Raw genomic sequence first — 62800 nt, forward strand, 5'->3', positions numbered from 1 at the left:
GGATCGTTTGGAAGGTGCAGTAGTTGACACTTCCCCCGCAAATACCCTCCTCTCACCACCACCTCCACCATCACCACCACCACCACCACCGCGATTACTCGCAAGGCTGACAAGGGTGTGCAGAGTACACAGACCGCAAGCCCCCAGTAGCATCGGAGGCTGCCCACCCGACCAAGGACAAGCAGCTGACACGTGGGTGGGACCAGCCGCTAAAGGCGAGCGTGTGCATAAAAACTGCAATCATGCAACTGCAATCCATCAGGCCTGTAATTTCAATCGATATTCCATCTTCACAGACCTGCCCGCGCGAACTTTGCATAATACTAGGGTTGGGCGAGGAGTACTCTTCAGTACCAGATTGATTACAGGCTCACGGATGTCTAGCCGCGGTTAGACGACTGGGCAAGTGAGGGACAGTCTCTCTCTCTCTTATACACACTTACATTGTGTACACAGAGTGATTTGTGTCGCCACACAGCAGAAAACAGTCGAGAGATAATTTTAAAACATCGAGAAATAAAAAACGAAAAATATCAGGTCTTAAAGAAGACGAAAAAAAGAAAGAAAAAGAAGGAAAAATAATAACGAAATAGAATGTCAACAAAAATTATTTGATATACAATATATCAACCACATATTTTAGTAGCACCATCCTTAGCTATTTCAAACGATGAAGAGCATGCGACACTGAGCATAACTAAGCATTTTCTTGAATTTTTTTTTTACAGGGTTTTATGCAGCTTTACTGCAATTTTCTCGAGAAAATGAATTGCTACGGCTGTTACATGTGAAAATAAATTCACACTGTCTCGAAAGCAAACCCAAGCCCAAATCAATAGACCCTCTTATCACTACTTTGGGTTTTCTGGTCATCGCATATTCGCAAAGTCGTCGATGTTGTCGTTTCGACCATGGTGACGTATGCAGTATAACAACTTGTGACAACGGCAGCTGCACTGGTTGTGGGGGCTGCTGCTCTCAGAACTACAAGAAAAGGGAAGAGGGTTGATGGGAAGAAAGATGACGAATATCACCTTGATGAATAATAAACAACAATCTTCTCAATGATGCGCTGTAGGACATGGGCACTAATTGAATTTAATAATCGCCCTCTCTTCCATGGCCATTTCCTAATGTTCCATTCTGTCCTCCTCTTGCTGACCTGACAGTCCAGGCTTTTACACACCCAGAAAAAGGACCGAGGTGAAGCGAGGGAATCAAATAAACAAAACAAAAAGAACGAGAAGATTTTATTGCTTCGACAAGAGAATACTTTAGGGCGTACATAAGAATACGTCACCGTGATGATATAAATAACACTCGAGATACAGATTCCGTATTAATTCACATATCAAAATTGAAAATTAATTCCTCGATAATGTGAGTAAAAAACATGAATTTACAAGGGTAATTATTTATTTTATTGTTTTTTTTAAGTGAAGATTATGGTAGATGAATGATTCTCGCTTAATTCCCCAGTATTAAATTTTCTCACCCACCGCCACCTTCCATGTTCTAGTCGATGCAAGCATTTAACGGTTTTCAGTGGAGGAAAGGAGACTGAGAGGCAGTTAGGATGTCCGACTAACCACACCTTCCCCTGTTTTCTCTGAAATGTTGATGACATGACAGGCGGTGTTGGTGACCCTCTCTCATGTTCGTTTGTCTGTCGACTATCTGTCCTCATTTTTTCATCCTGGATAACACATGAACAAGGCTCGGCCTCGCTGCCCTGAGAGAAAACATGAGTGTCCCTTATTAAACCTTATTTTTGGATGGAGGTGTGCTCTCCCTTGCTTGTTTGTTTGCAAACCGACCTCGACCTTGGGTTGGATGGTTCGGTCTTCAGGGTTAAATTTAACGTGCATTTCTCCTACTGTTCATTTCCTACTGTTCTTAATTTCCTCTTCCTGTTGAGATATATATATTTTAATAATTTATTTGATTTCAGCATTTTGATTTCTTATATTTCTCGTCTAATCTGGAGTTGTCTGTTCTGTTCAATAAGAGAGAAAAAAGTTCTCGTTCTTGACTGATATTTCTACAGTTTTGACATATTTTTCTGCTTGAAGACAGAACTGAGATAGGGATGTCCAATAATATCTACCTCTTTTGTGGAATAGACAAAAGGCTACTAATTGAGTGACTTTTTAAACTGATTTATTTTCGTGTTCATTTCGTGTTCTTGCTGTTTATTCTTGTATTTGCTTCTCAAAAGGGTCAAAACTCCAAATTTCACTTTATTATTCCCAAGTGTACCTTAAATTAAGTGAGCAAATGATAATTATTGGCGAAAAAACACTTTCCTCGTTAGCCGAAAGAGGTATCATTTTAGAAGTCACTGACCTGGTCACATGACGTGCCTGTACCTTGCCTCTTCGATCTTGTAGGCCGAGACGTACTGCAATAAATTCCATTCGATCCACCTCAGCCCTCGACAAAGCTATGAAGGTTAAGACTCGAAATGGGAAGAGCGCCGTGCGGGCTGTGGGACTGATTGGTTTTCAAACGCCGATCGACCAGCAGTTGGCATTCTGCTCCGAGAGAAGGTTTTGGCAGGTTAAGGTCGCTTCTGACTCAGCAAGTTGTCAGTCGGTCTGTTCCTGTCTCCTTCGACCATCAGGGCTCAGAGGCGGCCAGTTGTTGCCCACGTGGTGAGAAACAACAACAGGACGAGAAGCTAGAGACGGACCTGTAATCTAGTTGCTATGAATCCCGACATTATTTTTAATATTTTTATATTTAAAAAAAACCTTACCCACCATCTTTCTCTCATCCTCCCTCTTGCACAAATAATAATAATAATAATAATAATAATAATAACAACAACAACAACAACAACAACAACAACAACAACAACAATAAAAAAAGTTACACGATTAAGTCCACATGCCTAAACGTTCTTTTGGCTGTCGCTCGGGAGTTTACGACTTACGACGAAATCATTTTTATTTGACACAATATTACAGTTCATGTCTTTGAAAATAAAAGACTTGTGAACCAATCCGATTTCGCTTTTGTTTTCCATTGAAAGAAAATTATTATGCTGTGGGATCCTCATAAAGAGTTCAGCGAAAAGCCAATCTTTTAATGTCTATTTAACTCGCGCGTCTGTCTCCCGTTTCTGTCTATTTATTGTTTTTCTTTGTGTGCGCGTGTGTGTGTGTGTTACAACTAAGAACCTGGGTTGTCGGTAACGGTTATCCCACACACTATCCCTGCTAATAACCGAGTCGATATCAAAAATATAAATTATTATAATTAAAGACATTGTTGTATCTGGTGTAAACGTTGACTTCATCTTTCAACAGTAAAGCGTCAGAATGTAAACGGAAAGACTAGGAGGAATAAATAACAAAAAAAAGTCAACTTGTGCATGCTTCCTTTTCCAGTGTAATTTACTTGTAAACAAAATGTTTTACGCCGTGCCAGCAACTCATGCTATATTCACGGCAAGGCAGCCAGCCCTGTAAACAGATGCCACGTGCAGAGTGCTCGAGACGAGAACTGAACTCAGGGCAGCCAACCTTCACTGTATTGGTGACAGGCGCTCACCGTTGCGCCAACAGACCGCTCAGGATGCATCTTGATAAAGATAACAAAAATTCAGACAAATTAAAATAAACAATTTAAAACAGTGAGAGCATAACAATGTTTTCTTCTGCTTTAATATATTTAATTTTTTATATCTTGTATTTTGGAATGACAACATACCTTAAACGCTGTTCATCTTGCAGGGATAGTAACAAGTGTGCTCACATACAAAAATAAACAAAAGAGTAAAAAATAAACTAAAAACAAGTGCTAGTTACAAGATGATTACAAGAGAAGGATAATGTTGTGTATCAGGGAAATGTTTTATTTCTCTCGTAAGTGTAGTTCGCGAGTGTGTGCGAGTGTGTGTACCGCGTCAGAATAAAAGAGAAAAAAGGTCTAATTCCTAAACCCCGCGCAGGAGCACAACTGATGACACGTGACACTAGTAACGACAGTCACCTCCAGGTTTTTCGCTCAGTGAGCAGTGTGTGACATTCCCAACTCAGCCGCCGAGACAGTTGGTCCTACCTGTACAGGTGTAAATACAGACAGGGGAATCTGTGCCTTTAGTTCCTTGCCGAGTAAAGGTAAACAAATATGTGTTTATATTGTCCTGAATTCTAAATTCTGATTTCACGGCAAAAGTATTGTTAAATTGTTTCGTGAGAAAAATCTTAACGTTCAATAATAAATCACGTGATGAGTTTAACTCAGGGAGACTAATAGTAGCTGTGAGTGGTAGAGTCTCATTAGTCATTAAGTTACAGGAACTAATGTGGAGGAACAGCTAAGGAGGACCTGCTGAAACGGAGCTCTAACTACAGGAGGGCCTGAGAAGCTTCTTCCTACACCGGACCTACCCAGAGGTGACTGTCAACCGAGGCAGGGCTGGGTAGCTCGAACCGATCCGGGTAGCCCTGGAGTTTCTTCCCTTGTCGGTCGTCGAGGAATCAAGAATCCTGTCGACGTTTCCACGAATGTCCTGGCCAAAGATTCTGGAAGTGTCTACCAGCATTTGTGTTTCCGTGGAAATGTGTGCAGTGGCGTGTTAGTGTAGATTGCTAGTGTGACAGCGCACCTGCCTTGGCAGTGATAGGGTGGTGGAAGAGAATTCCTGGCGCTGAGGTCCGGTGAGAGCATCCTACATCGGGATGGCAGATGATGGGAATTGTAAGTATTATCTTTGACTTATTCTAATTTTTCAGTGTAACCACTGTGATTGTCCGTGACATTTGGTGACCCCGACGTGATTGTGGGGCTGTCTGTCTTGTAAACAGTTGTTGTGTGGAAGGATTGTCCTTTGAGGAGTCACGTGGTTTTTCTGTTGATGTTTATGGTTAGTTTTCACGTTTTATTCCCCGTTCCAGCTCCAGGGGTCTACGGGTCTGTAAAGTTCTACCCGTAGTAAGGGCATAGCCTCTGTCTCTACTGTATTCTTTTAAGAAACACAAATTTTGGTTGTTCTCAAACCTATATTGAACTTTAAATCTTGATGATTAGTAGTGTTCACATTATTACATTTAAAGAATGTGATTGCTCTTTGTTTGCTCGTTAGGATTGCTTATGTGTTTATTGCATCTCTAGAGAGAAATTGTCTTTGTGTCTTATTGTGTATACTAAGATTGGGATTTGAGATGTGTGTACACTCACTGCTTTGATTGATGATGAAGTATAGTTGTCCTGACTAGCCTTGATTGAACTAGGGCTTACACCTTGAAGTGTTTAGAACTGTATTTGACTTTGGGATTTTTATTCCTTCTTTCATTTTGCGAATCGTTGTTTTGATGCTGTGATTACATTTCTATCCCGATTGTATTTGTGAGATAATTTGAGGTGATTTTATTTTATTATTATTTGCTATCTTTGTGTGCAACATGGATCCCTCACTAGTATGTGATGTGATATCATGTAGGAAAGAAGGCGAAATGATAGGATTGGAAGGTAAAGCGTTGACTACATACATAATGCAGAGTGTCGGTCGTCATGACAGAAATGTGGACAGAATATCAAACAGAGAAGCAGACAGCTGAGAAATAGTCAAGAGAAAGAGAAAGCTAATAAAATTGTTAAGAAAGAGAAAGGCCTCGCTGTTCAGGAGTTTGCCAGTGTGTATCTCGTACACAGGTGTGTCCGTGTAGTCGACACTCGCTGCTCTAGATACGGACATCGTCAGCCGGGGTGTTGGCCTTGTTAACCCCAGCGGCCCCCAGGTTAGGAGAGTTCTCAAGGAAGTGTAGATATGTGTGTTAGTGTGAACCTCCCTGGACAGAATCCGAACCGTAAGTGAGAATTTTGGGAACTGCGACATTGATATGCTATGTGTGGTTGACAGTCATGTATGTGTTTTGATATAAGTTATGTAAACTTTGTTGAAGAACCATAAAAAAAAACCACAAGCTACCGCACGTCTGCTACCATGATAATGGTGATGATAATGACGATAATGATTTATGATTGACGATTGATTAAAGGATGATAATGATGGATGGATAGATAATGGATATTAGATGATGATGACAGATGACCGAGATGATGATGATGATGATGATGATGATCATGTAATGACTATTGATAATAAATAAAAATGATTGATGATTGGTTGAAGGATGGATTATGGATGAATCATAGATGAATACTGCTTCAATAAATAAAGGATGAATAATAAATGATAGTAGATTATGCCTTGGATGTTGGATGGATATTGATTGATTAATTGATGATGATGTTTAATGATTATTGATAATGATGATTGATGATTCCTTATGAATGAGCATTATTGATAATTAATGATTAAAGATGATGAGCGATGATGATCATGGATGATGATAAATAGCGAACAGCGACACAGCGAACAGCGAACAGCGAACAGCGAAACAGCGAACAGCGAACAGCGAACGAAACAGCGAACAGCGAAATGCCAGCCAGAGCGCCAACACGCATAATGAACAGCCACGAACAGCGAACAGCGAACAGCGAACAGCGAACAGCGAACAGCGAACGAAAGCCGAACAGAACGAACAGCAGAGAACAGCGAACAGCGAACAGCGAACAGCGAACAGAACAGCGAACAGCCAACAGCCAACAGCAACAGCCAACAGCCAATCACCAACAGCCAACAGCAGCGAACAGCGAACAGCGAACAGCGAACGAAGCGAACGAACAGCGAACAGCGAACAGCGAACAGCGAACAGCGAACAGCGAACAGCGAACAGCGAACAGCGAACAGCGAACGAACAGCGAACAGCGACACAGCGAACAGCGAACAGCGAACAGCGAACAGCGAACAGAACCGAACAGCGAACAGCGAACAGCAACAGCCAACAGCCAACAGCCAACAGCCAACACCAACAGCAACAGCCACACCCAACAGCCAACAGCCAACAGCCAACAGCCAACAGCCCAACAGCAAACAGCCAACAGCCAACAGCCAACAGCCAACAGAACAGCAACAGCCAACCGCCAACAGCCAACAGCCAACAGCAAAACAGCAACAGCAACAGCAACAGCAACAGCAACAGAACAGCACAGCACCGACAACACAAGCCAAGCCACAGCCAACAACGGCCACAGCCACAGCCAGCCAACAACAGCCAACACCAGCCAACAGCCAACACCAACACCCAAAAGCCAACAGCCAACAGCAACACCAACAGCCAACAGCCAACAGCCAACAGCCAAAACAGCCAACAACAGCCACAACAACAGCCAACAGCCAACAGCCACAGCCAACAGCCAACAGCCAACAGCCAACACCAACAGCCAGCCACAGCCAAACACCAACAAGCCAACAGCCAACAGCCAGCCACAGCCAACATGCAACCAGCCAACAAGCCAAGCCAATCCAACAGCCAAACAGCCAACAGCCAACAGCCAACAGCAAACCAACAGCCAACAGCCAACAGCCAACAGCCCAAACCAACAGCCAACAAGCCAACAGCAACAAGCCAACAGCCAACAGCCTAACAACAAAGCCAACAGCCAACAGCAACACCCAAGCCACAGCAAAGCAACAGCCAACAGCCACACCAATCTCCACAGCCAACACCAACACCAACAGCCAACAGCAACAACAACAGCCACAGCCAACAGCAACAGCCAACAGCCAACAGCCAACAGCCCAGCCACAGCCAACAGCCAACAGCCACAACCAACACCAACAGCCAACAGCCAACAGCCAACAGCCAACAGCCAACAGCCACAGCCAACAGCCACAGCCACACCAACAGCCAACAGCCAACAACAACAGCCAACAGCCAACAGCCAACAGCCAACAGCCAACACAAGCCCAGCGCAACACCCAAACAGCCAACAGCCAACAGCCAACAGCCAACAGCAACCAACAGCCAACAGCCAAACAGCCAACAGCCAACAGCCAACAGCCAACAGTCAACAGCCAACAGCCAACAGCCAACAGCCAACAGCAACAGCCAACAGCCAACAGCCAACAGCCAAACAGCCAACAGCACAACGCCAACAGCCAACAGCACAGCAGCCACAGCCAACACAGCCAACACCAACAGCCAACAGCCAACAGCCACATGGGCAACAGTCCAACAGCCAACAGCCAACAGCCAACAGCCCCCAACAGCCAACAGCAACAGCAACCCAACAGCCAACACCCAGCCAACAGCCAACAGCAACAGCCAACAGCCAACAGCCAACAGCCAACAGCAACAGCCAACAGCCAACAGCCAACAGCCAACAGCCAACAGCCAACAGCCAGCCAACACCAACAGCAACAGCCAACAGCAACAGCCCAACAGCCAACAGCCAACAGCCAACAGCCAACAGCCACAGCCAACAGAGCCCAACAACAGCCAACAGCCAACAGCCACAGCAACAGCCAACAACAGCCAACAGCCACAGCCAACAGCCACACAACAGCAACAGCCAGCCAACAGCCTAGCCAACAGCACAACAGCCAACAGCCCAACAGCCAACAGCCAGCCAACAGCCAACAAGCCAACAGCCAAAGCAAAGCCAACAGCCAACACCAACAGTCAACAGCCACAGCCAACAGCCAACAGCCAACAGCCAACAGAGCCAACAGCCAACAGCCAACAGCCAACAGCCAACAGCCAACAGCCAACAGCCAACAGCCAACAGCCAACAGCAACAGCCAACAGCAGCCACAGCCAACAACACCAACAGCCAACAGCCAACAGCCAACAGCCAACAAGTCACAGCCAACAGCAACAGCCAACAGCCAACAGCCAACAGCCAACAGCCAACAGCAACAGCAACAGCCAACAGCCAACACAACAGCCAACAGCAACAGCCAACAGCAACAGCCAACAGCCAACAGCCAACAGCCAACAGCCAACAGCAGCAACCACAACAGCCATACAGCAACAGCCAACAGCCAACAGCAGCAACAGCCAACAGCCAACACCAACCAGCCAACAGCCAACATCCAACAGCCAACAGCCAACAGCCAACAGCCAACAGCACAGCCAACATCTCGCCCAACAGCAGCCAACAGCCAAGCAGCCAACAGCCCAACAGCAACAGCCAACAGCAACAGCCAACAGTCACAGAATCCCAACAGCCACAGCCTACAGCCAACAGCCAACAGCCAACAGCCAACAGAGCCAACAACAGCCAACAGCCAACAGCAACAGCCAACAGCCAACAGCCAACAGTCCAACAGCCAACAGCAACAGCCAGCCACAGCCAACAGCCAACAGTCCAACAGCAACAGCCAAAGCCAACAGCCAACACCAACAGCCAACAGCCAAACAACAGCAACAGCCAACAGCCAACAGCCAACAACAGCCAACAGCCAACAGCCAACAGCCAACAGCCAACAGCCAACAGCCAACAGCCACAGCCAACAGCCAACACAGCCAACAGCCAACAGCCAACAGCCCAACAGCCAACAGCCAACAGCCAACAGCCAACAGCCAAACAGCCAACAGCCAACAGCCAACAGCCAACAGCCAACAGCCAACAGCCAACAGCCAACAGCAACAGCCAACAGCAACAGCCAACAGCCAACAGCCAACAGCCAACACCAACAGCCAACAGCCAACAGCCAACAGCCAACAGCCAACAGCCAACAGCCAACAGCCAACAGCCACAGCCAACAGCCAACAGCCAACACCAACAGCCAACAGCCAACAGCCAACAGCCAACAGCCAACAGCCAACAGCAACAGCAACAGCCAACAGCCAACAGCAACAGCCACAGCCAACAGCCAAACAACAGCCACAGCCAACAGCCAACAGCCAACAGCCACAGCCAACAGCCAACAGCCAACAGCCAACAGCCAACAGCCAACAGCCAACAGCCAACAGCCAACAGCAACAGCCAACAGCCAACAGCCAACAGCCAACAGGCCACAGCCAACAGGCCACGCCAACACCAACAGCAACAGCCAACAGGCCAACAGCCATACAGCAGCCAACAGCCAACACCAACAGACCAACAAACACACAGCCCGAGCCAACAGTCCAACAGGACCAACACCACACACCTGCCTCCAGCCAGGTGTGCTCTGCCCGGTGGTAAAGCAGGCCGACCCACCCACCCTGCCTTCCAGCCAGGGTGGTGCTCTTGCCCGTGGTAAAGCCAGGCCGACCCACCCACCCTGCCTTCCAGCAGGGTGGTGCTCTTGCCGGTGGTAAAGCAGGCCGACCCACCCACCCTGCCTTCCAGCCAGGTTGTGCTCTTGCCCGGTGGTAAAGCCAGGCCGACCCACCACCCTGCCTTCCAGCCAGGGTGTGCTCTTGCCCGGTGGTAAAGCCAGGCCGACCCACCCACCCTGCCTTCCAGCAGGTGGTGCTCTTGCCCGTGGTAAAGCCAGGCCGACCCACCCACCCTGCCTTCCAGCCAGGTGGTGCTCCCTTGCCCGGTGGTAAAGCCAGGCCGACCCACCCACCCTGCCTTCCAGCCAGGGTGGTGCTCTTGCCCGGTGGTAAAGCAGGCCGACCCACCCACACCTGCCTTCCAGCCAGGGTGGTGCTCTTGCCGGTGGTAAAGCCAGGCCGACCCACCCACCCTGCCTTCCAGCCAGGGTGGTGCTCTGCCGGTGGTAAAGCCAGCCGACCCACCCACCCTGCCTTCCAGCCAGGGTGGTGCTCTTGCCCGGTGGTAAAGCCAGGCCGACCCACCCACCCTGCCTTCCAGCCAGGGTGGTGCTCTTGCCCGGTGGTAAAGCCAGGCCGACCCACCCACCCTGCCTTCCAGCCAGGGTGGTGCTCTTGCCCGGTGGTAAAGCCAGGCCGACCCACCCACCCTGCCTTCCAGCCAGGGTGGTGCTCTTGCCCGGTGGTAAAGCCAGGCCGACCCACCCACCCTGCCTTCCAGCCAGGGTGGTGCTCTTGCCCGGTGGTAAAGCCAGGCCGACCCACCCACCCTGCCTTCCAGCCAGGGTGGTGCTCTTGCCCGGTGGTAAAGCCAGGCCGACCCACCCACCCTGCCTTCCAGCCAGGGTGGTGCTCTTGCCCGGTGGTAAAGCCAGGCCGACCCACCCACCCTGCCTTCCAGCCAGGGTGGTGCTTCTTGCCCGGTGTAAAGCCAGGCCGACCCACCCACCCTGCCTTCCAGCCAGGGTGGTGCTCTTGCCCGGTGGTAAAGCCAGGCCCGACCCCACCACCCTGCCTTCCAGCCAGGGTGGTGCTCTTGCCCGGTGGTAAAGCCAGGCCGACCCACCCACCTGCCTTCCAGCCAGGGTGGTGCTCTTGCCCGGTGGTAAGCCAGGCCGACCCACCCACCTGCCTTCCAGCCAGGGTGGTGCTCTTGCCCGGTGGTAAAGCCAGGCCGACCCACCCACCCTGCCTTCCAGCCAGGGTGGTGCTCTTGCCCGGTGGTAAAGCCAGGCCGACCCACCCACCCTGCCTTCCAGCCTCCAGCAGGTGTGTGCTCTTGCCCGGTGGTAAAGCCAGGCCGACCCACCCACCCTGCCTTCTCTTGCCGATTCGCTACACGAACTTGATTGAACTTGAGGGATGTGAAGAGAATTTACTTACATGTCCGCTGAAGTCGTAGAAAAGATACATGAATTATGGGCAGCATGTGACAGCAGTGAATTTATATCATACAATGAAATCTTTTTCATGTGATACATTATTACAGTGTTCCTGTAAAATAAAGAACTTATAAACCAACCCTATTGCACCTTTTTTCCATGGAAAGAAAATTTTTATACTGTGTCATGAGCCATTGGAGCATGGGCATGATGGGTGGAAATATTGTTCAGCTGTTTGTGTTGCATCCCATTCAATAAACTACCCTTTTATATTCACCTGTTACCGTGTACGGTGCGTCAGATAGATCACTCGCGTCCTATTTACTCTCAGCCCCCACACTAACCCCCACCTCCCCACCCACTCGCATGAAAACTTTGCTGTGTGATCCTTATTAAGTTTGGTGCGGCCCTACGCTCCACTGGGTGCGAATATGAACAAGAAGATTCGTGGTAAAGATTTTATGGAACACAAAAGAAATTTTTAAATGTCTTTTTAACTCGTTCGTTGGTCTTACCTTTGTATCTTTTTATTCTCTCTCTCTCTGTCTATCTTTCTGTGTGTGTATGTGTTTGTGAATATTACAACTTAAAAATAGTGTTGTCAATGACGGTCATCCCTTTCACAAGCATTGCTAGTGAACGATTCTTTATCGCAAATAGAAAAAAAAAATAATTAAAGACATTGTATCTGGTGTAAACGTAACTTCTTTCTATAGAAAAGATTCAGAATGGAAACGGAAAGACTAGAAGACTAAATGAACAGAAAAAGTCACCTCGTGCATTCTTTAACTTTCCTGAGTGATATATTTGTGTAGTAAAAGTTACATGAGGATGCATCTTGTTCAAGATAACAAAAACAGACACATTAAAATAAACAATTTAAAACAGTGAGAGACTAACAGTTTTTTTTCTTTCTATAAATTTAATTGTTTATATCTGTATTGTGAAAAACTTCGATTGCGGATAGCGTAAGTACCGAAGCCTAGAACCGCCAAGACCATAAACCAAAGACAGCCTGTATTTTCAAAGACAACATACTTTAAACCCTTTTTATCTTGCAGGGATACTATCATATGCTATAATGAAACTATAAGAATTGCACAGTTTAATAGTTTTTATCACACTGCGGCCCGCTGTCTATCGGAATGTTTTAAAGCAGCACCTGGACTCCAGTGATTTACAACTCGTGTGTGTATTGTTATCATCACCAAGAAGAATCTTCGTCGTACAGGCTCGCCCACCCCGGAGTGGGGTAGATGGAGATGTGGCACTAGAAAGCTCGGCACAGCAATCAGGTGGTCCAGATGCTAAAAGTGATATCAAAAACAAGATCTTCCTCCGAACATTCCATCACGCAAAGTGAATCGTTACAGTCCACTAGTCTTTATCACGTGACCGACACGCTAGGTGTGGTTTGTAGGTGGAAGGGCAACGGGTAAAAATATGGGTGGATAAGTTTGCCACTGCTTTAGTGTGAAAGTAAGGAATTTCACGTTATACGTGTTAATTTGTCATTACGAAGTTTCTTTACAAATCGATTGGCACTGTCGCCTGACTTTCCGTATGACTGCTAAATGTTTGGGCTGCATGTGTGCTTGGGAATGTCAGTCCCGAGGCATTTATTGGTAATATGTAAGCCTGCCTAAGTTTATGTTTTAAATGTTCAGTTAAAAAGGAGAACTAAGCTTGACGTGCAATATTTTTGTTTATAAATGGTTCACTTTTGGAGAGAGAAGGGGGCGTACGTAGTGTTTGTCTTTAGCCAAAGGTGCAGCCCTGATCAGATGAAAAGAATTCAGCGATTATTAACACCATGGTTGTGTCCCTGGAAACAGTCGGGAGCTTTTCATCTGTGATTAACATCCGACAGGTAATCCTCCCCCTCCCCTCGCCATCTCACTTCACGCTGGACCCTTGCTGACTCAGCTTCTTGCTGATCGCGGTGGGTTCAAAACCCGAGCTACGCACTGTGCAGGGGACGTCACCGACACGTGGAGCCTGTAAATCACAACAAAAGGTCGACAACTTACATTAAGGTCTATGGGTGTCATAACCCTCCTTCCCCCCATGCCGCACGTGCTCGCTTGTTAACTTTCTTCCGTAGTCTGGGATCTATGAATATTGTTTTGTTTTGTTTATGTTTTTTGGTTTTTTTATCTGTAAATTTTTTTTTATTTATTTCCAAATTATATAAGGTCTCCATGTTCTAAAGTCCATGTTTTCTAAATACTGAGAACGTAACCTGTGTCATTATAAATTGAAAACCACATACTGCCTTCATTTATATACCTTGTAAATATCTTTATTTACATATCTTGTAAATATATACTTGTATATACTTTGCAAGTGCACTGCCTGCCCCCAACATATGTTGTTCGAAGGGCAATTGGTGATGGCTGAACCGTCCTTCCTCTTTCTCACGTCTTCTTTTTCTAAAATATTCTCACTTTTTTTTCTGCGCGAAGAATACACTCACAACATCGCTTTGTGTAAATCTTTAATGTTCATCATGTTTCATGCATCGATATGTAGGAATGAATCAGCAAAATCAAGACCAGTTCGCCCAAATGAAAGAGAACAGCGACGAAGAGCAAAAACAGTTATAACTGCAGCTTACACTCTCTGAGAGAACATTCACAGTATGTGTGTGATAATCACAGTGCGCCCCAAGGCATGAAAGTAACATACGCACGAGACAAGCTTCACACTAACTGTGCGCATCGTGAGGTCGGTTACACAGCCACGCTGTGACTCAGGCATGCTCATTCTTGTCTTTCCTCCATTTTAAAGAATTTGTAGTTCGTTGGTGTCGGTGACAAGCAAAAGAAATGCACTGGCACATGCAAGCGCGAGCACACACACAATTACACTTAAATACAGACATGCGTTTACACAGAAATACACTCAGAGACACCATTGCATACATTCACTTTTGTCATACACAAAAAGGCAGTCTGCTCAAAACAGTAAAAGTCACATGACTGCGAATTTCACAATTGGCCAGGTGAAAGTGGTGAACAACTGCATATTTCTCTTCCTGATAAATTAAGCTTCAGTTGCCAGGCAACGAAGATTCGCCGCCAGGAGGTATTTTTAAAAAAATAAATGATCTTACTACTTCAACCCTCCATTCGTTAAAAAAGAGAGATAAAAAGAGAAAAGAGGACACCACTAAGACCAATACCTCCATCTACAACTTGGAAGAGACATGGTGTGCATCTGCTACATTTATGACAGTAAACACTTGTATTTGCTTGAGTTAAGGCACTTATGTTGCTTTAGCGTGAAGGCACTGCGTCTCTGTGAGAAATGTCAGATGAAACACATATAAACTCCAGCATCTTCCCATCTTTCCCACGAAAAACACTCACACACAAAATCAGGTAAACCCTAGCAAACACGAACACACACACACACACACACACACACACACACACACACAAGCGCGCTCTGAAAGAACAAAAGAAGTTAAGGTTGGATGCGGAAAGTGAGAGTTAAGGATAATAATCAAAGTTCATTTCACTAGCAAATCAAATGAACAATGAGATCGATATTAGGGTACACATCCTGTACACTTTACAACCAAGCCGCACTATTATTTACCCGGTTCAACAATGTCTAGATTATGTGGTTCAAAATAATTTCTGTGAAAAGTGACAGTGAAATCAGCAGCAAACATTCCGATCAAAGCCCTCTTTGTAACATATTTTTGGATTCGCATTATCAGCATTAGAGAAGAGGAAATACAAAGCACAAACTAAATCACATTTATTGCACTTTCTATGGTCTAGGATACATAAGTTTAAAAAGTCAAAAGATTTAAAACACTATTAAACAGCTTACCTGTAAATGCTTCTTTATATACTGTAGGTTTGAGCAAGATAGACAACTGTATTTGCTTCCACTTTACCCTTCCATACTAAACTCAAATTTCTAAACAGTTTCAACAAGGGTGATCATCGAAGGGCAGGAAACAGGCGACTGATTTGTTATTAGTTGATAACGATGGATAGAATTTATTTCCTTGGAGTTTACCACTCGGCAAATAATTTGGAGTCCCTTAGTGTTAAACTGAGATGTTTACACCATAGAGGAAAGATTGAAAAATAAATATTTAAAAAAAAGAGAGAGAAAGAAAAAGGTTGAAATAAGCTATTTAATCCTAGGTGCATTTTCATCGCTTGTTCTGAATAAAAAATCTTTAATACTTTTGCAGAATTATAGTTATAACTAACAATATTTTCAAACTGTTGGTACTTTTCTAATAAACAACACTCATGCACGCTGACACACGCTCGCAAAGAGCTAAATATTGCAGTCTGTTTTTGCACAAACCCACATTTCACACCAATAGATTCTTTCCAGTATCCACCGAGAACAATGAAATAAAAATTATCTGCTAACTAATCACAGTACTTTGAGTTTAGTGTGCCAGAAAGAAAGACTCAGCTACTGAAACTCATTAACACAGCTCAAAGTGATTGCAGAATCGTGTAGTTATTGGAAGACGTGATGTTACCAGTCAACAAAAACAAATGAGGAAAGCAGTGAAATATACTACAATCTCACACATTATTAAAAATAAACGCCTACGGATGCGGTGGTATCAAGTACATTACAGCTCTTCCCCACGGTAGGGGAAAGGGGCAGAGGGGCAGGAGGAGCAGTAAGTCTTTCACACGGTGATAGCTGCATGAAGGGAAGTAACCGTGTATTTTTTTTCGACCGGCCATTACTTCACTCCCTTTACACTGATGTCTTCGCATGTGGAATGCTCATTTAAATATCCGTGGTGTAACAGTGTATCTGATCGCAGTTCAGAGTCGCATAATTTTGCAATGAGAGTAAACTGTCATCAAACTCTGATCTCCCTCCCCAATATAAAATAGTAAACCTAAAAAATAAACAACAACCCCAAAACCTCTGAAATACAACACGATTATGCATTACAGGTTCCTAAAATAATAAAACTGATAATACCTTGGCATACTTTTCCATATACTTGGCAAAGGGGTTAATATTCATGGACACCAAAAATAAACATGTCAATACAAATATCGTGCTTCATACAATTTCAAGTAACATCGTTTGAGGACACTGCCCTCTTCCCGTAAGAATGGCTTCAAGTTTGTCGTATTTTCTCCAGAGGCACTCATGGCATTTCTGTACACTCATAGCTTTGCTGTACACGAGGGGTAACAGTATTGCAGTCACCTGACATGCTGACATGTTGGATGTAACAGATTAAGAATATCAATTTGAAATTATACATTTCATCTGGCTAAACTTCTGTCAAAATAGTATAGCCGAACAAAAGAATATTTTTGTTTTTAACTACATATTATGGGATGCATGATATCAGATACCCCGCACAGGCTTGCTATTATTCACATCAAGTGGATAAGCTATAAACTCTAAGACAGGTAAAAACTGAAACAACTGCATGCCAGTCTTTGGCTAAGATTTCTGGGTGTCAGTGCAAGCGTAAAATTGAATCATACGCTGGAACTGAAAAAAATCATCAAACAATCAATAAAATATTTCAATTCACAAAATGTTCATGTGATAGCAACAAAAATGTCCACCAGTATGTACGCAGTCTGCATGGAATGTAGCTGAAAACCTCAGCAACTCTCTTACTTTGAGTCTCGACTTCCTTTTTTTTAAACATCGAGAAATGGAATCGTTCGGTTTTCGAGGATGAGCAATGTCAGTAATCACTGGGACACTCGGAGGGATGGAAGTAGCCGAAGATGTTGAGTTCGTACAGAGACGCGAGGACAGTGTACAACACGTAGACAACCAGTAACAGTAAACCATACTTCTTGGTCAGCCGCCAGCCGTTGAGATGTGTGGCAACCAGCAGAAAGACAACGGTGGACAGCAGCATGAGGCTAGAATACATCAATCCTGCAACACAGGTAACGCCCACGTGTAATTTAGTCCAGAATACATCAACCCTTCACCACAGGTAACTCACAGGTGTAAGGTAAGTACAAAAGACATAAATCCTGTAAGACAGTTAACACACTTGTAACAACAGCACAGAATACATGAATCCCAGGTAACACCAGACTAGACTGCCGCACATGTTTCGGTCTGCGTCCGAATATGTTATAGGAATTCTGCGTCTTGCTTTATTTGCCCTTCTTTCGTAAAGCGCGCTAAGCCTTCTATGTGTTATTAATTATTAACTATTATTAATTCGATTTATTTATGCATTGTGAAAAAGCATAAAAAATTGTCTGAATGTCACATGCGCAAGAAAGTGTGAAAGCTTCAGATATACATGCAAGGTATATAAAGCATACATGGACTTGTGGTTACAAACTATCCTGCTGTACATGTACTTGAATCAACAACACAATATGGCAGTACTCCCATAAAAGCTGGTCTGGCTATCAGGGATTTTTTCCGGTTCCCTCCCCTTTCCTCTTCCCTCAGTGCGAAATTACCTCTTGGTGGAACCATGTTCCTGCCAAAGCAAGCAAGCAAAGCCGGACAAGACTGATCAAGACAAGATGCGCTTGGTTGTGCGCACTAATTGCCTGAGCCTACATTCTCGCATATCGAGGTGTGTATGGATGATACAAGAAAGATCGTTAATTCTGGTGGTGGCGAAAGGAAAGTGAGGCAGAAGCTTGAGCTAGTGGCTGACCTTCACTGTAAACCGGTACACGTGACCCAGGGTTTATGGCACAGGTCTTCAGGAACCATGGAATACCAAGGCAAACCAATATGTCGAACACATTGCTGCCAATTGCGTTGGAGACGGCCATATCACCAAGTCCTATACAGAAGAAAACAAAAAGTAAGTATTGGTTGTGACAAACAGGAATAGCACTGAGGCCCGTGCCAAACACCTGTTATGAATTATTAATCGTTGACTTCTACTACATTGTGCTCTAATATTTTCTTGGACGAACAAAATAGTTTTTTCGATTTGTTGATATAACAATCACTTTACAAGAAATGTAAGCAAACTAAATTTAGACTTGAAAACACACACACACACACACACTCTGAGCTCTATTTTGCCTGATTAGCTATTATAATTAGAGCAGTTGCAGCACATTATTCTGCAGATACATGGATCAGTGATACCAACGTCCCATCTTACCGTCTCTAACGACCAAGACGCTAGTCACGACATCAGGGAGACTGACGCCGAAGGCGATGAACGTCAGACTCATGACGCTGTCTGGCACGTTGAACGTGTAACCTGCGGCACAAACATTCTTCCTCAGGTCTCCGACCGTTAGCAATTACTCACGATGTACCCGATTTACTCCAGCTCCTTCCCCCTATCTCAACTCCAGAGACCGCAGTAATAAAGCTAAAGGAGCGTTTGTGCATACTCATGTACCAGAGTTGCAGGTGTACGTCTCTGATCCGCTGCACCTATATGCAGCCCAGTTCGATGATAGAGCGACATCCTCCTTTTTCCTATCCTAACTCGTATGAATTCGACCATCTCACGCCGACAAAAGGAAGCAAATATTATGTTAGAAATAACAAATTTTAGTCTACGCTTTAAGAGAGAAACTTTGAAAAAACGAGCTTATATAACAGAAGCATATGTATAATGCACACATATTATTCTATATTAGTAACCATACGAAATAACATACAAGTACGGACAGTAAGCACAGAAATTCTGTCACTGCTCACGCATGCACACACACAAAAACACAAAGCTTATCTTACCTACTACAGTAATCATCCACACCATAATGAAAGAGTACAGTGAAAGCCAGACGAGCGACAAAAGGAAGGTCAACCAGAAGAACTTCCGGCAGCTAGGTCTGCGACAGTCTGGCACTGTCAGAAACATGAGGGCCGACAGCGGAAGTCCCAGCACCCACAGAAGCACCACAAAAGGCCATCCGGCCTCTCGCAAAGCTTGTGGAATGTCTCAGCCTCCTGGTGAGCGTGTGTAGCTAGCGGTCAAAGATAATTGATTATTAGAAAACGAGCATGGCAAAGCCAGGACACACTGTACAGCAGACAGACAGACACACACACATTTTGGGTTTCTGTCATATGCGATCCGTTGCTTCAGTAAACATTTTGTCAAGGAACGAAACTGTAGAGCACCTGTGTAGAGTATCCGACAAAATTGTTATCAGGTTTTACAACAGATTTTAGCTACGCAAGACAAAACTATAAGTTAGCAAAACTATAAATGTTTGTCTTCGATTAACACTAGTTAATTGTAATTAAAACTATATTAACAATAGTTGCTTGCTTTCTTTCCCTGGAATCCCTTTCATTGTTCGTTTCAAGGCTTTTGACGCTTTATACTATGACCTGTTATTTTATTATTTCTCTCTCCTATAACATATTTCTGGCGGGCATATCTTTGTCATTTTTTTTCTAAAACCTAACACCGACAATTTTAATTGAGCATAAAACCGGTTGCATAGCTGTTGACGAAGTGAGACTGACTTTGTTCATCCAATCTGCTTTCTTTAAAAAAAAAAAAGAGAAAAAGCACACTATTACAGAGAAAATAAAAATACAAAAAATCAAAAAGTAGAAAACATTTATAGTTCTGTCAGTAAAGAAGACACAGTGTCTTCAGTTGCCAACCAGATTTAGCATAGCAAAGACACCTAACAGACTAGCACACTAAGCATTAAAGGGCGTGGAAATGCTGCTTTTTAAAACCCGAAAATCATGTTCTCTTGTTTCTGAAACTTATTAATAATGGCTTGACTAATACTAGATTATGAAAGAAACGATCACACCCAGGGGTCAGTGAGAGTAGGCTTTTTTTAAAGCTTTATCTCACTTACACTTGCAGTCAGTATTTAATGGTGTGCACACTGTTTCCACAAATGAACACTTCTACTTCACCCACACATTATTTCCCGTGAAATACTTGACTGTGGGCTTCTAAAATAGTACTTGTACTAGCGACAGTTTATGTCTGCATTTTCATGCCCTTTAAATCTTAGCTTCATATCAAAGCTGGAAACAAGAAACGCTGATAAGTGAACAAAATTTTTAAGTCACGAAAGGCCTTTCAATTCGTTTCATGCCCTCCTTTTAAAGTTAATTTTAAGCAGCAGTTAAAAATATTCATTAAAATTCTTCTAGAAATTAATCGTAATACTTTAAACTGCACACAACAAATGAAACGTTGATTCTACAAAATAATATGTTCTTAAAGGCTCACATAAAAACAGTTCAGAAAACAAACAGCCATAACTAGCAAATCAAATTCTAGTAAATCAATAGTAAAAGACTGTAAGGCTTTTGGCTGTTATTCACTCAACCTGTCAGCCAAAAAAAAAAAAAAGCAAAATTATCCCACATGAGTCTGTTTATGAACTTTAAATAAATATAAATAAATATAAAGCGAGAAAAAAGACGAATAAGAATGCTTCATGTAATTTTTTCAAGATATAACTTCTTTTTTTACCAATTGTTTTTGATCATTTAATAGTTTCTTATTGCTGTGATAGTTATATAAGCATACTATAAAAACTGTCAAATTATTGTAAGATATGTAAATAAAACTTGAGATAAAGTGGTAAGTTCTTTGTCAGAGACAGCTGATGTCTAAGCATGGTTGGAGCTGCAATGTGGAGGTATACAGTGGAAAAGCCAGGGACGAGAGGTTGCGGTGGAAGGGGTGGGAGCGGTGAAGGTAGGACTGGTGATATAAGGCAAGATGCTGGTGCATGCGGGATAACATGTTTGGTGCTGGATGTGTCCAAGGACAGGTCATGCATCGGGTGTTTTCAGTCGTCTTCGAGGGGGAAAAATTAAACTTACGGTTTAAAAAAAAGTAGTCTCTTCTCTGAACAATCTTCCGACTTCTTGCTTCTTATTTCACTTTTACCGAGTTGTAAATAAATAAAATTAATAGCAGCTTACACACGAAAGGAAAACCCCACGAAGTGTGACTGAACAACGTCAACAGTATTTTGTAAACGGAAAAAAATCCAAAACAAAACCAAAAGAGTAGCAACAGAGCTAAACATGCAGAGAGAAAAACTGGAGAAGCATTCCTTTAGTGACATGCTTCGGTGCAGACAACAAGCCAAGCATGTATTTCGACACCAGAACCTTTCCCAGAATGCATGCATGTCGCAAAGTCATGCAGTCTTCGCATGCAAGAGACAGTTCACAGAACAATAATTTGTTGTACATGTCTTTTCAACCTCCAAGTAAGCATATTGGATACACGGGAACTGATATACATTTTGTTGTCTTACACACACTGTCCTATCTACTAAGCTGTAAGACCTTAATGTAGCAACAGCTACACGTTCAGTAGCGCCACCTACAAAACTCACCTGCTGCCAGGTGAAGACTCCATCTTTCAGAACTAATTTCTCGATTAGCCTCAGAGGTCCCTCGTTTAACCAAATAGAAGTTAGTGGGATAAAAAGTATTATAATTTTTATCGATAATATCTGTATTTCTCTGTCTTCATCATCACTGTTTATTTGGTACGATAAACATGCATGGACTAAGACCATGCTGCCTAGACTGATATATTAACAATGAAAAATTCTAGTATCATTTGTTACAGATTTTACTTCCTTTTTCAGTTTTTGGTACAAATATTTAGTTTATAATTCTCAGCTTCTTTGTCGTTACAAATTGTTGGGGCGTTATAATCTGAGCACACAATATGTCGTCATGCATTAAATAACTGTAATGCAATCATTAAGATATTATGTATCTATTCGTGCATAATGATTACATCTTTGCAGCTCTTCATCACACGATTACTTACTCTTCCTTCCGCACGTGAGCACTAGTAATTTTTCAGTGTAAAGACAACTAGAGAAAGACAACAAAATAACACTATGGTTTGCTAAATATCAGTCCGTCTGAAACATGTTGATAAAGGACTCAGGCCCTTTAAGCAAGAAAATAACCATCGCCAAATAAATTACTTACCTCAGAGAAGAATTTCCCTAACTGCCAAAAATATGGAACCAGTCTTTGTGCTATCCGCAAGGCATATGGCTGCCGATATCCGTCCACCAGTCAAGCACCCCACCCCCATCCAGCCGTCCATCCACGCACACACTCATCCACCCATCCACCCGCACAAACATAGCAACTAAGCAGGAGAATAAAGAGCGGTTCTAGCGATTTTTTGATACAAGTTCTCCTCAAATATAAAAGCGTGAAGTTATTTAGCTAATGATTGTGCCTTCATTGAACACGCTTCATCACTGCAGTAATCGCTAGAAAGACACGGAAAGAGACCAGAAGACAGAAGTACGAACACTAGGTGTTCTGTCCTGTCAACATTTTAAGTAAAGAATGTTTAAATTTTACTAACAAATCAGTGAATGAAACTGGACAATGGCTTGTCTACTAAATGATACGCTGACTGACGCTCTTTATTCCTTGCCTCCGAAAAATATTTTTGTTAAAACAAAACCCCGGAAGGAACTCTGCACTGTCTGAACAATCATCGAGATAAAATTACTTTAGACGCAGGTGGGAGAAGAGCTGCTCAAGATACATAGTGGGTACAACGAAGCAGAAGCGGTTATGTACTTTGCTTGGGAGGGAGGGAGTATTCAGCACTGTCCTCTGACTCAGAACCTTCCTCAGACTCACGGGCCTCTGTCAGATGAGTTGTCTCTCCTGCAACAGATTCAATACTACTTGTCTCCCCTGATATGCAAACTTTGGAGCCAGCCATTCCGAGTTTTCAGGGCACCGCGATGTTGCAATTTCACAAACTATTTTTTTAACATCCGAGCAACTTTTAAAACGAAATCGTTAATCAAATAAAAGGTGCTTTGTTAATTCTAAAAAAAGTGTTAAGTATTCGTACAACCGCGAAAGCAACTGAGTGTATGCATGAAAGCACATTAGCACTTGATTGAAAGTGACAAAAGAGATTGTACGAGGAGGAGCAAGATGTTTTGCGTCTGTCCACGAGTTCATTGTCCTCGTTGAAACCTTCAGTGCTGCATCAGCACTAATTGCTTTAGTATTAGTTCTTGAATCGACTGTCCCATCGGACAGAAATTCAAAAACTAACACTCTTTCTTATATAATGTTGAAAAGTTCGATCTCATTTTTTTAAAGTTAAAGCAGTAACAAATCAGATAAAGATGCACATACCTCAGTTACTGAGATAATTTCCAATTATCAAGTATGGGTAATTAAAGTAAAACAAAAGGGCAATTTATGTGTTGAGGTAATGTTTGCTGGTACATGATGCTGAAGTACAATGATGCTGGAATTGAGAGAAAATATTTTATTTCTAACAAACACGGTGTCGTGTTCATTTGATTTTATCTTGCACGTGTTTAAATTGTCGTGGACATCACAACACTCTTCTCGAACACACGCATAGAGATAACGGGGATCCAATTTAGAAAATGGGTGGGAAGGAGGGGTCTAAATTTACATGTTACAAAAATAAAAAACAAAACAAGAGCAAATGCAAGCAAAAAAGCAGATCATCGCTCAAGAGGCATGTTTTTTTATGATCCGTCTGCCATCCACAGCTCGTTTTGAAAGCAGCCTGCGAGATGAAAACGTGCAGGGCGCTCTGACTTTCTCGTAAAGCGCCCTCTACCCGGCAGAGCTCTAGCAAGGAGGAGGCACTCTGTCGACCATTCGCGTGCACACAATCTCGTAAGCGCCGCACGCGCAAACGCTGTTAACATGGTGATCTGCGTCTCATGCTGACGTCACCCAAAAGGAGTAATTCCTCATAAAACGGTCAGCAACATTCTGCATTCAAAAAAGTAAAACTGGTTATAAGAAAACAAATTTATGAAATCTTGACAGCACATCGCTTCTGGATTATTCGATTTATAATGTGCCAAGGCTCGATTCCCAGGAGATGATCTTCACGTCCTCTAAGTTTGTCTCTGTTTCTCGGCAGCACTCACGCATCACATTGTGCTCTTAACAGAACAATCACATAAGTGAACTGGTAACGATGAAGCCGATAATTTCTAGTTCGTGAAACCATTCTTCGTGTATCACAGACACGGTGGTCCGTACTCATGTTTGGTTGCACAGCCCCTGGAGGCAGCTCGTCGATCATTTATGTGACCCCACGATGTAGGCATCCCGGCCTCTTCTGTCACCGCTAACAAGCCTCTGCGACTAAAATTTCGACTTCTTGCTCCCTGGCAGTGCAACAAGATCAGGTGCAGTTTTTAAACGATTTCTTGGGCGACACATCAAAGGAGTAGCCGACGAAAGTGTCAGCACAAAATGGTTATGCTACTCTGAAGCTTTCACCCGAAGAGTCCAGTAAACGACATTGTGTCCATTGTCCATCCCCCGTTCCTTTCGGGGGAAAAGCTGTAAAATGCCAGTTAAGCCAGCTTTTTGTCTGACGGGCTGAACGTTTAGGTTAACTGTCGTTTTGACAGCTGGTCAAGGTCTTCAGGAAGGTCACTGCATCACGTGACAGCTACCGATTCAGAGCTGACGATGGAGACGCTGTTTCATATCAACAACAACAAATAATTTGCCACATCCTCTTTTCGACAGGAAGAAATAAACCTCGTTTTACATACATGACACACCTTCCATTACGATAATGCAATTCTTATGGCTACAAAAATGTGTGGGTGAGCCGGGCTTGACAAGTCGGGAAGGTATAAATGCCCTAATCTCCAAGGCAGCAATGACAAAGTAAAACTGCCTTGAAATGGCAAGATGGAAGTGGGGGAGTAGAAACGTATCTAAAACGAACAAGGAGCGAAATCCGCATGCTGCTATACAAATGAGACATTCCAGACGAGAAGGCAAAAAGTGCCAGATGAGAAGCTCACGATGCCCTGGAAAGTGGAGAGACAAAATGTAAAGACATTACCATTCTCTAGCTGTGTGCCATTGTTGGGCACCTTGTTGTACAGGATGGTCGTCTCCGTGTGCAGGTTGCTGGAGTCGCTTCTGCGGAAGCAGGAGGTGCAGCGCGGAACAAAGTAAACCTCCATGCGCTCGTTGAAATACATGAAGACGACGTAGAGCACGTACATCAACAGCAGGATTACCGACTCGTACCTGTAACAAGCACCACCGTAAAAGGTGTGCATCTAGTACAATGGGCCACAGAAAAGGCAAAAGACTACAAGTCTGGAATATTCAGTACAAAAAAAGAATTACAATACCCATCTTAAAATACACCCTAAGCTTGTTCTGAACGCACCTAATCACAACAGCACCCAGGAGAAGATAAAATACATGACAGAAAAACTTTCTGCGCAAAAGATTCGTGTTTAGAATAAGGAAAAAGAAATCACGATGTGTGGTAAACAAGTACATAATGCCTGGCGCACATATCTTTGTTAGCCTCAGTTCTCACCACTGTATCTGCTCATCGGCGATGACGGCTATGAGAGCCACGACACTAAGGAGGTAGGCGATACAGTCCCGTACCATGGGCCACCAGTGGAGTTTCATCCCCTTCAACAGCAGAAACAATCTTATTAGCGCTTGGCCTAAGACACATATCTTAATTGACATCCGAAAGAATTAAAAGTAATATTTACTTTTGAGCATCACCTGTACAGCAGGACAAGAATCCTAAGTAAAAAAAAAGTGTGTAAATGGTTTTGGAAAAGTCCTACGAGTGTAAAATACCTTCAAGACTTTATTTTCTTTTGGAGAACATGTGCAAAGAACATTGGAAAATGTATCTTAGTCCATCTAGGGAATGAATTCTCATTAAATGTTTTGTCTAGCGCATATGCAAGTAAATAGACTAATACATTCTTCCTCTTCCGCTTTTCCTTCTGATGGTGGTGAAGATGATCAACGGGTATAGACACATAGTATGCATACACGCGCGCGCGCACACACACACACACACACTAACACCACCAACGGTAAGTGACGTTTGGGTATAGCCAAGAGCACGGGAATAGCCAAAGCCTTTGAAGTCACTAGCATTAATGAGATGTGCTCTGCATTAATTACAACAAGCTTCACTAATTGGATGGAAACTTTATGCACTTATATTCATTCATTGACTGGCGTAAAAACAACTACGAAATTTTATGTGCACTGAAAATAGAAAGATTAAAGGTTGTACTAAAATACCCAAGGATCATTAGCAAGAAAATGTTGACGGCGGGATGACTACGCATATAATAATCAAGCGTGGGTCTGGACTGTCACAACACCACTCGAGTTGAAATGTCAGTCAGGCGCACATGACGATAACCCCTCCTGATCTCTGCTTCCGCTACTTCTTTATTTGGCCCTAATTTAGTTACCAGTTCTCTTCCACTTGTCAGGGCGCCACAATTCTACCAAAATAAGTAACTCCTTCACAACCACAAAACTTCAGTACAGTACTCTGTGAACTTTCATGTTCTGTCGTTCAACAAATATGTCTCCACCTGTCAGGTTGAAATAGCGAGGTATTGTAGGTCATGTAGTGAGCTTAAACCCGAAATACAGACATGCGGAATAAAAGTTGTGGCCGAACTACAAAGTAATACAATCAACGAAGTAATACAAATAATAAGAAGCATTTAAAGAAAAATAATAAAAAATAAAAAAAAAATATTTACGGAAGTGGCGAAGAGACCGCACATGCTGATGACAAACATCACGTTGTATATAGCTGAGCCTACCACCGTCCCGAGGCCAACGTCATCCTTTGGTAAGACAGGAGGACAGGACAAGACAAATAATCATTTCAACTTGTGAATAAATGATGAATCTATTAATCAATCAATAGTGTCTGCAAGATGCGCAAGTCTTTGAATACACCTCAGGGCACTCATGCCTTTTCCGAGTCCCTGTAAACACGATTCCAAATGGTTTACATGAAAAAATAGACGAACAAACTTATGCTGGAAACATTTTAAAGTGAAAACATAATTTCATTTTAGATTTTTTTTTTCTTGTTGAAAAGATTGGTTTCCGTCAAAAGATGCAAAAAAAAGTTATTCATTGTCTAATTATACCAATATATTTTAAAAATATAATACCATGCTAGCAATTATGACAGCAACCTGTTGGCGTTCTCTTTCCCTCACACACACACACATCTCATAAACAGCTTTTGTGGAGACATAAATGAAGAGAACGAAAAATATTTTCGAAAACTATTTGTCCCTTGTAGTGAAAATAGGCTTTTATAGCAAGAATAGAGATAAATAAATATACCGTTCAGCAATTATCTTTCCAACTGCTGTTACTGTCTGTACTAGATGATTGTTATCTTATGTTGCACCCCTTTGTCAGGCTGATCATCTCATAAATAATACTCCAGACCCCTAGCAGCACAGAATGCCGGCATTATATTGGTTGTATAGAAAGCATGCAGGGACCCGGATACTTTCGGCATTCAGTGCTTCCCAGCTTTGCATTGCAATCGTTAGCTAATGCTGCTTTTGTTTGTTCTAGAATGGAAAGTGCTTCCACCTCGCGGTGATTTTGCACTGTAGAGAATGGGGATCTTGGGGGGATGTGAGTGAAGGGAGGGGGAAGGGTCGATGTTTGTAGCGCCGCAGGTGTTGTCTGCTTTTGTTTCTGCTCTCTTTTCTCTTTGGTGTCTATGAGGTTTGCCAAGTTTGTTTTGGTGATGAACTGTGTTTGTGCCCTCTTTTTCTGTTTTTAGTCTGGGAAGCCTGCCAAGCTTGCATTGGTGGTGTACTCACTGTACTGTGCTGGTGACCTCTTTTCTGCTGTTGTCACTTGCTACCGATGCCTAGGGGGCCTGTTAGGTCCGCCGTGGTGGTGTACTGTGTTGGTTACCGTGTCCCCCCGTGGTGCCTTATTTTAGGTTATTTGGCTTTCTGGTATAATTTTAGTTTCTACTTTTTTGTCTGGATTTTAGACGGAGTGATACCACTTTTCCTGTGAGTGTTCCTATTCCCGCCAACTATGTCGACTGGGGGAAGTTTGTTAGCTAAACGGATATTGAACAGCGTGCTCTCAGTTCGAACGCCAGTGCTCTAACCACTCGACTATCCGCTTCCACTTGAGTGCTGTCTATCCTAGCAGGCCCATGAAGAGGGGTCTTTATATCTAGTTAGGTATTTTCCGTTAAGCCTCATTCTTGCTATTTTGTTTGGTCAGAACTATTTGTCTTTAAGATCATCAGAGTGTGACTAGGATTGGTCATCTATTCGTCTCCCCTACAAGCCCCATACAACACATATCCTACACATGCCCACATTTCAGCTAGTAGGAGATGAGGGGAAAACAAAGACTAAAAGTTACGGAATGAGATCAGACGAAAGATATTTTTAAAAAACCCACGCCACCTACTTTGGCTACGAAGACACCGATGATGGCTGTTGCTAATTCTGGTGCCGAACTACCGGCCGCCATAAAGGTTGCTCCAGCTACGTCTGTCTCCATGTGCAGCACTGCAGACATCAGATGACGATGTTACAGGTAATGCAGACATCAGAATAAAAGTTACAGGTAATGTAGAAATCAGGCGACAATATTAAAGGTAATGTAGACATCAGACGACAATGTTACAGGGTTAGGGTTAGCAACGACGACGATCCCCAACTCCGACTATGAGAACCGACTAAATGGGCGATGGGGGTACTTACGTTCACAGAGTACCTCCAGTGCTGGGACAAAGTAACGGTCACAGACGATGGCCAGCGCCAGAAACATGTAGAGGGCGATGATGCAGTGGACAATGATGACGCCATTTCTGCGCTGCTGCGGGGTCAAGAAGTCCCAGGGAAACTGTTCCACGGCCCGCGGCGTGCAGTTGACCAGCTCCAGCAGGTGTCGAGAAGTGGCTGTACACAGAAACACCAGACGAGATTACAGTTAGGGGAGACAAGACACAACTGCGGTAAAGGCAGACAAGACTCGACAAATCAAGACAATCAAGACTCCACTACAGGATGAAATCATGATATTCTTAAAAGACCATAGGGAGAATAGGAAAAAAACAACTGTGAAAATTGGATGCGACTGCAGAAGGACACGAGAAGTCTAGTCACGACTCAACAGACTACATAGGAGAGCAGGGCCGTGCTTAGGGGCAGGCGGACGAGGCATCTGCCTAGGGCCCCGCGCTTCAAGGGGCCCCGCGCTTTTGATTGATATGGTAACTAGACATATGGAAGACACATAAAGTCAGCCGTATCACATTCGTGGCGTGAGGGCCCCGCACATGCCCTTTGCCTCGGGCCCCGCGGGGGCTAAGAACGGGCCTGCAGGAGAGTTTATCAGACTGGATTTTACTGTGGGTGAGGGCATGAATATCTGTTTGGAGAACATTTAGCACTAACCAAAGTAAGCTTAGGTTAGAAACTATAAAAAAATTATAAGAACAGCAAATCACAGGCAGTTTAAAGCAAATCATACATATAGCTACAAATCTCTATAGCCTTAAAACAGCATCGAACAATTTTGAAACATAAATGATAACAGTAGCTTCCCATCTTTAATAAGAGCAAGAAAAGTACATTTCGTCGACAGTAAAACAAAAGGGAAAATAAGTAACATTAAAATGGATGAATAAGCAATTAGAATGGCACTGATCGCTGCTTACAAAGAAAAAGAATAGAGGGAAAATGGACAATGTTCACACAATATTAAAGGTATTCCTAGTAAAACCATTGTTTATACAATACTAAATGCACTCAGTAGTACTAATACTGCGACACCGAGGCCAAGTCATCTAAACAACAACAGTTTGTCAAACATTATGATGGATACGACGTAATTACATAAACGATTTCATTGAGAATTCCGCTACTCAGCCATCTCTTCCGGCACATGTTAAAAGTGCTGACACGTGTACATGATGACCATCGCGCAACCCTCCAACTGTGGCAGTAAACAACATATTTGCACTAACACCAACACCATGTTACAGCCACATGGACTTGTTTAGGTGGCCAACTTTTCCTCGTGCTGTATTGTAGCAAACAATGACGTGGGAATTTTCGATAGCGAGGCTGGCAGCTGTGAAAGCCCAGCTGTAGTGGATCCTCTGAGCGATAAGGCATCCAGCTCAGTTTCAGGGTCACGGAAAAAAGCAATCACTCAGAGTCGTTAAATGAGTGAAGAGTGGAGAATAAGACTGCAAGGCCAAGTGATTTCAGGAAAAAAAAAATAATAAAAAGAAATCGTTTTACAAATTAGTGGTAGGTTTGCCACCACATCTGCTTCTTTCACACATTCTTTTTTTTTTAGGGGCGATCTAATTTATACAGTTTACGTTTTCCTCAGGTGAATTAAAACGGAAATGTGTGGAATGTCTTGTTTTCTCTCTATCCCTTACACACACATGCGTGAGTTATTGTATGTAACAAAACCTGGGTAAACACTAAGACAAAGTCGACAGCGCACTTAGTGATGCAGAATGATGCTTTTATGCAGAGGGCAGGTCACCCATGCTATTGATCGACACCTACCAGCTGTTACACTTCGTTGAAAAGAAATTGCACAGTAATGAGGACCTGGAAATTGTCTTACCTGACTGTGATTACTAGGTGACGTATGAGCTCTTACATGATCGTGATTAGCAAATGTGATTTGTGAAATAAGTTATTTAAGGACGCCAGGGTGAAGAATGTAGCATCAGGACACCAGGACGAGATACTCACGAGATTTTCGCGTGAAAATGAAGAAAAGCTAGATTAGCATCAGTAACAGTTCACAATTCATCAACACATCAACAAGAAAAAGATGAATCACAGTAAAAGCAGTCTTCACAACGTCCAGCAAATAAGCCATCAATAAAATATACCTTGGACACTCGTAATTCATCAGTAAGCAAGCATCTTTCCGCACTCGTTCTGAACACGACAGCACGCGACCAAGCGCCACATTTTCCAAAGTTTGTTTTACAGCCAGAGCCTGTTCTGCACTAGAAGACCTAATTATTGACGAGCTGTTGCAAATAATTATATTGTGAGGTTGGGAGGGATGGTGAGGGTATTGATGAGACCCAGCTCTACATCAACAGTGTAGCTTCACCTCTCAAAGTCGGCGATCTTCATCCATCTTCATCCATGATTTTCATATTAGCGATTTTCTGTATCTATTTATTTGAAGGGATGGGGGTTCAATCAATGCTGCAGGCAGTTATGAAAAATACGGTTCAGTAGTAGGTCAGCATGCAGGGTGGATCACTATGATGGTATCTACAACAGTGGACCATCGATCAGTTTAAAACCAGTTAAGTATGATTCGAAGAGTGTACATGAGCACCCCCCGCCAGGTCACCTTGGCAACACATCCACCCCGCCTGGGCAGTTTGGCAGCATAAGTTTACTTTTCTTCTTCACACAAGCGCACGCACGCAAGCAAAACATGCGATGCCGATGTCAGATTACCACACGCTCGGCCACACCGTGCGACAGACTTATATGCAGATGGGGGATGTGCAACATTTGTTAGTTGGTTCACATTCTCAAATATGTGTTGAGCAGCACTACAGACCGTTTGATGCGTGAGAGTCAGCATCTACATGATCATGTTAAGGATTTGATTTTCAAACTTTCAAAATTTCAACAAAGTGAAGATCACGTGCGATGTGATCACTGTTAACAACATCAATACTAGTCTTTAGTTTTTTCCCCTTAACTTCTCTCTTCCTTCCTCTCCTCCGTACTTTCGTTCTTCCTGTCTTTTATTTTCATTGTATTTTTTCCATTTCTAACCGCCCTTCCATAACCCTCCACCACCACAAATATATATTTATCTAAAATCTGTGAGTAGGACATATAAACAAATACAATTTGGAATTATTCAGCCATTATAATGGAATCTGTGTCAATGAAGGATATACATAGATAATTATTGTTCTCAACCACCCACGCGCTCAGCCTCTTTTTCGCAGGGGCATTCAGACAGCACAGTGCACGCTCCGACTTTAACAAGCTCCCCACGCCTAAGTGATGATGGGTGGGCAGGTGTAGCTAATAGCTAGACACGATTTAATTAATGCTCAAGCACACGTACGGATCCAGAACTGTCGGATGCGTGGATTGTGTGGATTGTTCTGTATTGATTTGTGCGATCGTACTGCGCCTCTTGTAACTGCAGGATCCAGGATGAAGTGGTCGGGTGATGTGTGCAGCTGGAGACTGCTGGACATCGAGTAAATCACGTAGCTCCTGAACGCATATATTTTAAAGGTCAACAACAGTCATGAAAAAAAATTGAGATAATCTCAAGTCTACAATTTTTTTCAAAATCTGAGTGAATACCTTCTACTACTACTAAAACAACACTCATCATGCAAAGAGTTCAAACCTCTGACGTCACGAAAGAGAACAGATGTGACTAATTAAAATACAGTACCAGATCTTCCCATTGGTTGTAGCTTTGACAGCACGCGCGTAATCTTTCTTCTTTTTTTTTTTGCAGGAATATATCTATGTCTGTCTTTTTAGACATGAGCCGTTTATCCTCCTACATTTTGAAAATATTATATTCTACTGAGTTGTTTCTAACCCAGTTGTTTGAAAAAAGTATCTTTCATCTCTGTAAACATATAAACTAAATAATGCGTGTTGAAGTTTATAAATTGTGTCGTGAATAAAACCATCTACGGCATAAGGGAGCCTTTTATTATTTCAGAAATAGAATAACCGGATCGAAATAACACAAGCTGGCATGACCCAATGCACCATTTACAAATAGTGACTACATCAGAATCATCATTATCATCAAACGTTTCTCTCCGTAGATAGGTACTAAGTGAAGAATAAAGTAGAAGGTGCATCATACTTTTATACCTGCATGAACGTTTCCCAACATTACATAAATTCCCAATTTGAGGGGACGGCGTATTAGCGAGGGCGACGCCACCTTCTCTTCCTCCGCAGCAGCTTTTCATTCCCCAGGCGAGTTTTTCACACGCCTGTCCCTAGACTGATTTGTCTTTCTCTTTATCCTATCACCCTCAAATCTATCCCCAGCACGAATTTTCAGACACCGCAAAAAAACTCAATTTCCTCAAACAAAGAAATACATCTGAATACGATCTTTAACCAATGGCTAATCGGTTGATTTTTGGGATAGCAAGGTTTTGCGCAAGAGTATATAATCTGTGGAATTAACAAATGGACTCGATGTTCTGGTAAGCAGAGGAAGAGAAAACCAAACCAGTATACCGATCAAACGGAAATCGATTGTCTGGAGGTTGCTGGGTCATTGCAGCAGAATCCTGCGCTGTATAACTTCTTCCTGCGTCCTCCCCACCGTCTTAGTTGAAGGTCCGGGAAAGGCTTGCATATGGATCTGGTCGTGTCTTAGGAGCGTTTGTGTCTCTTCCCTCATATAAACTGTAAGTGCCTATAAACTGCTGACGGTAAAGGCACCCATCGGGCAATGTTATGCAAGAAAAACAAATTTTCCTACAGCCTGTCCCTGGAAAAATGAACAGTTGCAAACTGTTGGAAGAAAACCCTTAGGTCACGTGGCCTAAAAGCTGCATCGTCGCAAGAGGGTTAAAAAAAACTATGCACAAGGTTGCATATGTTCTTACTTTATAAATTTAATAGCGTGTTGTTCGGTTTTGAGTATACAATAGTTTGTATCATGGCTGTTCCTGTCAGAGGCAGGCCAGGAAGACATTTCACAGATGAAAACGATCATCTACTTGAGTTTCGGGGCAATTAATGTGTCGTCTGGATATTGTGACGATGTTGGACAATATAGATCGTCACTTGAGAGAAAAATATCGTGCATGCATGGTGATGCGCCGGTGGTGTGGGCGAAAGAGTTTACTGTTTCTTGGTCCACCTGGACTGTAGACAGTTTTATGGCGGGCATGAAATAATGGCCGTACTTCATCGTCCGCAGCTTGGCCAGGTCTCTGGTGACAGTTTTGCTGTGCACGACAAGGGCATCGTGGAGCCGCTGAACAGCGAGGAACGAGGAAATTAATCATTTTTAATGTTATTATTTTTAATGTTTTCAAATATTTTCAATTATAAACAAACAGAATATTCATCAAGCCGAATGCCGTGACTGCATTTTTTGTGCTAGACAAAATAAAAAACCTTTTTATTGTTTTAAGTTTTACAGATGCTATCAGCAAGATGTCGAGAGAGAGAGAGAGTACACAGACATTTAGAGACGAAGCAATAACAGTAAAAACACGAACCGACCAGAAACGCACGTGCTCGCATAAACAAACTTCAGTAATTGTTTCCCCTTTTAAGCTAAATGGCTGTTAAGTGCGTCCAGCCGGCAAATTGCTTGCAGCGACACTTGGTAAAGATCGGAGGGATTAGGTACTTCTGGCTTATAGATGATGACGATGATGACGATGATGATGATGATGATGACGACGACGACCAAAAAGTTTTACAAAGCAAAACTGTTTTGATGTCTCAGCTAGAACGAACAAATAGAAATGAATGGCTTCAGGCTACCTTCGACAAACAATGTCAGATACATAACCGTCAACAGCAATCAAACTTTGTATTATTAGCAGGCTATCAAGGACTTTATCATAGCCTGTCCGCGGAAACCCTAAGCGAGCATGAAAGGGAACATAGGGCTAGACAGTATACCGAAAAACAGCAGCAGAAGCTGAAGAAATGGAAGAAGCCGACCAGCAGAAACTCACAAACATGAGTCACGATATGGCTGTCCACGCTTTGGCCTGCTAACCTCATCTTGAACTGCGTACCTCGTGAGAGTGTTGTTTTCATGTGACACTTTACCCCGCTAATGAAGCAAAACAGATTTTTTTTTTTTTAGGGTGTGTTGTCCTTTCGCTAACCAAGTTTTCCACCTTTACATATTACCTATTTCTACTACCAGGAGCAAAATGAGGAAATATGTAAATTGCAATGCTTTGAGTGTTGCTAACAAATAGCAGGAAAGACGGAGATAGATGGGATCAGGGTGTGAGGGATAGCGACAAAGGGCGAGTTACAAAATGGGGTGGGGTGAGGGAATGGCTTAGAAAAACGGAAGCTCGTGTGTGTGTGTGTGTTTAGAAACAGATAAAAGTGTAATAGAAAGGGCTGGAGAAAGAGAGGAGGAAAAAAAGATGAAGAGGCAGAGACAAATTATTTCCAATCCGCAAGGGACGCAAACCCAGAAACCAACTGTAAGAATCTTTCCTCCACTTGGAAATAAATCTGCTCTGTCAGGAGCAACCGAGTACACAGTTCATTCCTTCTCTTTATCCCAGTAATGAAAGAAGCTATTTCTCCATTGTTTCCGCGTTTCTCCCACTCCCCCAAATTCTATTTCACATCCTTCAATCGAACATTTTTCCTGAAATCGTATGCCAGTCTCACATTTCGCGACCAAGTCCAGCAAGAACAGTAGTCAAGAAGTCTGATGATCTTAAAAAAAAAAAATACATTATCGGAATGCCATCAAACGATTAATTTTCCCCTACAAAATTTCTCCATTAATACTATCTGCGTCTACATCGAAGATCGGGTCCAGTATCCATTAAATCCAAGTCCTAGTTGACAGCGGGTGAACTAGTTCTTTACCAGATCTTTCATTTAACTTGATCGGCTTGTCAACTCTTCCAATAGATACAAAAACCTATCAGTTTAAGGCCAGAGAAAGTGTCGTGTGAGTCGTATGAGTAATCTTGCAAACCTGAAAAAACACACACACACACGCACGCGTAACACGCAAGGTAAGTTCTGTCAGATGAATAACTGCATAAGAAAGACACTATGAAGGGCGCAGGGTAGGGCTGTTGTGTGCATCGGAAAGTTTTCTCGGATAAGCACTTCTACCATAGGGTCGCCTGTAACAGGAGACTGTTGCTAAAACAATATCTCTCATCAATAATCGCTCCAGAAAATTGCATTTACAATTTTGTACAGTGTGGTCAACACAAATTTCCTCAACCACAACCCCCCGCGTGTTGTTTGGACATCGTTGACCGCTGCCATGAAGTTTCATCTTTAAATTAACAAGTTGCTTCAAGTGTAAAGGTGAACGAGTAAAAAGCACAAAAGGTCGTTGCCCATACACACATTAAAAGTGTTTTAAATCAGGTTTCTGATAGGGAGAGCGTAAACATCCTGTTACTTGCTATTTTAGCGCCATCTGCCTCAGTCTCCACGGAAGGGATTAGTAATGGGGTTAGGGGTGGAGGGGAAGGAACAGCGTGACGACTACGTCAGGGCTGAGTAAGGGATGTTGGGAGGTGAAGGACGTCTTCAAAAGTACTCGTCAGAGGGTAAAGGACTCGCGCATCCGATCAGCAGTTAGCCGCACCTTGCGGTGCCAGCAGCAGACACGTCACAAGGTTCGCAGTCCGAACAACAAGCAAGACCGCAAGTCAGACCATGTGACCTTCTGCGCAGTCTTGACAAATCTGTTTCGGTCTTATCGGTGTTATCTCTAAAACTTGTGATATTTGTGACTGTTTTGCGCTGTTTACCAAAGCTGTGTGTTGTTGTGAACTCCCAGTAAGTCACCCACAGTGAGATAACACATCTAAGGCAAAATGATGACATCTGGACCATTATTCTACATTATTCTTTCTCCCACAAATATTTATATACTTTAGTACATATGAGAACAAGTAACTGCTTTCATGTAAATATTTTACTCCATTATAAAAAAAACAATGAAACTATTTTTTTCGGTATATTTTAAGACAGACGGGTGAATAAAGACTTGAAGAGAAAGAAAAACTGACAAAGTGAGAAAGCCTCAAAATGACTATATGACAGAGGAAGAGGGGGAGCCAGGAATCACAAAAGTGCTCACAAAAAAGATAAGTAAAACATTTGTATTTATTTCTCACAGAGACATTTACACAATATTTCAATCGCAAAAAAGACCTCTTTCCGTGCAGAATCTGAATCAACACCGTGACTCAACTGCTCATGGAATTATTGACGTTCTGTAGATAAAAATAAACTAGGCGGGTGGTGGGGGTGGGTGGGAAGAAAACCATAGTCAAGCATCTTATCTGAACCGACCAGCTTATTGAGAAAAGATCAGGTACACAGGTCGTTCAGTCTCAGCTGATTCCAGTAATCAGACTATTTTTTGTTTTGTAAATGTTTAAATGGAACGTCTGAGGTGAATCAGCAGTTTGTTCTCTGGTCCAAAATTTTGTGCAGTACCGATTGACCTCTGTGTACTGTGCCGATCATCATTACCTGTTTTCGTAAAATGTCATCGAGATGTTGTTACAATGTGTGCTGAATTTCTATGAGTATGCATTGTTTTTTAAAATACCTTGTCTGGACGGGTTGCTATCCTCTGAGAAGGTCGACGGAGTCGAGTGCGACAGGTGTTGTTACGTGGTCAGGAACTAGCACGATTCACAATCGGCCAAATGCGGGTCAGACCTTCCCTGAAGAGGACTATTCCACCATCATCACAACCACCACAACCACCACCAACACTACCCCATTCCCCTTTAAGATAATAAATGATTGTATGGGCAATATTTCAAACGAAATCTCATAAAATTTTCATGGCTGCTGGACTCCTAAGTGATGCGTAGCGATCTGCAGTTGTGGTTTGCTGGTCGTGACATGCCATATCATTTGGCGGATGTCTGTGTGGTTGTTTGTGTAAGTTTACTGGTTTGCTGGTTAATCTTACGTGTGCTTATCTCTCTACGCCATGTTAGAGAGATGGGACCAATGGCAAGTACTTGATGCTTAGATCACATGACGTTCAGGCTGCGTATACAATTTGAGATGACGTAATTGATGTTACGTCACTAGTTGCGTCAATGTTTGGTAGTGGAGGGGCAGTGAGGGGGGAGGAGGGGTAGTGAAAGGAGGGGAGGGAAAGTGAAGAAGTGTTTGTGTGTGTCGGGGGAGGGGGGTAATGGAGGGAGGTTGGAAGGGTAGAAATAGGGTGCGGGGGAGCCTGTGACTAAGAAGAAAGCGGATTAACCGGAAAAGCAACAGTGCAACTGACAAGAGGGTATGCGCTGTCTTCAAAAGTCTTAAAGAAGTACAAAGTCGTTTTGTTTGAGCACACTTCCGGTACTAAATTTCTTGTTCAGAAAAAAAATCGAAGCATGCAACTCTTTGACTGTCCACGGGATCCCAGCAACTTTTCCACTTTAACGCCGTGTACCATATGGACTAAGTCACTTATGATAACGATACAGATCGCCACAATTATTATGTAACTTCAGCAAGAGAGAGCACTGAATGGACAATTACGAACGCATCATCGATCCCGTATGTCAACTCCAATAACCAGATCAATGACGACCGTGACAGCGACGACGATGACTATGACAACCTTAAATGACTTTGAAATCCAAATCCCCTGAAATTATTTATGAGTAGAGATGTGCAAAGCTCTCGATGGACTGGGCAGATTTCCAATAACGATGCATTCGTTAAAGCATACTTCCAAACGAACCAAATCAGCATGCACAGCAAAATACCATGAAAGACAATGCTTTTGTTCATCCTGGCCACAAACCTCAGGAACAGTGTCCTGAAAACCCGCTGAAGCACAACACAGACTACACCAGCAATCGCTTGCGGCCATTTTTGCAGAAGGAATGCAATTATGGCTACAGCGGGAAAACGCAAATGAATGACTCAGCGCGAAGCTGCAGGACTGGCAACAAGCATTTGGAGCCTGCGACAACCAGAATGGCCCTCGTCTGACGATGAGGTGGTGGTAGGGGGATCTGCTGAGTGTCCTAGGTGAGTGACAAGTCAGTATTCAGTGCGCCACGTGACGAGGCAGAGCATACTACCAGGGAAAAAAGGTCAGCATTTAGTGCGGCATGTGACACACATATAGTGTATGACAGTACAGATCAGCTACCTTGCGTCATATTAGTCCTCGACCTAAAGCATCACGCGCCTGCACGTGTTCTGAGTGTGTGTGTGTGTGCGCGCGTGCGTATGTGTGTCATCTAAGCATTCAGGAAACTCAAGTTTCTGTCACGACTACGTGTGCGAAAACTGTACCAACACCCGCGCAGACTCACCCACGCACCCACCTGGGTAAAACCTTTCACACAATCACAACGGCCACTTGGCTCGATCAGCACGTGACACAAAGAAAATATAGTCAGGTCAGAGAGGCTGTTGGCATACTTCGCTCACAAACCATACACACCAGCTCCAACAGTGGCACAAGACACGCTCTACGAACCTCCAGTCTCAATTCACCCAACACCACCAGCCACGCCCGTAGTGTGTCGTGTTCCTGCCCCAACACATTGCTTTTAACGATTATTTTGCATTTCGCAAGGCATTCTGATGCCACCACAGTCTTACACAAGCAGAGTAACTATAGAGTCAATTAAAAATTAAGGAAGTCTAGAAAAAAAACAGGATCACATGGCGGAGAGGGTCGATAAATTTTCTCTCTCGCTTATCCCTTCTGCCCTTCTCTCTCTCTCACATACTACAAACGTACGCATGCACACCGCTCTTAAAATCAAGACCCCACTTAAAAATAAACCTGTTTTGAACCATTTGGTTTCTGAATAAAGTCACACTGAGGACAGGAGGAGAGAGGGAGACATGGTAGACAAGAAGCCACAATAACCGATAGAGAGGAATGGCTAGTAGATAAAGGGGAAATTAATGTGTGCACCTGTAAGATATCAAAGGAGTAGCGTCTACTGAATAGCATGATGCCGAAGGCACTTGGCCAGGTATGATGTGCCAGTGAGTTCATAAAACAAAACGTGCAACAGTCAGAAATAGAGCTTTATTTGTCTAACAAGCTAATTCTCCTGTTATATCTCCGACATTATGGAAGGCTAACTTCAAAATGTCAAAGGACGACAGTTTGCTTAATAACTAGCCTGTCTTTATTAAACTACTCATCTCTCCCATTGTAACCTCTACATAAACACAACCGGCTTCAATCACTGACAAAATCACTGAGTTTAGTGTTTGCTATTTTGTGTTCAGAAAGCCTACCAATAAACTCGATGTAATGATACGAGTGACGGGCATACTGTTGCGGAAGGCGATCACAAACTAGCAAGCACCGATGCATGAAGATTTTATGGTTAAGTGGAGCTAACATGGACAGCTTAGGTGAGAGTTGCAGCACTCTCTAAAAATCAATTGGGAATAAACGGGCGAGCGGGGAGGAAAAGACCACGCGGCATAATGGATAGACACAGACCCATGAGAATATTCACGTGACCATGTAACTCACTCATGGAAGTGACCCTAACTAGCTGTGAGCAGGTTAGTGAGGTTGTGATGTTAATGAGTCTTGTGTAAGCAAGCACGCGCGCGCACACACCCATAGGAACTAGAAAATGAGAAAAAGCAGCACGCTGGGTGTAAATATGTGAAAACAGTTAAGGGAATCGAGCATAAAGAGTTCAGATTTTGAGACAACAATAAGGGGCGTGTGGAATATCCATTGACAACAGTTTATTTACTTGGTGATGTGCAACAGTAGATTAAATGCTTTTAACAGCTTTTTAAACCAGTGGCACTGTGTTTCGCATGGACTAGAATCTGATAAAATCACTACTGCTCCTGCTGCTGTCACAGTAAAAAAAAACAGCAGGAAATGCTGGAAGCCATGCATAAAATGGCTTTGTAACGGGCAAACGGTAACTAACGCAAGCAATACTTTGTGCTTCGATCGTGAAACATGCAGCTGGTTTGTCCTTGTTATGAGACATGCAGCTGGTTTGTCTTGAGTTGGGGACGAATTGTTGTCCTCAGAGTATGTCCTGTATTTTAGTCTAGCAACGCTGCGTATCCACTAGTCTGACTTTCTGCTTAATTATAATAAATTATAGATTATAGGTCAGGTTAAGCCTCTGTAGAGAACTCCACTGTCAGCATCTGACTACCCAGTCTTGATATCATCTGCTTCCACTCTACGGCTTTCGTTTCCCTCTGTCCTGTGCTCGCCACACCGCCGTGCATGCAGTGTTATTTATTATTTATTACTATTGAATTTGATGAGTAAACAGTCCATTCCGTAGCTTTACTCCCACTCATCATCATTTCGGTGATTGTCCGTGGGAGCCGACATTTTTCACACTGGTGTGTGCTGACGGAAACGAAAGTATAGGTTCAGTCGCTCTTCTTTAAGTTCTACAATTGGTTACCGCGTTTAGGACTTTCGTAAAAAAATGTATTCAGGTCCTAAAAATTATATAAAAATAAATAAATTGCAAACTTGATCTTGGTGAACGGCAGTAACAGCACAGCGTGTATGCTATTTGCAACACGTGGTGTTAAGATGATCGGGGTCGGTTCCCGCGCTACGATGAACATTTACAGGCACATTCACCATTTAAGTGAATGTAGTGAATAATGCATCCAGGTGTTTACTTCATGTAGTATGCAGGTATATTCAAGTATTGTATTACCATATCTTTTGTGGGTAGTGTTCCAGCGTAGGTGTTCTTTTACAAAGCATGAGAGTTGTGATATTTGTGTTCAGGTGGGACATTGTATAAAATCTGCTGTGTTGCATGATTAATGAAGCTCCGTGCTACGGTCTGCAGGTAATGTACAGTTGTGAGCAGATGTTGCAGTATATTGTACGTATACTACAGATTGTTCACGTGGCCTGTGTTCACAAGTGCACTTACTGATAAACTTTACGTGCAGATACCATCAGTAGCAAACTTCAAAATGAGAACACCTCCAGGACAACAAAGACTTAACCTTAACGTTCTCTGAGCGGAAACGAGGACAGAAAGGAGGGTAAGGAGGTAAGGTGGTTTGGGAGGTCCTTCACGCTTGGCTTGGCTAGTCGTTGGGCCGTCTTGGCGCAGGCGGTGTAAATCGATAGCAGGGCACAGTGTTCTCGCCACTGCGGAGCTCACACCAGTCAGGTCTTCCTGCAGGCCAGCAGAGCCCCCACCATGGCGTGGCATTGCTGATGCTGCTGTTTTGGGTGGTGGTGGTGGTGGTGGTGGTGGCAGTGGTAGTCTGGTGACGGTGGTGGTGTTGATGGCGTCGATCGTCCCTTGCTGCACGGCTGAGAAACGGTGACCTTACCCGTCTGTTGTAGATGGCGCTGCGGTGTTCAGGTGGCCGCACAGACAAGACGCGCACCAGACAGTCCACCCTGCCTCACATCCCTCCCCGCTTTGCTTCCAGTCTAAGATCGAGTTGTCTCACGACAATAGGAAAAAGCGAGGGGGTTGAAATCACTCTGACTAAGCGGGTTGCCACGAGGGTAAGGGTGACAGGATCCTAACGGTGCCGCGCATTCAAGGGCTGCCCTTTCGTGACAGCTGACAGTTAATGGTTAATTTCTTTGACGATAACGCTCTACAAAAGACACACTAAATCGTCGGAGCTGTCCAGTTGTAATGGGCTATTCAATTACAATTATCTTTATTGTCCATTTCTCCCAAAATGCAGTCACATTTCACTCACCCACACAGATACACTCACCCCCTCCCTACAGCGACGTTTCTCAGAGGGGCACCATGATTACGATAATAAAACTAACATCTTTAGCCAGTCATGTTCACGAGTTCTATCACAGTTGGAAAAGACTTGGCAAAAGCACTCTTCTTGATGACCATTTGTTTTCATCCAAATCCAGAAGGTAGCATCTGGAAATGGGAGTGTAGCGGATATAAGGGTCCGTGATAATGCTGACAGCTTTTTAACCTCACATCTCTGGTGTAAAGATCCCCTCATGGTCTTTGTGGAATGCCAATAATTTTACTACTTAGTATATGCATGCAGGAAGAAATGCACACAAACAAGAGAAAAAGATTATATTAGGAGTCAAATAGGTGCAAGATGTGTGGATGCCTATCACAGACAAACAAAAGGTCAGCTTCAAATGTTATTAGCGAATGACAGGTATATGACACGGTTAACGTGGGAAGAGTTTCAGACTTATTACAGCAGTGTCTGAGAGTGGGGGTGTACGACATCTTAGAATTTCACATGTAGCGATGTTAGAGATGCCACAGGTGCCGATCTGCCACCATATCAAAAATAAAACAACAAAAAGCAACAACATAGCTAAAGGACTGGCAGATTGCGGAAGAGACAGAGTGACAAAGTAACTCTCGGTGACTCTCGAGTACAGTTGATAGCGATTTCTCACTAATTATAGCGGTTATGCCAGATATCTTATGCTGGTATTTTTCTGTGACCATTGTATCGGCCTTGTCAAAATATTGAGTTAAAAGATTGATAGTGCGCCTTGCTCTCTCTGGAATTTACATTCAGATGCAAAGCCATAATGCTTTTAAGATACCTCTCGGCTGCAGGACCTCCCCTCTTCCTGTAAGACATTACATCAAACCTAAATTCTTTGATAGAAAATGTTTGACAGCATTCAAATTCTTCTTAGAGAGCGTATTAAACCGTATCTAAATACTTTCTAGGTCACGTTCGCCCGTTTGTATATGCTATGTAGGTCGTGCTCAAAACCATGACGAACGCGTTGCGCAACATGAAGATAACATTCCCTGCACACCTTCAACATGATCATCGTCGTTCATAATGTTAGTCCCATTAGTATACTCCTTCCACACCTTAACTCTGTAGTTACCTGACCTGTACACTTTTTCAAGGCAAGGTTCCACAACTGTTAACTCTCTTACTTAAGTCTATGGTAAGTACGCACACATAGAGAGTTCCTGACCTACGATGGCTTGGCAATTAAACTGTCGACTTAGGATGGTGTAAAAGCGATACGCATTTTGAATTTCTATCATTATTTAAAATATTTAAGATTTTAATATAAAATAATAGGCTTTGTGTCAGAAGGTTCCGCCAAGTTGTAGGCTAATATAAGTCTTGTAAGCAAGTTTAAGGTAGGCTACGCTCCGCTATGATGTTCAGCAAATAAGGTGAATTAAATTTATTTTCGGCTTGGGATATTTTTAACTTATAGATTTATCGGGGGTGGGGGGCAGCCCTAAATGAAAAAGAACCTGTACACGCTTTTAAGGCTATTGCCACGCATGTTGTTAGTAGTATACAGAGAAAAATCTTATCAATCTGGCTTCTCGGGAATAAACACCCTGTGAATGCGATATCAGGAGTCCCCCAGCTCTTAATGGATTTATAATGTGAAAGTAATGCTGCCATTTCTTTTGCAGAATAATGAGTATTGCTTCTGTCAATAATCAGTCTTTATACCGGTACTACGGGACTAAAAGGTTTGGGGGGTGTGCCCGCCACGAGTTACTAACTAATCCGCAAACTTATTGTTTACACCGTGATATAGTCTTGGTTGCTGACACGGCGTGAAACACAAACAAACAAAACACGTGGCTTTATTCTAGTGTGCAGTACAATGGGTGTCCGTCTGTCTACATAAAGCTATGGGTGGGCCAGCAACCCTCTGTCCACATAAAACTATGTAGCAGCTCATTATGCGACCTTACAAAGGCAAACTGTTGAGACTTCTGTAGTTATGTTCATTTCATGTGTGACCGTAAAGTTAGTGTTGATTCTGTTATATGCTATTTTCTGCTGCATTCTGCCGTCGACTGGAATTTTTTCCCACTATAATGCATCTTGCTTTAAATGGGACAAAAAATGAGCTGCGGGAGTTTGCTGAACTAGAGGGAAACAAAGTAACGCCCAGAAAAGGTAAAAAACTAGGAAAATGTTGAAAAGAAAGGTGATCTTCACTCTAAATCACAAAATGTGGAACAGCTGTGATTTTGTATTGACTTGAAACAAAATTATTGAAAGGCTGATTTTGACGAGCAGTTCGCCAACAGCACAACCAGAAGCTGGAAAAGACAAAAACTTCTTGGCGCCCAGCTTGATGCAAGGTTGTGGACTTTCTAATCAAATACTCCATCATCTGGATGCTAAGCGAACACAAACAGAATTTACCGATCACCTTTTTTTAGCTACAGGTCTCAAGGACTCGGAGATCGACGAGTAACAAAACTGAACATCCATGGAAATGACAAGATAGGTGAATGAGAGAAAGAGAGTGCGTGTGTGTGAGTGTGTGTAAGAGAGGGAGGGAGTGAGAGCGTGAATATGTAAAAGTGTGTGTATGTGAAAGGGACTGTGTGTGAGAAAGTGTGAGATTTCGTTTGAGAGAGAATGTGTGTGAGATGAGGTGGTGGGTTAAGAATAAAGAAAATTAACCACTAAGTATGTATAGAAAAAAATATGGAGAGAGAGAAAGAATGTGTGAGATGTGGAGTGAGGGAGGGGTAAAGAAAATGAACTAACCACTAAATTTGTATAGAATGAAAAAATACATATATATAGAGAGAGAACTGTAAAAATAAAGTGACTACTGCACAGTTTCTTAAAGTAAGAGATACATGAAAAAAGGAACTGACCACTGCAATATTTGTTATGAGAAAGGCACAGAGAGAAAGGGAAGAAAGAGTTGAAAGAAATCGCCTATTCGGAAGCGGAAATGCACAGTGGAGACCAGCAGACAGCTCTGTGTGCAGATCGATTGCCAAAAGAGGGTTTAGGAGAGATAATGTTGTCAGTCTGTGTTGTGGCTGTGTGCACAGCGTCTTTCAACTGTCCACTAATACTCCCTTCAACATGCTGACTGCACGTGACCACACATGCACACTGTGCGACCACACGGTTGTGACGACTGTTGACTGTCGTAAGCCGTGCCAAGTCACTCACATGAAAGACAAGCCAGTGAATGTGTTTACAAGCCAGTGAAAATTTAATTAACGCGATGGTGGGTCCTGCACTTCACTACAGCGACCGTCCGTCACCCCACGTTAACCCCTAGCGGTCAGCATGACACAGTAAATAGCTGGTGTCCAGTGTATAGACATTCTTTGAGGACTAGTAGATGTTTGCTCGTGTAATGTCAAACTGAGGGACCTTCGTGGAAGTGCTGTGCAATCACAAAGAAACGATAGTTGTTAGCACCACTAGAAAACCTAGACTAACCGACCAGCAGACAGACAAACAGATAGACATGGCTAGTTTTTCATTACACCTTAATTCTTTAATCAAAAAGCACAGAAACGCGAAATCGGGTCAGCAAGCAGTAGTCTATAGTGGCCTCACCTGCGCGTCAATACCTGGCTTTTGTGCTTATCCGCGTGTACGGTCATAAGTATGCGAGTTAATTCAGCTTTAAAAAATCCGATTGGCTCGGTGCTTGAAAGAAACGACGAAAGGGTGCAGTCCTGTACTAGTGTCACCGACTGTTGTGGTTAAGTGCACGGCCACCGCGCCTCCCTCGGTGCGCCGCTGGTGTCATCGGGTGTCAACAGATGTCATATTTTGTGAAGGAGAATAAATGGGACGTGTCGTGGGTGTCGATAGTGTCATGTCTTCTGGGTGTCGATTGTTATCGAGGGGCTGTGTGGTCGCGCTCCCCCTGTTCTGTGCCGATCGAACCCCTTGCCCTCACCCACCTTCTGACCCTCTCCTCCCACCAACCCTCCTGCCACACTCCGCATCCTCTTTGCAGGCTCCCAAGGCGCAGATGACATGGGTCGATTTCTAGTCGTGTACAGCATCCGCACAGTCGCCACAGGTTCAACATGATTTTATGTTACTTCCAGAATTTAAATTAAAAAAAATTTACAGCTAGGTTATGGGTAGGTAGTATTATTTTACACCAACATACTACTTTAAGCAGCATAGTTCTTGCTCTTTTGTGGTATATTTATATATCTTATTTGGTATTGCTTTCTCCTACTGTCCTGTGTTCTTTTCTGTTGTTTCTGATTTTGTACTTCTGTGTGTGAGAGAGAAAGATTAAAGATCGTAGATAACCATAACTAGTGACTGAATATAGCAAACAGCAGCTCTATGCACACATGGCCTAACGAAGAAATGTAGGACCTATCGACCCGTACAGCTGATATGCTACCGCAGTGAACGAAAAATTCCACCTTGTACAGTTCATTAAAGATTTCAGACAAAACGAATGAATGAACGAATGTTTGGGAGCTTCAATACAAACAAGCAATCGTAAAGACACTAACCTCGGCTCTCTGGGTACGTCCGATCGAGTCCTTTAAAGAAACCTGCATTTTCCACCTGAAAGTTCAAGTCTTCGGCTTCCAAAGTTTTCAAGTCTGCCGTTCGTCGTCTGTCGTCTGCTGCGTGGCGAATGTCGCCAAGTTTGGTCCTGGCGATCCCTGGCGACAGGCTTCGACTCCAGAACTGATAAGCTCCCATAAAGACCCACATGCACAGGAGCTTGGCGATAACCGAACTGCTTTTGCGCCACATTGCGACTCAACTGTTCCAGCAGGGAAAACAAAAGGCCAGACGACACTCTGGTGCATAACTCTGTCCACCGGAACCTGCGTGAGCCTTTGACGGAACAGCTCAGGGAGCCATCGATGGCACGTTTTGTGGGCAAGGCTCGTGCTGTCCCGGTAACACCGTCGACGGCTGTGCTCGCGCAGTGACAGCCGCTACTTTTTTTTTCTGAAATACCGCGGAGGACTGAGTGCCACACACACACATGCACACACACACTCGCGAGAACGAAGCACGCTGGTGTCCTCAATAGCTGTTCCCGCCCCGTGCGCCAGTCCTGCCCGAGTTACCGGCCTTTGCTGAGGAGCAGACGACACACGAGAGCAGGCGGCGCTGTGCACTTTCGAAAGCCGATAGCCGTACACCCCGCACACCGCTCTCACGACATCTCGGGCTTTGCGACAAACTGTAAAAGTGGATCTCCTTCTGCGCGTCTACCCGGAACGGCTTCTTCAATAGCTGCACAGTTAAATACATACGATCTGACGGGACTAGTTGTCACCACCATTTTTGTTAAGCTATCCGTGGTCGAACAGACACATAAAACTGTTTTCTGCAGCTGACAAAATTGTTCAGGCTCTGCGAAACACGACAAGGTACAGCGTTCATATTAAATGTTTAAAAACGAGAGATGCACATAGATAAGGCCACCCGTTAAATTTCTGAATCAAATACAAATACGAAACATCGTTATTAATCCCATCCGGGAAATTTATTAATTAATTAACCTGCCATGCGAATATAGCATCACACATTACATAATGGTTACGTCTTTTGAAAAGAGTGTGTGTGAGAGAAAGAGGGTGGGGAACGGGTGCCAGCTCAAAGACGTGTCGCAGCCATGATTTGATTGTATACCCGGATTGCTGCCGGAATGAAAGTGCAGATATCGTTCGGTTCTGGTTGGGGAACTCTAGCCCTACCACTTCTGTCTGTGCGTCTGTCATGCGTGTATGAATCAGGTATGTGTCCGTGCGCTTGCATGTAGAAGTATGAAATGCTTCCCCAGCATTTGTGCTTTCATTGCATTCTAATGCTCAACGCACTGGAGCAGTAATTCAAAACTCCGTGAATAGCTTTTGTTGCCAAGTTCACGATGACTTTATGTTGAATGTGCGTGTGCTCTGCTGGGGGCAGTCTTGTGATTTTCATCTTCATGAGACTTTTTTTTTTGTATAAGTTGGTTTTATTTATTTTTTTTTTTCTTAAAGGAAAAACCCAATAAAAGAGAGAAATTATGCCATATGGATCACACACCTGATCGACAGCCTATTAAGTGCTACATAATACTTTTCATGAAAAGTTGTATGGCCTCCTCTTACATTTAAGACCAGGAAGTGTTTATTGTGTACGAGGTGAGACGTAAATGTCACGTAGACTGGCGAGCCAATCCACTGCACCATGCTGACGTGGAATAGCCTCAGCGACCCTCGATTATGGGTCGTGACACGAAGACATGAAAGTAGCTTATGGTGCTGATACTTTAAAGCAGAGTAGAAGTATAATTAATCAAGTAATTGTATTATTTTTCAAAGAAGTAGAAGTAGTGTTAATATGGTTTATAGTATAATTATGGTATTATTTAGCAAACTAGCAGAAATATAATCATAGTAATGCTTTAGTGACGTACCAGCAGTTACCTTTGTAATGTTTTGGCGAGTAACAGCAATGTTTTACTGGGTAGTAATGTTAGGCGAAACACCACAGTAACAGCAGTTTGTTAGTGTGGTAACACCATATTAGCTGTAGTTTGTCAGTTTGTAAGTGTGGTATTGCTTTAACTTAGAACAACAGCTTATTAGTATGGTTATGTTTTAGCAAATAGTCTCAGATTATTCTTCTTCTTCTTCTTCCTCCTCTTCTTCACTCCCAGTGGATCACATGGCCGCAACTACACCACACTATCGGATCCGGTTCTGGGCGTCCCTCTCCAGTTGCGTCCATGTCACGCCAGCTGCCTCCACCTCGCTGTGGACTGGTCTCCTCCATGTCTGTCTGAAACAGTATCGGGTTACTGTGGCAATATTTTGCTAGAATAAGACCTTTTTACTTTGGTAATATATAAGCGGCGTACCAATAGTCACCTTGCTTACTACTTTGATAGTATTTTAATGAAGTAACAATAGTGAATTCCTGCTGAATGTTTTGGCTAAGTAATAGTAATATCTCAAGGGTGATCGTATTAAGAGTTCGGCACAAGCCAGAACAATAACAGTTCAGCCACCGTGAATGTTGGGCCAGAGACAGTGGCCAGAGAAATCGAATATTATGAGCGGTCAACGCAAACAGAAAAAGTTAAAAAAAAAAAAACAAACGGAAAGGAAAAACAAAACCCGTGGGAGGAGAGACACATCATCGCGTGTAACATTGTGAACCCTGGCAGGTCCTCTGGTCATCAGTCACCAAGACAAAAAGGAGGGGTAGAGAAGCAAAAGGAGGAATAGCAGACACTTTTTTTCGACTTTTTTATACTGCCTTAATGAGTTCTAGCGATCACAAATTCCTGCTGGAGTCTTTACTGAGGTAGCTAGCAGTTTCTGAGAGGTTTCTTCATCAAAATCTGGACAGCACAAAGAAGTTCGATCGTCATCTGGTTGAGCACTCTGTCCATATGTGTTCTTTAGAAATAGAAAGACTGTACGCTCTGATTACACGTGCATCTCGACAGACGATGTTTAGGTGATTACCCTTTGTGAAAAAGTTTCTCTGCTTTTTCTGATATATTTTTTAACAGTATTGTTTACTCGGTCATACGATAATATTTTTTCGAGACAACTATTGCTGCAGATGTCTTCTCATAGTAGAACTGTTGCTTCCACCATCTGTGACCTGTGCTTGTGTGTAGGGTGTGTGTGTGTGTGCATGCATGTGCATTCGTCTTTGCTTTGATGTTGGATGACTTTAAGGAAATATCCAGCCTGGGCTTCCAGGATTAGGGTTAGGTGCAGCTACTCCATCTTCAGTAGCGGAGACGGCGATTTTTTTTTTTTTTTTTTAACGAGGGCAATTTTATCAAAGACGACCTGGTGACAGCAGAATCCTCTTTCGAAGCATGATGAGTGGGTATAGTCTGTATTTGCGCCTTCTTCTCGTGACACATCAAGTGTGGGAGGCAGAGCAGGTGCTTCAGTGTGGCTCGCAAGCACACACACGTACGCGCGCGCGTGTAATCCAGCACACAGTCCACAATTTTGCGACCATGGTTAAGCAAAGAAACAAGAGCACGCACACACATGAACACACACACACATTTACAAGTAATCATAAGCACGCAGACCACAAGGATACGCACACATACAATACAAACACATGCTCAGTGCCCACCCCAACAAACAGAGCACTTACTCAATACCACTTAAATCGATGATTAACAGCGGGCAGCTGCTGCTGCAGTGTATCTGTGAGTCACATTTATGACATGGTCACAGATCAAGAAGGTCGTTTAAGAGCTTGCGAACAATACCTATTTCAATTTAGAAAGATATCTCGTCTCAAGAAGTCTAATCTTGCGCAAACATTAGACGAGTAAAAAAGATGAGAGGGCTTGGACTTTTCTAAAATTACTGAAAATAAAGTATTTTCTTATCAGCATTTTGCCTTCAGAATGGGTTAAATACAGAAGCTCTACAGTCATTAAAGGTACCACCCTTTGCGAGGTCTTGAAATGTTTTGTTGTTTCTGTCTTACCAAACTCATTTCCACTAGAGGGTGTTTCGAGTACAAGTGTGTACCCTGTAATAGAAATTCTTTCTTCTAATAAAAACAAAGTATCTAAAAATACGTCTCCAGGTCAGGATTATTTTTGTGCAGGGTGGGCGAGAGGGTGACGTGTCCGTAAATTAATTAACTCTGTGTATGTCACCCTTCCAGTGACTAACGATCGAACAGGCCGTCGATATACCTGTTATTCATGTTGGAACAGTCCCTCGTGCGGCAGACATGAATACCGACACCTAAACTTGTCTGTTTGTAATGTTAGTGTTGTCTTGTGTATCTGTCACGATGGTGATGAAGGCAGTTTGTGGTGGTCAACATAGTATTGCGGTAGTGGGAAAGTTAGTGGTGTTGTTATAATTATAGTTGCGATGGAGATGTGGATGTAGTAGTGGTGGAGGAGGAGACAGTGATGGCATCCTTAGCCCATGGCTGCCTTAAAGAATAACCAATGTCATCGACGTATCATGAATAAATAAAACATTAAACTCTCTCAGACCTCTGCTGCCTCATTTGGAATTAATGCTTTAATTACGCTCTTTAATAAAGTATACATTATTTCTTCACAGCCACCGAACAACTCATTTGGTATAAAACATCTGCAAGCTCTATTCCTTCGTTCAAACCCTTCACTGCACTGCTCCCAGGCTCATTTTTATTTTTATAATACGCGATATTTAGGCCGCAAAACAAAAGCATGTTTCTAACATATTCCACAGCAACAACATCTGTAGTTCGAGCGTTAATTACTCTCCATCATGTTCTATTTTCGTCTCCTATCGCTGGCACTCGAGGTCTGGCCGACGATGACACTCAACCCTCCTCCAGCACAGCGTCGTCGTCATGTGTCATCCGTCTTCTGTGAGGTCGCCATCGTCATCAGATTATCAGCTGACAGATAATCTTTCCATCATGAACTTAAACTCAAATGTGTGCCAAAACTAGCATGCTCGAGTCTAGAAAAAGACGCAGTGATTCAACCATAGGGTGTTAAAATTTAGATAATCATCTCATAAAGAGAACACTAAACCAATGACTTTGTACCAAGCACGGTTGACACACTCGTTGGACACCAGGAACCTCTACTTGCATCAGTAAGCTGATCTGGCTTGACCACGTGACCTGGCACGACATCTTGCAGGGTGGTGGACGCTGCAGTGGCCAGAGAAACAACTGGAGGAACCTGCTGACTATCGCCCAAAACAGGTGTGAATGGTGGGCCCCGTCAGCTGCCATGTCTATCCATGTTCTCTCCCCATCCCACCCCACCCCAACGGCTGGTACCCGACTACTATTTCTGCGGTGGGTAGACCAGTGGGTAAAGAGCTTGTCGCCATAGTGAGAATTGAGTGTTATGGGTTCGCATCTCGGTCTCGGAGGTGACAGCCTTTTTACCTGGTTGACTTCTGATGGGTTTCTTCCTCCCGTGTACTTCAGTTTTCTCTTCCTTCTCCTGCTCCTCCTCCTCCTCCTCTCTCGCGCTGTGTGTGTTTTTTCTTACTGTTTAGTTTAGTCCTGTTTACTCCTCGAAGAACATAGGGCCGCATTCGTACTGTTTAAAGAGATCATGTTCAAAAACTGTTTAAAAATTGTTTACAAACTTTTAAAAAATTCTTTGATAGTAACTGAGATTGTGGTCGGCTAGCAGTTTTCCAGTTTTTGTTTCCTACTTATCACAGATGTGTTTAGATAGTGTGGAACCCACATCAAAACCGAGAGAGCTGAAGCCAGCAATTTGTTGGTGAAAGTCACATGCACACACAATTCTCCTAAAAATATACACGGACGCGTTTATTTTTGTTACTATTATTAACATATGAATAAATGTAGATAAACGAGAATAGTAAGTTTATATACTTCATTCCACGTTGTCGAGTTTCTTAAGTAGTCTGCTTTTTTAAATTTTTATAACATGAAACGTTAGAAATAATATAGATAGGCGAGACCAGTAAGAATGATATGGTGTTGTCCCCGGGCTAGGAAAGAGAAGCTGTGTGTGCTTATCGTCCTGTCTTATCTGGAATCAAAATATGTTGTCCTCGACAACAAAGGCTGTGAGAAAGAAAGCATGCGTTGACCTTGAAGGAGGAGATTGGCCGACAGCAAATCTTGTGAAGCGAAGCACTGCCTCATTGATTCTTCTCTTGTTTATTATTATGATTTTTTTTTTTTTAATTTTTATTTAGTAGTAGTAGTAAAGCGCGTACTCACCCTCCTAAGAAGTATGCTCTTAGCGCCTGAGAACAAGAACGAGGCATGGACAGCATTCGATGGACAGAAAAACAAACAAATAACACATGAACTATAAAGAATAAACAGCAGTACTAATGATGAACTAAAAATAAATACAGAAAAAAAAAGAGGAATCAAATAACAAGAATTTAGAGTATCATAATATTGCAAAAGGAAGACGAGCAGGGAAGGTCGTGAAAAACGACTGCATTGTTGGGAAGGGTATTATGAGTAATGTTTACTTATACAAATAATAGCACAGTGTTGCTGACTCCCACGTGCTCGCATATCAGTTGATGTTACTGGGTTTTGTTTCATGTTTTCAATAACAATAAGGGAAAGAAAATAAGGTACAAATTTTTGTTTGATGAGTCCACAAAGTGTCACATTGTAGCAAATCATGGCCTGTCTGTACCCCAACAAGGACTATATACGCCAGATCCTTAGGGATTATTGTAAAAAAAGTGAAACAATAGGCTCAGTCCTGCGACGAATCCACGCACACAAACGCACACACATCACAGAGGCTAAAATAACACGCATGCAAACAACAAGCCCGAGTGAAGGGTATGCGTGACACTCGCACACACGAGTCTTACATTCACACGAGTGATTATTATTTTTACACACATTCACACACAGCATCACTCCCACCCTAATACACACAGAGTCACATACAACCACACATTGCCTCTGTCTCTCTGTCTTTCTGTATTTCTCTCTCTCTCACACACACACGGGAACACTTAAGCCTACACAGGTGTTAACCATATGGGATTACATACACCAACACTAGGCATCGATTTAGTTCTTTCAAATAACTGCATTTAATATATCCCTGTGTACCAGACACATAATAAAAGCTGACAAAAGGAGAGATAAATAAATGATAGGGAGATTGATTAATTTGTCGAGATCAATGGGCTGATGTAGACATGTAGATGCACGTGGCATCAACAGTATCAACCACCACAACAGTGTGGTAGCAGGCAGAATCCATCGCAAAGTCAAAGAAAGACTTTAAGGGAAACAACCAAAACTATATATCAGTATTTATAAGTCTGCAGAGAGAAAAAAAAAGCTAAGACTACGAATGGCAATGTAGGACACAAAGAACACAGGTAAAGGACATGGATGAAGAACTTTAAAAAGTAGCGGTGTAACAGATACCGTACAGACAATAGTTAGTCTTGTTACCATGGGCAATATTTTGCCGTGTCATTCTTTATTCCTCTTTCCCCAATTCCCTGTCAATGAAGTGCGATGACAAAGCATGTTTAAAAAATTTAATTAAAAGTGATTATGTCCAAAATGTGAAACAGCGCATAAATGCAGATCATATACAAGAAAGCTCGCTTTTTCCTATAAAAGTCTTCGTGTTACAATACGTAACGGTTTCTACCCGCACACCATTATTAATTCATATAATCTTCGATCTCTTCTCTGCTTAGCCACCGTGATATAGCTTTAGCTCCTGGACCGGCGTAAAATACAAACTAATCTGCTTAGGCAAAATCCATGACAGGTCACAGCTGTGTGTGTGTGGTGGAGGAGTAAGGTAAGTCTGCTTCTCTGTGGTGTGGCCATGTTCCTTTGTGGTTCTGTGACGAGTACCGACAGGTTGTATAGAGGTAGCAATGAACCTCTGGATCTCCACATTATTTAAATCTGATTTATAGCCGAGCCTCCATGAATTCCTTCCCCCAGCATGCCTTCTCCAAACCCAGTAACAGATGCAGTAAATTTATTTTGTGCGCACGTCGATGATTAATCAGGTTAAGAGGAGTCACAAATATTGATTCCTATTAACAATTTTAACCACCGTGGCTTTGCCTACTGTGAAAAACAATGTCATCAGGGGCCGAACTTAGAAAGTTTGTGCCTTGGGGCAACATAGGAAACTCGAGGACACGCGTCTTGTCTCCGAAGTTATGAAGTGGTGTCCAGACCTTATTGATGTGGTTTTACCCTTGGGACCTTACTTATAAAGTACAAATATCATGAAGTAAGTAAAATATGAAGTAGTGTGCGCGAGGTCTCGGCATCACATTGTAACAAGAAAATATATTTTGCCCTGAGGAAATTTGCTAGATAACTACAGGCCTAGGTATCTACAGTCCAGAGAACATGTAGCTTAGTGGGATGTGGGCAGGGTTGCATGAGAGGTCTTAAAAATAAGTCTTAAATAGCCGATCTCAAGTGCAAGTCGACTTTGCTAAGTTTAGTAGTCTCAGTTGTCAAAACACACCAACAATGATGTTTGAAAATTAAGCCAAAAGGCTTAAAGTCAAGTCCGACTTAATACTTTACATGCATCCTGACCCTGACACCACAGAGCCTAATGTAAACAGAGGAAGCTAATACCGTAAAAAGGAATAAAGGACCAGAGCCTCCATAGCCCCTAGTCAGATAAAAGACTTTCCAGAATGTTCAGGCGTGTGTTCTTGAGGTTCAAGCCTACACGCTTCATTGGCTTTGGCGCCGAAGCTTTCCACAAGAACGATGGACAGAGAGGCATCTATTGATTGGCTGAAATGCTTCAACGGCGGAGAAACAAAAATGACAAAACTCCTTAGACCTGTCACGAAAATCTGATAAAGTTTACTCCCATTTGTACTTTACTTCATTTTGTTCCTTCCTACCAGCAATTTTAAACACACAATTAACTGGATGAAAACGATGCAGAATCGCTTCTATAATGTCCCACAGAGGCTCAACAGTAGTCTGATAGAGAACCGCGAGTGTTTAAATCATTAGTGATGTTCAATATCAGTCTAAAACATACGCCCACACATACTGAACGAGGTTTATAAACAGTCTCATTCAGAGTCCTTGGGGTTATGACCCAGACACCCGTTCATCTGAGGTCTAATACACGGGTATTGACCGTATGGATCCTTATGGGATTCATTACAGCGCTCAGCAGTAGTCACTGGTGTAATTAGGGATCCCTTTGGAGAATTAATTTAAACAGGGAGGGTGTGGCTACTAGTTTATACTTTCTTCCAGGTCATGTTCCTTTCAAAACATCAGCTCAGCTTCCTTCTCAGAATAAAAGTTTAAAGCTGTTTAGTTCAGCTGCTCTCTCACACACACACTCACTGTACAGGTCAATAGTGGGACTGCACGATTTAACACCCACAACCCGACAGCTGGCCTTATCTCAACATTTTACCTGTAGGTCGGACACCCATCGTCAGTGTCAGCTGGTCTTATCTTCATATCGTCTGATCCTCTTCACATGACACTAAGTTTGATAAATTTTTTAGTTCTGGCAAAAAGTTCTGCTTCCATTACATGCACAAGATGAACCAAAGGGAGCAAACCCAGACAGAAGAAAGCGAAGATGTTTGTGGCCAGTAAATACTCACACCCAAGCAGGGCAATATATCAGTTTTTAAATACCAATAACGAACTAATTCATTAAAAAACTTTAGCTGCTTGGGCCTTGCTACAGAATTTTCAAGCCCACTTCTTCAAGGCAGACTCCCAGGTTAATTGAATCAAGAGAAATCTCATTTTTGTTTAAAATCTGTCTAACTTGCTCCAAGAGTGTAGTCAGAGGAAACTCTTGTGGAGTTGGAGATGTTGTAGAGCTACATGTAAATGAGTCTTGCTTTTTAAATGTTAATTGCAAAGGTAATTGTACTTCTAAATGCCCCTCGTAAAGGAATAAATGCATGTGAATGCTAATTACACAGAGGAAAATGTTGCTGAGCAAACTGTTTTAAAAAACGCTCTGCAAAATTGTTGTTTCCTCAAATATTGGTGTGTGTTTGTGGGGGTAGGGGGAAGGGTAATCAATCCACAAACACACATAAATCAAACATTGAGATCTTTTAATACTTCCACACAATTTAATGTATTTTTTCTTGCGATTCTGACGAGAAGAAAATATTATTTTATTTTTTTAACCCCTCCCCGGGAAACACAGCTTTTGATATTTTATACACATTTCTCACCTCTTTTTATGAGCAAGATTAAGCATCTAGTTAGGACGCAGATACAAATTGAGGTTAAACATGCAGAGGCTGTAAGGTGGTTGTGTACCCTTGTCACTCTGGTTCTGACTCATTCTCCGCGAAGATAATTTTACAAACAAGCCTCGTGCATGTGATTTTTTTTCCCGTAATCCCAAGTGTCTTCTCTTTGCCTGTCTGCATCTCTCTCACATACACACACGAAATAAAACCAACAAAAGGCGCGAACCCAGACAGGAGGAAGCTACTTTCAGTAAAGAGGTCTGGATGAAGGCAGGGAGGATCAGGAGAATTCCTGTTCGGTCGATTAAGGCGCATCTGTGGAAGGCTCCCTCGGCCACAGTAGAGTCGAGAGTTTCTCGGTTAGTCTCTGACCCTCTCAACCCTCGTGATGACCAGACACCGACGACGTCACGCGCTAATGTTTCGTTGCTTATTCAAGAGCAGGGATCACAATATGCTTTTAACCTCTGGGATAGGACAAGTCCTTGGCGTCTCATGACTTGTTCGTTTTAGTTCTTGTGTTCAGGTCCAGCTGTCCTATCAAACGTATTCTACTTAACGAACTTCGGTTTTAGGGTAGTTTCGACACGGAGTTTTTGAAAATAAATCAGCCCTTTCCTTTTGATTATTGTATCTCAGGAGCAGCGGCAACAGTAGCTGAGTGTAAAGAAAATAACAATAAAAAAAAATTACAAGAAGGAGAAAAAAAATTTTTTCAATTTTTTTTCTTTCTTTCTCTTGTTTTAGTGGTTGGGTATGTTCAGTTTTACGCGTGCACATCGCCACTGCCTCACATTCCCTCACCATTATTAAGGGCGTCATCTGTAAACAATCCTCAAACCTCCCACTCTCCAGACTGCGGCGATCAACCATCTGCTGGGAGGCATAGGCGAGAACAAGTACACCAAGTGGGCCCTTCAACGTGTATGAATTGATGTCTAGCATCGCTCTGATAAACGATTCGCAGGCTGCGCAGGACTGCGCCATCTCCGCCCCCTCCCCGTGACAGCGGGTCTGGTGGTCATTTATCACGTGACAGGCCTTCAAAAGGTCGGTGCGAGTGCCACATTGATTAAGTTTCCCTACAGCATGAAAGACGACGACGACGATGATGATGATGATGATGGCAAGGACGGTGGTATTGAAGGGGGCCGTTGTAACCACGAGAATTTTTACGTAGCCATAGCAACTAGGGCATACTTAGGTCATCAAGAGAATGCTCATCCGTTTTCCAGCCATCAGTGGGGAAAACAATCTTGTAGTTTTTATGACTTAGAAAAGCAATTGGAACATTCAGCAAACAGCCCGCAGCTGTGTTGTGCTAGTCCTGACAAACATTTAACCGGCTCAGATGCTTTCGTAAAATCGATCACAGTTGTCCCAGGAGCTCGGCGCCTGATCTGTGCAGGCCGCGCTATTCACTTCTGTGTTGGGAACAATGTCCACCTTTGGGCTCAATAGTTGCCGCAAGGTCGACACACGACACGCGAGAGATTTCTGGGGGCTGTCGTAAGCCCACTTCATATGCTGAAGCTGTTAAAGGGAAGGAACTGGTTGCTGCAGTGTCTCTCATTGTTCATGATGCCATGATGATGATGGTGGTGGTGGTGGTGGTGGTGGTGGTGGTGGTGGTGGTGGTGGTGGTGGTGGTGGTGGTGGTGGTGGTGGTGGTTGTGGTGGTGGTGAGGCTTGGTTGCTATGGTCATCTTCTTTTTCCAATAAAAGAGACAATACTATTTGGAAGGAATGGAAAGAAGGAAACAAGCGAAAGGAAAGAACAGCAGAGAGAGATAGAGAAATGTTCCAACCAAAACGGATGAACAATATCCTCCTGAGCCGACTGGTTACAGTGCTTGCGTTGAACTGAGAGGCGCATAGGTTCGATACCCATGTAGCGCAGCTCACTTCCCCCAGTTTACCCCGCTGGTGAGAATGGGTACCTGACTCCTAAGAGGGTTGAGGAGGGTAAGTCAGCAAGAGGCAGATGGTCACCGCCCTCACATAAAGCTTGCCACGCGAAAAGTGAGGTCTCTAGCACCACACTAATTAACGACTAGAAAAAGATCATGAACGACCTTCAACCCCTTAAAATAGGCTCAGATTTGATTTTCTCGTTTTGAGTTATCTCCTCTTCACTATCCTACAGTAGGCTGTAAGTATGAAGCAGAGTTAGGGAAACGATCTAAACGCTTGTGTCTTGTGGACGGTCAGAAGCTCTGGCCACAACAAGCTTGATAAGACCGTAGGGTATTTGAGATAACTCTAGGGTAAGGGTTTACCTCTATCAGAACTACCTGCCCCGGCAGCAACGTGTTCTAGTTTCTGTCCTTACGACATTTTGACCGAAAAAAAAATCAGTTGATTGTATATGGAGAAAATCCCTCAACACCTCTCGCTATATAGCAGAACTAGCCAGTCACATCGCAAAGAACAATTTATCGGTAATAGGATTTTGGGTGGAGGTATGGGGGTTTCTGGGGGGGCCCATTCGTTCTCAACCCAGCTGTCGATGATGCAGCAGATGGGCATACTAGTAGTCCAGTGGCAGGAACGCTTGTTTAGCAGTTTTCAATGCGGTAGAAAGTCGAGCTATATTTTGTCACCGAAATTGTTGGACTGTTGTAATGTTGCCTTTGCTTGAGCAAACACAAAACTGTAAGGGAAGCATAAAGTCTTTGCAGGGGAATCCAGTCCTTAAAAGCGCTTCACTTCATAAATCTTATTGAATGGTGTTTGCCATCGACATTACAAATCCTGAGTCAAATTACGAAAAAGACACTAGCCCATTGTTTCTTAACTTAGTTGTTGAAATTTGCTGTTAGTAGATCAAGGATACCTTGAAATATCCGAACTAAACTGGTATTAGAGGATTCTTCCAAGGTGAAAGTATCTCAAGTGGCTAGTCAGGAAAGGGCTAAGAGTCAAAGAATGGTAAAGTACCGGGAGAATATGCCATATGATTAATAGGTAAATGAAGAATAAATGTTTATATATTCAAAAAAATAAATAAAATAATGTGTAAATAATAATAAGGAGAAAAATAAATGTTTATATATGTGAAATAGAAAGCTAGTTGTTAGATACTAGATAGTATATTGAAATTACTTTAAATCAGAGTTCTGCACAAAATGTTGGGGACAAAAATGCCTGGCACTATTTAATGTTTGTGATATTGTTATGTATGCTCGTTATAATTCAAGGAATATGATTTTGTTGATTTTGTCATGTAAATGTAATGTGTTAATGTAAAATAAATGTTAAAAAAAAAAAGTACCGGGAGTATGGAGACATCGTCAACCCACTTATTGCTGTGTCGTTATACATCCAACAGGATGGACATCCCCAGAATGGAGGCGACGAAGCCAAGACTAACAAACCCAGTCCACCCCGAACTCCATTTTCCCTTCTCAGTTAGACAATCTTGGGTCTCGAGAGGAATGTGCTATGCGGAGAAGATGTCGATAATGTCTGTCCAGGTGGGTGACAGGTGCATGAAAAATGCATCAACTGCTTGTAAGCCATCTGTCGCGAGGTGTAACAAGATGGCCAGGACCTGGCGAGTGATTAATGGTAGACCGCCAAAATGCCAAACTGCATCAGCTGCCCACCCCCCCACCGACCCCCAAGATTGTGAGCCTGAAGCTTTTACCAGCCTGTACTTTCCACAGACAAGTGATCCAGTCTCTCCATGGCTGATAGATGGCGGTGTATGTTGCGGGGTACCTAGTGTTCTTTGCTGGCCACGCGGAATTCAAATGTTAGTAGACGGTTAAATGAGCCTCATTTCGTATCACAAGTAATGAACAGTACCAAGGGACGTACTACAGTGACGTCATAGCTGCCAGTCATTACCGGCTGGTACTGGTCAAGTGCAGAGAAGAGAAGTAGACAATAAATCAACCACCACCTGGGGTTGTACCTGAGGGGCGTTTTCGCTCGTTAAAAACATTAAATCTGTCGATTTATGGTAAGTTTCCCTCGTGACACCTACTGATGTTTTTTTTTTCCTTTAAGGTGTGTGCGTGCTTGTGAGTTGTGTGGGTTTTTTCATCCCAGTCTTCGATGCTGTCCATGCTACAGTCAGGCAATAAAAGTTCGTGGTTCGTTATGTCATTTGCGACACTTAGTCACACAGGCTGCCTGCCAACGCCGAGTTCTCAAGATTGGCGAACATGATGCAAGTGAAGAACTGGAATGCAACCCCACAGAAAGACCATACTTTTGTTTATTATGCATCCAAAGACCTAGAATTCTGTTCCCTTTCAGATCCGTCTTTTTAAAGTGACTTATTTCGTGATTATTATTCCTTTGTGCGACTCGTATTTTCCACTTGCTCATTGGATATTTTTGTTGATCTATATTTTATATTGTTCTGTTTACTTAACAAGCACGCTGTCTGGCGTTAATGTCGGTTGTTAAACATATGTTTGCCACAGTCTTCAACTTATTCCTTTTCGAGTCTAAATCAAACTGGACATTTTTTTTTTAACCTAGGTTACAACATCGTTAGCACGCGGCATTCCTGAATGTGTTGTATTGAAATATGCCTTGAGGATGAGAATTTGGTATGATTTGAATAATAATAATAATAAAAAGAAGAAGAATTAAAAATGCAACATTTTGTAAAGTGCATGCTCACACACCTAAGGAGCATTCTCTTAGTTGCCTAAGAACAAGAGCGAAACATAGACAGCATACGAGGGACAGGAAAACAAATAACATATAAACTATAAAACAATAAACAACAGTAGTAGCGAAGAATAAAATCAAATACAGAAAAGACAAAGAAGAACCAAATAGCAAGAACAAGAGCTGAGAGTAACATGTTATGATATGTATGATAATGGTTTAAAACAACCCTATTCCTTAATTGTTATTAGTAGCCGTATGCATGCGCTAAGAAGAATCAGCTCTATTTTACAGCCCACGAAATTTACGATTCTTTATGCCATTTGCCCTCATCACCACCTGCTCAGATTACCCAGAACTTAACACCAGCACGGTAAGCGTAACCATCACATTTATTATTAGTGTCATTCGAATCACTAAAAGTACCTGACTTTTGGTTGTTGCTTTATTTAATCATAAACTATTTTTACTCTGCGTGATTTCTGGCTGAAGAGTAAAAAAAGATTATGTACAATCGATTTTAGGATGGAGGTGGTGGTGTTTTGGGGAATGGGGTGAAACTAATGAAAGGGAAAATGTTTTATGCCGAGCAAGCAACTAAGGCTGTATCACGGCAAGGCGGTCACCTGAAACTAATGAGAACATTGTGCGCTGCA

The 62800-nt window shown here is 43.0% G+C and overlaps 1 protein-coding gene across 1 annotated transcript; it reads right to left on the reverse strand.

The window, feature by feature from the left end:
• Window positions 1-13988: 13988 nt before the first annotated feature.
• LOC112564178 (probable sodium/potassium/calcium exchanger CG1090) lies at window positions 13989-47941 on the reverse strand. Its single transcript, XM_025238820.1, is given in 12 exon segments — window positions 13989-17416; window positions 18165-18296; window positions 18627-18728; window positions 19214-19391; window positions 19394-19446; window positions 23039-23128; window positions 25332-25522; window positions 25824-25924; window positions 27037-27123; window positions 28745-28845; window positions 29041-29238; window positions 47304-47941. Coding segments are annotated over 12 exon segments (1683 nt in total). The 5' UTR covers window positions 47554-47941; the 3' UTR covers window positions 13989-17216.
• Window positions 47942-62800: the final 14859 nt, after the last annotated feature.

The sequence above is a fragment of the Pomacea canaliculata genome, linkage group LG5, assembly GCF_003073045.1.
Source record: "Pomacea canaliculata isolate SZHN2017 linkage group LG5, ASM307304v1, whole genome shotgun sequence".
In the NCBI taxonomy this organism is placed as follows: domain Eukaryota; kingdom Metazoa; phylum Mollusca; class Gastropoda; order Architaenioglossa; family Ampullariidae; genus Pomacea; species Pomacea canaliculata.